The sequence below is a fragment of the Saimiri boliviensis genome, chromosome 3 (assembly GCF_048565385.1).
Source record: "Saimiri boliviensis isolate mSaiBol1 chromosome 3, mSaiBol1.pri, whole genome shotgun sequence".
Classification (NCBI taxonomy): domain Eukaryota; kingdom Metazoa; phylum Chordata; class Mammalia; order Primates; family Cebidae; genus Saimiri; species Saimiri boliviensis.
Window position 1 is genome coordinate 134,371,214 of NC_133451.1, and position 72,089 is coordinate 134,443,302.

At 38.5% G+C, this 72,089-nt stretch overlaps 1 protein-coding gene and 1 pseudogene across 2 annotated transcripts; both read left to right on the forward strand.

Moving 5' to 3' along the window:
• Positions 1-17,545: 17,545 nt before the first annotated feature.
• LOC101041109 (14-3-3 protein epsilon-like) lies at positions 17,546-22,283 on the forward strand (annotated as a pseudogene).
• A 1,803-nt stretch (positions 22,284-24,086) lies between these two features.
• Positions 24,087-55,007, forward strand: MAP9 (microtubule associated protein 9). 2 transcript variants are annotated; one of them, XM_074396799.1, is made up of 14 exons: positions 24,087-24,155; positions 25,039-25,181; positions 25,954-26,038; positions 27,208-27,525; positions 31,727-31,953; positions 34,679-34,772; positions 36,415-36,662; positions 39,572-39,642; positions 41,190-41,358; positions 41,907-41,996; positions 43,673-43,834; positions 43,953-44,098; positions 44,280-44,412; positions 44,765-50,159. In XM_074396799.1, the coding sequence occupies exons 2-14, from the start codon at positions 25,107-25,109 to the stop codon at positions 45,086-45,088; spliced, it is 2,142 nt and encodes a 713-aa protein (XP_074252900.1). In that variant the 5' UTR covers positions 24,087-24,155; positions 25,039-25,106; the 3' UTR covers positions 45,089-50,159. The 2 variants fall into 2 exon arrangements, with proteins under 2 accessions (XP_074252900.1, XP_074252901.1); XM_074396800.1 differs by lacking the exons at positions 24,087-24,155; positions 44,765-50,159 and adding exons at positions 24,366-24,553; positions 50,178-55,007.
• Positions 55,008-72,089: the final 17,082 nt, after the last annotated feature.

Here is a 72,089-nt window from a genome sequence, read left to right on the forward strand (position 1 = left end):
TATTATTTGAGATAGAGTCTCGCTCTGTCACCCACATCGGAGTGGAGTGGTGCTATCTCGGCTCACTGCAACCTCTGCCTCCAGGGTTCAAGTGATCCTCTTGCCTCAGCCTCCCTAGTAGCTGGGATTACAAGTGTGCACCATCATGCCCGGTTAATTTCTTTATTTTTAATAGAGACGGGGTTTTAGCATGGTGGACAAGCAGGTCCCAAACCCGTGGTCTCAAGTGATCTGCCCACCCCAGCCTCCCAAAGTGCTGGGATTATAGGCGTCAGCCACTGTGCCCAGCCAATCTGCCCTGTTATTCTCTTTAGCACACAAACTTGTTCTAGTATCTCCCTTAAGGGAAGGAGGGAAGGGAAGAAGTGAGGGAGGGGAAGGGAGGAGAGGAGAGGGGAGGGGAGGGGAGAGGAGGGGACCACTCTATCAAATGGAGTCCTGGCAATAATAGAATTCACTCATATGGCTCAACTGATGTCAGAGAGGCCACTAAGAAAGTTTAGGGAACCAACAGTGATGCTGCAGCACCCAGAGACAAATGAAGGTTTGTAGGGTGTCAGCTCCTGGCCCAGAAAGGACCAAGGGAAGAAATAGGATCCTAGGCACCATTGAGAAAAGGACAGCCTGGAAGGAACTACAGGCATAGAGGAGGACACAGCTCCTGCTAGAGACAGGCACTGAAGCAGAGAGGGAGGGGACAGAACACCCGCTCTTTTTTCTCCAGCCTTCAGTTCTCCTGCCTTTACCTCCCCTTGGCTGAACCCACGTGGCAGTGTTCTAACCAGAAGAGCCTCGGTGATGTAGTACAAAAGGATCTCTCTTCTGGGGCCCAGAGTGGAACACAAATGGACAGTGAATGGGTCTGGGATGGGAGAATGGCCAGCGCACCTTTCCTCATCCCCAAATCCCGTTCCAGCTTCTACCCTCTCTGTGCTAACATTTATAGCAAAACATCTTGCAAGAGTTGTCTGCACTTCGGCCAGCCACTGTGGCTTGCGCCTGTAATCCCTGCAACTTGGGAGACCAAGGCGGGAGGATCACCTGAGCCCAGGAGTTCAAGACCAGCCTGGTCAACATGGCCAAACCCCACCTCTAAGAAAAAGAATACAAAAACTAGCCAGGCGTGGTGGCATGTGCCTGTAGTCTCAGCTACATGGGGGACTAAGGCTGGAGATTACTTGCGCCTGGGAAGTTGAGGCTGCAGTGAACTATGTTAGCACCACTGCACTCCAGCTTAGGCAACAGAGTGAGACCCTATCTCAAATAATAAACACACACACACAGACACACACACACACACACACACACATACACACACACACTCCACTGTTTTGCAAGACTGAATTCTCATAGGCACTTAAATGTTCTGAGTCTTTTAAAGGAAACTTCCTTTTCTATTATATTTACAGTTACATATATTACACATATATGTGAAATACGAACAGAGAATCTGACAATCTGATGTGAGAGTAGATGAGATCTCATATTATTGACATATGATTCCATAAAGTGAAGACTCAGATGAGGTCATCTCTTTGCTCTGTCTGGTTCCAGCCTCCGTGAGGAATAATTTAAGGGCCAGGGCTGCAGGACAAGAAATGGTTTAAATTTCATTTATAACCCTCATTTGCAATGTGACCTTAACCAGGTCGCTTCACCTCTCTGAGCCTCAGGGTACTTATCTATAAATTGCCTGAGTAGGGTTGTCATAGAGATTAAGTGAACAGCATGCACAAAGCCTCCACCCTTGGAGCCCTGCCGGAGTAAGCACACAGGAACAGTGCCAACCATATCCATAGCTGTTATACGATTTTCCAGAAGCTTCCCAATGATCACAGGCTATAGAAAGGGGTGAGGCACATGGGCTGCGGCATTGAGTAGAGTGCTAGCTGCCGTTTCTGGCAGGTTGTTTGGAAGAGGGTGAGGAGTGACTAGTAATGAAAGAAGGTAATGTCCTTTCCAGGGTCAAAGCATTGAAGAGCTTATGATACCCATTCCCGCAAGCATGAATCAAAATAAAAATAACACCAAAACACACAAAATGCGAAATCTGCATGTATGCGGAAATGAAAACAGCCTCTTTCTAGATTTTCTGATTGCCTAATTCTAGATAAATTCATTGAAGCCAAATTCATGTTTTCAATGTCCTTGCTCTGTTGCCTGTCTGGAGGAAACCCAGTAGGTGTCTGAGCCCAGAGGGAAAAACTCCTAGGATCCGAATGTTACGAGACACTTTTCACACCTGTAATATAAATAACGACAATGATAATGCATTGATTTTCTGTTGCCCCATTGTACTTTACACTCTTCAAAGTCCTTTCACCTGTATCAGTGTGCTTGAACTCAACAGTGGCAGTCAGAAGGGAATTAGTATTACTGGCTCAGTGGGTTTTAATCATGGAATAACCAAAAACAGCCTAGACCTCTTTCACATCAGTTGCACCATCTGAGCTCATTATGATTTTTGCCAGGACCCTAATTGATGGAGAGCTCCCTCCCTCCCTCTCTCCCCTTGCCTCTCTTTCCTTCCTTCCTTCCTTCCTTTCTCCTTCCCCCTCTTTCCTTCCTTCCTTCCTTCCTCCTTCCCTCCCTCTTTCCTTCCATCCTTCCTTCCTCCTTCCCTCCCTCTTTCCTTCCTTCCTTCCTCCTTCCCTCCCTCTTTCCTTCCTTCCTTCCTCCTTCCCTCCCTCTTTCCTTCCTTCCTTCCTTCCTCCTTCCCTCCATCTTTCCTTCCTTCCTTCCTCCTTCCCTCCATCTTTCCTTCCTTCCTTCCTCCTTCCCTCCCTCTTTCCTTCCTTCCTTCCTCCTTCCCTCCATCTTTCCTTCCTTCCTTCCTCCTTCCCTCCCTCTTTCCTTCCTTCCTTCCTCCTTCCCTCCCTCTTTCCTTCCTTCCTTCCTCCTTCCCTCCCTCTTTCCTTCCTTCCTTCCTTCCTCCTTCCCTCCATCTTTCCTTCCTTCCTTCCTCCTTCCCTCCCTCTTTCCTTCCTTCCTTCCTTCCTCCTTCCCTCCATCTTTCCTTCCTTCCTTCCTCCTTCCCTCCATCTTTCCTTCCTTCCTTCCTCCTTCCCTCCCTCTTTCCTTCCTTCCTTCCTTCCTCCTTCCCTCCATCTTTCCTTCCTTCCTTCCTCCTTCCCTCCCTCTTTCCTTCCTTCCTTCCTTTCTCCTTCCCTCCCTCTTTCCTTCCTTCCTTCCTTTTTCCTTTCCTCCCTCTTTCCTTCCTTCCTTCCTTTCTCCTTCCCTCCCTCTTTCCTTCCTTCCTTCCTTCCTCCTTCCCTCCCTCTTTCCTTCCTTCCTTCCTTCCTCCTTCCCTCTGTCTTTCCTTCTTTCCTTCCTTCCTCCTTCCCTCCCTCTTTCCTTCCTTCCTTCCTCCCTTCCTCCCTCCCTCTTTCCTTCCTTGCTTCCTTTCTTTTTTCCTTCCTTCCTTTTTTTCTCCCTCCTGCCTCTCCTCCTTTCCTCCCTCTTGCCTACCGTCCTTCTTTCTGTCTTGAAGGGAGATACTGGAACAGGCTTGTGTGCAAATGAGAATAAGAGGAAGACAATGATTCAGAGGAAAGCAGGATACTCGCTGAAATGGAGGCCTCGAGCCTGCTGGAGGCCTCCAGAGTCCCACCAGGAGATCCTCAATCACAAACCAATTGACTTTCAAATTGCCCTTTGCCCAGAGACCATCCGCTCCCTTTTTACTCTTACAATTCGATGCACCACTCAGGACTCAGAAGTCACCTCTTCCTGGAAGCCCTCCCTCACCTCCAGGCTGGCCCAGCTCACTTCTTCCAAGCCACCAAAGTCCTCAGTGCCTGTCCTCAGTGTCATGGGCCACTCCTGCCTCAAAACGCTCCACTGTCTGCCTCTGGAACTGGCTTCTGAGCTCTCTGCAGGAAGGGCCCTGCACACATAGCACAGTGCTCCAAAAGTCTTGTTGTTTCATTGTTGAATTCAGTGGGCCAGTGTAACACAGAGATCTTTCACAAGCTGGATTTATCATCCTGGGATGACCCATTTTATGGTAAGGAGAGGCAATACTAATCTCATCCCAGGTAGGAGAAAAAGACTTGAAAAAGTTCCCCTCTGCCACCATCACCCACCCATGAACACAACACCCGTGGTGATAATCATGGTGCCTGAAATTCCAGCATTCAAGAATATTTTCTCATCTTCTGACATTCTCGTTCCCCTGGACAGGTGGGACTGGAGTGGTATGGGTGGGTAGTTAAATGCCCAGGAGAGGAGGGGTCACTAACGACACTAGGTTTATGATAATTGCCCTTTCTGCATCTATGCTCCCCACTTTATGGACACTGAAATGCAGCAAACCTGCATCCGCTCCCTGCGCCCTCGGCATCTGAAAGGAATGCTCAGTTGCCCAGTACCCAGGTTCCTTGTGCCAAAATTTTGGTGACACTTTTCTTATTCTCTTTTTCTTTAAATTTGTTGCCTGGGCAAGGTGATTCATGTCCATAATCCCAGCACTGCAGGAGGCCAAGGCAAGTGGATCACTTGAGCTCAGGAGTTTGAGACCAGCCTGGGCGACATGGTGAAACCCCATCGCTACTAAAATACAAAAAATTAGCCGGGTGTGGTGATGTGTGCCTATGGTCCCTGCAACTCAGGAGGCTGAGGTGGGAGGAGGAGGTTACAGTGGGCCAAGACCATGTCACTACATGCCAGCCTGGGTGATAGAGATCCTGTCTCAAAAAAATAAAAAAATTGTATTGGCCAGATGTGGTGGCTAAAACTGCCAGCATGTTGGAGGCCAAGATGGAGAATAGCTTGAGGAGTTTGAGACCAGCCTGAGAACCGTAGTGAAACCACGTCTCTACCAAAAATATAAAAAATTAGCTGGGCGTGGTTTTGCATGCCTGTGGTACCAGCTATGCAGGAAGCAGAGGGTGCAGTGAGCAGAGACTTTACCACTGCACTTCTGCCTGGGTGACACACTAAGACTGCGTCTCAAAAACAAATAAATACATAAAAAATATAAATAAATAAATAAAAGGGAGTTCTCTAAACATTTTTTTAAACTTGCAGTGTTCAATCCTTGTCTTCATGAGAATTAAATTACATTAGAAAATAAAGCCATATTATTCTTTTTCTTTCTTTGAATGATGTTCAGAGGTTGCCAGGGAGAGTCTGGGTGTGAAGTGACTCAACAGGACATCCCAAGCTGCAGTTCCCGAAGGGATAGAAATGGTGCCATGAGGGAGGGGTTGCACTGCAACATTTATGTTGCTGTCAAGGGGGAGAGTCTGCTCTCAGCCCCCACACCAGCGGGGAAGCTTCCCTCCCTACCAAAGGGAGTGGAATAAGAGAACATCCACATCCCAGAATGGCAATCCCAGGAGAATTCTTGAGGAGCAGACAGAAAGGGCCTGCTGAGCAGGAAACAGGGCAGGACAGGAAGCTGCAGGGCAGCCTCCTCAGAGAGAGGGTCCCGCTCCTCTCCCATCCCCTCCCCACCCATCTGGGGCAGGTCTCATCCCATCTCAGCATGAAGCTCCAAAAGCCTTAACCATCCCTGCTCACCACGACCCACTCTCCACACTGCACACAACCCATGAGTGTCTTCATCAAGCCTTCCAGATTCTTTCCTCCCCATCCTCGTGGATAGAAACGAGGCAGGGCCTGACAGGGCCAGCTGCATGGGTCTATGACCTGTGCAGTCACAGAAAGCCCTGGCTCTAAAGGCCCTACACTTAGTTTATTGTTCTGCTATAACTGCCTTGACATTCCTCATGATGCTGGACCAAGAGATCCACATTTTTATTTTGCAGTGGGCTCTGCAAATTACGTAGCCAGTCCTGGTACCCAGCCTCACCCACTGGTGATTAATCTGTAAGTCCAGGCTTCAAGGCTCAAGAGTGTGAAAGAGGTCACATTTCTGTTTAATAGTAAAATTACCAGACTTGAAACCCTCACCTCCTTAACCACAGTCTTCAGCCAGGCCCTATTTCTGAGGGCGTCTGGGTCTTCTGGGCCTCCTTTTTGGGGGCCAAGTCTATTGCACTCACCTGCTGGCTTGGTAACATGTCTCGGCCAGCCCGATGGTGCCAGGCTCTGGGCAGCAGGTTCAGTGTGGTGCCCAGCCCTCCTGCCCAGGTCACCTGGCTGAGGAGGGCTCCAGGTCCCTCTACAGATGCTCTCATCAGATAGCTAAGGCCAGCAGGTAAGGTTTGACAATTCTTTAGGAGGTTTAGAGAGAAGATTCTCATATTTAGCTAACATGCACTGAGCAGATCCTATGTGCAAGGCACTGCTCTAAGCGCTTTTAGCGCACATTCCAGGAACTTCACCATCACACTATGAGGGAAGTGCTGCTGTCTACTAATGCCTCATTATTACAAGGAAACTGATGTTCAGGAAAATTAACTGCACCTCACTGGCCACTCCCTCTCATCTTCCTGCTGGATCTACCTCACTGTCCACCCTCTAAGTGTGGAGGCCCTGGGCAGGTCTCGATCCCCTCCTTCCAGTCCATCCTCTCACACTTGGTGGTCTACTACAACCTCACTCAGCCACCTCATCTATCAAACAACCTCTGAACTCCAGATTCCACCTGCCTCTCAGCATCTCCGCATGGATTTCTAACAGACAAGCTGACCAAAACCATTTGGAGTCATTCTTAATTCTTCTCTCTCCCCGACATCTAATTCATGTGCAAATCCTGTCAACTAGACTTTAAAAATATATTCACACCCACAAAATCATATGCAGATGCTTCTCAACTTATGATGGAGGTACATCCCAATAAACCCATCACAGATTGAAAATATCAAGTTAGAAATGCGTTTAATACACAACCTACCAAACATCATAGCTTAGCCTGGCCTACCTTAAACATGCTCAGAACACTTACATCAGCCTACACTTGGGCAACATCTTCTAACACAAAGCCTATTTTATAATAAAGTGGTGAATATCTCACCTAATTTATAGAATGTTATACGGAAAGTGAAAAACAGAGTGGTTTTATGGGTATTTGAAGTATCATTCTACTGTCCATATACGGCTTTCACACCATGGTAAAGTCAGAAAATTGTTAGGTTGAACCATTGCAAATCAGTAACTGTCTGTATGTATAGATATCTAGATAGATAGAATATAATACAATTGATAAATTAGACTTCTTCAAAATTCAAAACTTTTGCGCTTCCAAAGACACCATTAAGAAAGTGAAAAGAGGCTGGGTGCAGTGGCTCATGCCTGTAGTCTCAGCACTTTGGGAGGCTGAGGCAGTCAGATCGCTTGAACCCAGGTGTTTGAGACCAGTCTGGGCAACATGGTGAAACCTCATCTCTACAAAAATAAATAAAATTAGTTGGGCATGGGGGCGCATGCCTGCAGTCTGAGGTGGGAGGATGGCTTGGAGCTTGAGAAACAGGCAGAGGTTGCAGTGAGCCATGTTTGCACCACTGCACTTCAGCCTGAGCAACAGAGCCAGACTCCATCTAAACAAAAGAAAGGAAGAAAGAAAGAAAGAAAGAAAGAAAGAAAGAAAGAAAGAAAGAAAGAAAGAAAGAAAGAAAGAAGAAAGAAAGAAAGAAGAAGGAAAGGAAGGAAGGAAGGAAGGAAGGAATAAAGAAAGAAAGAAAGAAAGAAAAAGAAGGAAAAAAGGAAAGAAGGAAAGAAAGAAAGAGAAGGAAAGAAAGAAAGAGAGAAAGAAAGAAAGAAAAAGAAAAGAAAAGCATTCCCACCCCTTGCCCTGCCTTTGAGGCTCTGCCAAATGTTGGTGATGGTGGGCAATCGCCTTCTATAGCAAACTGAGTAACTAACTTTTCTTGTCACTTGAGTGCTTTTTGTTTATTTCTGTACTTTAGACTAAGGGTAGCAAGAGTGATGGGGACAAGAGGACAAGTTGAGGTCTATTTTTGAGATAAAACAGCCCAACCTTGATAATGGATTGGAAGGAGGAGGGGGCTGCAGGGAAATAAAAGAGAGGTATCAAGAAGACTCCTAAAGACTGGACATGGTGGCTCATGCCTGTAATCCTAGCACTTTGGGAGGCTAAGCACTCTCGAGGCTGGGAGTTCGAGACCAGCCTGGCCAATATGGTAAAACCCTGTCTCTACTAAAAATATAAAGATTGCCTGGGTATGGTGGCACACTCCTGTAATCCCAGCTACAAGGGAGGCTGAGCATGAGACTCACTTGAACTTAGGAGGCAGAGGTTGCACTCCAGCCTGGGTGACAGAGTGAGACCTTGTCACAGAGATGAAAATAAAGATAAAGAAGACTTCTTGGGTATCCGTCCGTGACAACTCGGTGGATGGTGGCATTGTTTACTGAGATGAAGATCAGAAGAGGAGGAAGTTAGTGGGGTGGCTAAAAGCCAGAGTTGAGTTTTTGGTGTGAGATGACCATCAGATGAAGGTGCCAAGGAGGCAATTACATCCCTGAGTCTGTGATGAGGGAAACCAAGCAGGAGGTTGTAAATATTTATCAAGCGAATAAGACATTCTGAAGCCCTAAGTAAAGTCGATGGCCTTCAAGGGATTAGATTAGAAACTCCCATGGTCTGATGTGGGCAGGAAACAAGGAGGCAGCCTCAGAGAATGAGAGGAGCTGCCAGTGAGGACAAAGAAATCCTGCTGTGCTGGAGTGAAGCCCACATTCCTCAGCACAGTCTGGGTTACCCTGGGCCACCTGCCAGCCGCCTCCCTCTTCAGTCTCATCTCTTCCTGCCATTCTTTTTGGGCCAATTTTAGTATTTTCCCAAATGTATCCTGTTGCTTCAGACCTTCATATGTGCTGTCCTCTCTCAAAGATTACAAAAATCATGTGAACTCACTATCAGAAAGTCAAACACAATGGATGCACAGGACAGAGAGCATAGGAGCTGCCCATCACCCCCAACTCTCCATTAGGAAGGAAGCACTTGCACTGTGCGTCCGCAGGTGTGTCTTCTGTGTGAATTCTAATGCACGCTCTCTCACACACATGCAATGCCATATCTTCCTCCCTGCCTCCAAAATGGGAAATACCTCAATGCTTTTTCCTCTTAATACATTGCAGACTCTTTCCACATACATAGATAGTACATCCTTACTTACACTTCAGTACAAATATACACAAAGTACATTTCAGTACACAGAAAGGTGCTTCATTCTTTATTATAGATATTTATTAGAGTTTGATTGTATGAATTAATCACAATGTATTTAAACAATCTGAATTAATGAAGGATTCCCCCATCCCTCCCCTCCCTCCCTTCTTCCTCCTTCCCTTCTTTCTTCCTTCCTTCCTTTTTTCCTTCCTTCCTTTGTTCCTCCCTCCCTTATCTCTTTTTCCTTTCTTTCTTTCTTTCTTTTCTTCTTTCTTCTTTCTTTCTCTCTCTTTCTTTCTTCTTTCTTTCCTTCTTTCAACAGGGTCTCCCTCTGTTGCCAGCCTGTAGTGCAATGGCTTGATTATAGTTGATTGCAGCCTTCACCTCTGTGGCCCAAGTGATCCTCCCTCCTCAACCTCCCAAGTAGAGGGATTACAGGTGAGAACCACCATGCCTGGCTAAATTTTTTGTAAAGACAAGATCTCACCATGTTGCCCAGGCTTCTTTTTTTGTAATTATAAACATGGCAATGCTCTGCTTTGTACAGTCTTTGCAAATGCAAGCCCTTAGACAAACAAATTCTTAGAAGTGGAGCTGTGAGGTTAAAAAATGGTGAATGCTTTTAATTTAGTACATATTGCCAAACTGCACTCCAAAGAGTTCAGGACAACTTTTGCCAACAAGTGTGAATTAAATTTCTTGTTTATCTACACTCTTGCCAAGACTGGATATTGTCAATCATTCAACTCAGTCAATTTTATAGGAAAAATGATACTGTATTATTGTTCAAATTTGCATTTCATAGAACATAAATAAGGTTTCTAATATTTTTTCACATTCCTTTGCCCATTTTTCTGTAGGCTTGTGAAACTTTTGATTTGTAAGTGTTCTTGGTATATTAGCTGTCTTATGTAAGTATTGCAAATACTCTTTTTTATTTAATTTTTTGTATTTTACTTACTTTCTTTTTCTTTTTTAGAAACAGGGTCTTCCTAGACTGGAGTGCAGTCGTATGATCACAGCTCACTGTAGCCCAGACCTCCAGTCTCAAGCGATTCTTCCTCTTCAACCTCCTGAGTGGCTGGTACTACAAGTACACACCACTACACCCAGTTAAATCTTGTATTTTTTTTGTAGATATGGGGTCTCACTATGTTGCCAGGCTGTTCTCAAACTTCTAGGCTCAAGCGATCCTCCCACCTTGGCCTCCTAAAGTACTCAGATTACAAACATGAGCCACCACACTCAGACACAAATACTTTTCCTTTACTTGTCTTAATTAATTTTTCAAATATAAATATAGACGGGCTTTATGCTGCCCAGGCTGAAATCCAGTGACTACAGTTATAATCATGGTTCACTGCAGCCTTGAACTCCTGGCCTCAAGCTATCCTCTTGCTTCAGTATCCTGAATAGCTAGGACTATAGGTATGCACTACCATGCCCAGCTAATTTTTGATCATTGTTTGTTTTGTAGAGACAGGGCCTCACTATGTTTCCCAGGCTGGTCCTTGGCCTCAAGCAATCCTCCCGCCTCAGTCTCCCAAAGTTCTGGCATTACAGACATGAGCCATCATGCCTTGCCCGCTTATTAACATTTAGTTTTACTTTATAAAGGTTTAGAGTTTTCTGTGGTCATGCTTATTATTCTGAAATTTATTCTAAAACTTACTCATCTTTTTTCTAGGAAGTTATTCATTTTATTTTCTTACATGTAAACATATTTGAACCATCTGAAATTATTTTGGTGTTGAGAGGTAGGAATCCAGTTTCTCTTTGTAAGTATTTATTGAATGAATGAATGAGACATTCTGCTGCCCTAAGGAAAGTTGATGGCCTCCTAAGGGATTCGATTAGATGGTTTTACAACAAGTAAAACAATGTTCATAGCAGCGCTATTTGTAATAACATCAAACTAGAAACTTCCCAAATATCCATTAAAGAAGAATGGATTAAAAAACCATGGTACATTCAAGACTAGAAGACTACACATCAAAGAAAATGAATACATTATGGCTACACACAACCTGAATGAATCTCACAAACCTCATGTTGAGCTACACCTATAAGAATAATGTGTGATTTCATTTATATGAAGTTATGACCAGGCAAACTAATCTCCAGTGATAGGGTTTACCTGGGGGTAGAGTTGCAGGGAATTGAGCCTTCTGTGAGGACTGAAATGTTTATAGTTGTGGGGAATCAGTTTCACTACCTTCCATGGATATCAAAATCTGCAGATGCTCAAGTCCTGGTATAAAATGGTGCAGTGTTTGCATATAACATAAGTATACCTTCTAGTATACTTTGAATCAGCTCTAGATTGCGTATACAATCATGTGTCAGATAATGACATTTCAGTCCATGCCAGAATGTATATAGGATGGTGGTCCCATAAGGCTATAACGGAGCCACCCTATACAGGTGTACCATAGCTAAAAGTTGATATTTTAAAAGAGAAGGGGGTCGGGTGCGGTGGCTAACGCCTGTAATCCCAGCACTTTGGGGGGCTGAGGTGGACGAACCACTTGAGGTCAGGAGTTTGAGACCAGCCTGGCCAACATGGTGAAACCTCATCTCCACTAAAAATACAAAAATTAGAGAGGCATGGTGTCCGCTGCCTATAATCCCAGCTACTTGGGAGGCTGAGGTGGGAGAATCACTTGAACCCAGGAGGCAGAGGTTGCAGTGAGCTGATACTGTGCCACTGCACTCCAGCCTGGGTGACACAGCAGGACTCCATCTCAAAAAATTAAAAAAAAAAAAAGAGATATAGGGTCCTTTTATGTTGTCCAGACTAGTATAGAACTCCTGGGATTAAGTGATCCTCTCTACTTGGCCTTTCAAAGTGCTGGGATTATAGACATGAACCACCACAACAGGCCAGGTGTACCTTTTTTTTTTTTTATTGTTTATACTGTATTTTTGTGATCCTTTTCTGTGTTTAGATACACAAACAATGGCCATTGTGTTACAATGGCCTACAGTACTCAGTATGGTAACATGCTGAGAGGTTTGCAGCCTGGGAGCAAACAGCTCTACAATTCAGCCCCGGTGTGTGTCTGGCTCGCCATCTGGAGGAAGCTAAGGCAGAGGGTGAGTTCGAGGTGGGATCCTGGGACAGGTATGAGACGGTAGGCAAAAATGGGTAAAATATGAATAAATTTCACCATAGTAATTTACTGCATTAAAAACCTTAGATAATAGGTCACATTATCATTTAGTACTATGATTGCACCCATGTCAAGTTTCTTAATTTTTTTTAAGAGACAAAATCTCACTCTGTCACCCAGGCTGGAGTGCAGTGGTGGGATCATAGCTCACTGCTTCCTGGAACTCTTGGGCTCAAGCAACCCTCCCACTCAGCCTCCTGATTAGGTGGAACTATAGGAACATGACACCATGCCTAACTAATTTCTTCTAATTTTCTCTAGAGACAGGATCTACCCATGTTGCCCAGGCTAGTCTCAAACTCCTGGGCTTAGCTGAACCTGAACCTCCCAACTTCACCTCTCAAATTGCTGGGATTATAGGTGAAGCTACCACAATCGGCCTAAATTTCTTAGTGTTGACAAATGTGCCATGGTAATGCAAAATGTCATTATCAGGAGCAGCTGGATGGAAGGTGTGTATCTAAAATCATTTCAAAAGTAAAGATTTATTTTAAAACAGGAAGGTGGATATCCTTCCATAAGTGTAAAGTACAAAAGGCAGGCTCACAGTGTTGTCAGAATTCAGAATACCAGTTGTGGGGCTGGAGGCACTGGGAGGGGCTGGGCATGGTTGACTTTGTGATCTGGTGGCTGATGTGTTCCATTTGTGAAAGTCTTTTGAGCTGCGCACTTACCAGGGATGTAAGTCGAATAATAAGTTTTATAATAAGGAAAACAAGGATGGGACGCTTGTTTGGGTTGTGGGGCCAGAGGTGCTCATCCAGCCATGAGCCCTGGCCCAGATGCTTCTAGAAGCCTAGAAAGAACTGAGGATATATTCCAAGTAGAGGTGGCGGAACCAAGGCCCCGAGGTGCGAGCACACTCCTGCAGGTACCTAGCTGTGAATGGGGTGCCCTGGTCGGAAGCAGTGCTGTGTGGACTGCAGGGCGGGCCAGTCCATGTTCACCTTGTGGCTCAGTGCAGTGAAAGCCAATCTCAGCCCCTGCTGTGGTGCAGCAGCGTCTACAAGGCTTTGGGATCTCCCCCAGCTTCTGTGAGGTGAACTGTGACAGAGGCAGAACTCTGCAGTGTCTGCAGAACCCCTGCATCGTCATGCTGACTGTACCTGGGAGCCCACCACACCTCCGGTGGCCCTCTCTTCCCAGATCTGGGGTCTAAGCCAGGCCCCTCTTGGTCTGAAAATTGTGCCCTGGGAGGGGGACACTGTCTCACAGGCTGGGGCAGAGACACCAGGGCAGGCTGCTGGCTGGTCGGAGCTGCGGGGACACTGTGCTCACCTTTCTCTCTAGTAGCCTTGATGGGGCCAGCTTCCCCACTGAATAGGATTTTCCAAGGTGTCTGGGCTGGGGGTAGCTAGCAGGGTGCCATCCTGACGTTTTCCAGGCATACCAGTCCCTGGCCACCAATGGGGGCAGATGCAGGTCCCATGTTCAGTGGGTGTGTCTCCCAGCCTCCCTCTTAGTCCTGATGGGTTTGCACAGGGCTTGGTTTCAGGGTCCCCATGGGCTTCCTGGGCTAGGCCTATACCAATGATACCCCTAGCAAGTGAGGACAACAAAAAAAGACCAGTTCATGTTGTCCAACTTTGAGGTCTTGGAAGAAGTGGCTACCAGTATGAGGGTAGGAAGTCAGTTTCCTCCAGAATCCAGAGAGCATATCAGCCAGCCTCGGGGTCAGGAAAGGAGCCCAGCCTTTCCACCAGCCACACAGGCTTGCAGTAGGATGGGGCTGGACTGGCCATGTGGGTCACTTGGGCCTAATGAGGGGAAAAGCAAGACCAGGGGGCAGTGGAGGGAGCATGGGAAAGCTGGTGGCCTAAGGAGAAAGCACTTCAGAGAAGGAATCTGTATTAGTTCTTTTTCACACTGCTATAAAGAAATACCTGTGACCGGGTAATAAAGAAAAGAGGTTTAATTGACTCATAAGTCACGAAACTTACAGTCATCGCAGAAGGAGAAGGGGAAGCAGGCACCTCCTTCACAAGGCGGCAGGAGGGAGTGAGTGGAGAATGAGGAATTGGCACACTTTAAAACCATCAGCTCTCCTGAGAACTCACCCACTATCAGGGGGACAGCATGGGAGAAGCTGCCCCCAGATCCAGTCACCTCCCACCAGGTTCTTCCCATGACACATGAAGATTACAATTCAAAATGAGATTGGAGTGGGGACACAGAGCCAAACCTCTCAGGGTTTCAGTCTGTCTTGCAGCTCCCCCGGGCTGAGCTGAGTGCAGACTGCTGGCGCTGTTTCACAGCACCTGGGGGCTCTGCCTCGTATGCCACCATCTGTTGCTTCCTGTGCTGGTGGCCTGCTTCCTCAAGAGGAGGGTGGATCTGCCTCTGCCAGCCCCCCGCAGGACCTTGTGGAGCCCTGGCCATCCCTCCACGGTGAGGGCATGAAACCGGGCTCCTGGCCCTTCTTGCTGCTTGAGTGACAAGACTCCAGTCATCCCTAGGCCTTGTCACTGCCCCTGCTTCTAAATGGAGAGCATTTTGCGAAACCTTCCTGGGAGAGGCCCTGTTATTTGTTTTATCTTGGTAAAGCCAGGTTAAGGCATCTTGGCAAGCAGACAAGAGGGGCGCCCAGGAAGGGTGGGAGTAGGGTGCGGGCCTTTGGGCTTACCTGGACCTGGGAGTTACCAGAAAGCAGGGCTGTCAGGGCTAAAGTCAGGAGACGGTGGTTATGCCGGGGGTGGGGGGTGGCACTAGGGGTGTGTGGCTGGCTTTGGTGGGAACATAAGTGAGAGCCAAGGTTTGTCAGCATGCAGCAGGGGCAGCTGGCAGCTGGCACCTGGCCTAAGGGCTGTGGCGCCCAGCGGTTGCCCTTAGTTCCTGAATCCAGGGGAACTTCCAGAGACTGGGTGCGGGGCTGCCTAGGTGTGGAGGTGGAGGGAGGCAGGGGGAGGGGCGGGAGAGGAGGCTTTGCATGGCAGGGTGAAGGCCAGGAAGTGGTCAGGGACCAATTTGCAGTGGCTGCTCCCATCCCAACCTCTACCCCCAAACCCACCTCTGCCCCCATCCTGGCGCAGGGTCAGGCCTGGGCATGTGTCTTCTGCTTTGGCCTCAGCAGATCACAAGATGGAAGCTGGCAGTCCCGTGGGGGCACCACTTGAGCCAGCAGTGACCTGCAGCTTCTGCTTCCTGGAACGTGGGATGCCCACCTGGGAGAACACGGAAAGGCCCACACCCCTGACCTTGAGGGCACTGGGAGATGGGGGGGCCAAGGTCCTGCAGCCCTGTGTGTACCCTGAAAAGTGGCCTAGGAGTCCTGCCTGCACGGTGGAAGGGAGGGAGAGGAAAATGGAGAGAGAAGTGCAGAAGAAGGAGAGAGAAAGAGAGATGGGGAGAGAGACAGAGGAGGCTGAGAGGAAGAGGAGGGAAAGAGATAGGGAGAGAGACAAAAGGCAGAGAGAGAGAGAGAGGTGGATGAGTAGGAGGCTGAGTTCCCTTGATCTAGGGGTGATGGGAGACAGTGACAGATCATCAGGACTTAGATTCTCATAAGGAGTGGGTGCACAAAACCTTGATCCCTGGCATCCACAGTTCACTTCAGGGTTTGTGCTCCTATGAGAATCTAATACCACCACTGATCTGACAGCAGGCAGGGCTCATGTGGTAATGCAAGGGCTGAGGAAGAGCTGTTTGTTTTTTTTTTGTTTTTTTTTTTTTTTTCTTCTTGTTGTTTGTTTGTTTTTGTTTTCGGGACAGAGTCTCACTCTGTCGCCAGGCGCCAGGCTGGAGTACGGTGGTGCAATCTCGGCTCACTGCAACCTCTGCCTCCCAGGTTCAAGCAATTCGAGGAGGAGCTGTTCATACAGATGAAGCTTTGCTCACTGGCTGGCTGCTCACCTCCTGCTGTGCAGCCTGGTTCCTAATAGGTGGGGACCCCTGATTTACCCAATAAGATACATACATTATTATGTAAATTGAATGTATTCACCCTGCACCACCAAAAATTGTCTTGCATAACTACACCCACCAGAAGGTCCCATAACACACTTCAGGAGCTGTAGACAGTAAGTCTGGAGCTCTGTTGTGTGTTCCATGTTTTCACCATCCATGGGCTAACAGGCTGTTAGTTTGCTAGGGCGGTTTTACAGTACCACAGACTAACTAGGCACCTTCAACAACAGAATCTTACTGTCTCATAGCACTGGAGGTCCTGAGTCCAAGATCAAGTTGTCAACAGGTGGATCCCTTCTGAGGGCGGAGCAGGAAGGCTGTACTCCAGGCCTGTCTACTGACTTGTGGGTGACTGTCTTCTCCCTGTGACTCTTCATTAAAGGTGATTCTGGTGAGAGTTCAGCAGATGAAAGCTGGATAGAATGTTTGTAGAATATGGAGGGAGCCAGGTGTGGTGTCTCATACCTGGAATCTTAGCACTTTGGGAGGCTGAGGCAGGAGGACTGCTTGAGGCTAAGAGTTCAAGACCAACCTGGCCAATGCAGGGAGACCCAGTATGTAAAAAAAAAAAAAAAAAAAAAAAAAAAAAAAAAAAAAAAAAGTATGTATATATACATTCCATATATATGGAATTTTTATATATATATATATATATATATATATATATATGGAAGGAAAAGTTCATTCTGACAAAGTCTCAGATGGAAATGAAGAACGTTATTGGAAACTGGAGGAAAGCTGACACTTGTCATAAAGTGACAAAGAACTTGGCTGCGTTGTGTTCACATCCAAGTGTTTTCTGGGAGGCAGAACTTGTGAATGATAAAACTGAAATTTGCAAGAAGAAATATCTAAGTAAAATAGTGAAGCAGCAGCTTGATTCTCTTGAATGTGTACAGGAGAATGAAAGAAAAGATGAGTGAGTTAGAGACCAAAGTTATCATCAAAAGGAACACAGAACTTAAAGATTTGGGAAACTTTTAGCCTTCTCAGCCTGCCCATGTTTTAACAAATAAGAAAGGGTCTTTGGGAGGGAACACAAAGGGTGTGGGTTAAGAGACATGGATCAGAGCTGTGCTATTTGCCAGGACAATGAAAGAGAGACCCTGAAGGCGTTTTGTAGAATGCCTGGGCTGCGCTTCCATCACAGGCCCATGCTGCCAGAGCACTGAGGGCAGTACGGTTTCCAAGGAAGGCCCTAGGGTGCGCTGGGGAACTTGGGGCTTGCTTCCCAGCAATCATTGAAGTCACTGGCCCCCAATTTCTGGTGTGGCACCCCTTGGCTGCCCCAAGTGTTGCTCAGTGGGTCCTGGTGCAGTGGGGGATGTGATGTCACCCCTCCAGAAGGCACAGGCAGAAACTACCCTTTGGCAGCATCTACGTGGTGCTAATTTTGCAGGTGTGCAGATTTTACTTTTCCCTCACAGAAATGGTGGAGGCAATGAAGAAATTAGCAGGGATGAATGTGGAGCTGACGGTTGAAGGACCTTCTATCTGTTGAAATATGAATGTGATTGTAGCTAGAAGAGCCTTTTGGAGAATAATCAGCAGCACTGAACAGAAAGAAACAAGGAGGGAGAAGACAAGCTTAAAAATGATTCGGGGATGTCGGCAAATGGTGAGACTGCTATACAATAGTCCTGTCTTATCCGGAGTTTGAGTTACCTATGGTACAGTACAATAAGATATTTTGAGAGAAAAAGAGACATTTATATTCATATAACTTTTATTACAGTACGTTACAACTATTCTGTTATTCATCATTTACTGTGCCTAGTTTATAAATTCAACCTTACCATGCATAGGACAAAGCATAGTATATATAGGGTTTGGTATTATCCATGGTTTCAGCACATCCACCAGGGGGTCTCCAAATAGATCCCTCTCAGATAAAGCAGAACTACTGTACTTTCAAGAAAAATGATGAGTTTTTTAAAAGAATATGTTAATTTGTCCCCTTCCTCTTTTTATTTACAGACTCCATTTTTATATACGATGTTGTAGTTTTTAATCTTTGGGTTTTCTACAACAGAAGTTATTTTGAAGAGAGAGGGTTGTTGTTACCTGAATATGTCCCATATTTTGCCTTTTAATTTTAATGTTTTAGAAAATGTCTTCTAGGAAAGGGAGGCTTATTTCTTTTGAGTGCCTGGCTTAAGTCACGGGCTTATATCTGTCAGTAATTTGGCCATAGCCATTGGCATTTTAGGCCACAGCCTAGTGCGCAAATGCTTATATATGTAGTATACATTTTATATCTTAGTAGATTTTTGTTTTTTGCTCATGTGGATTACGCCACAGAGTATTTAGAGCAGAGGCAAAGAACTTTTTATCCTGGAAGCTCCCAAGGGTGGTGGTCAATTTTGAGCACTGTACAACCAGAGAACAAATTTCAGTTTTGGTTTTCTTCTGTTAACTAAAACTCTTCACTAACTGCAGGAAATGATGATCAGTTGCAATTTAACAAGTATTTGTGTTCCTCTTATGTGCCACACAATTTGCCTAGGTACTGTGAGTGTAAAGAAGAAACATATGATTACTATTCTTATGGAGGCTCAGTCTAGTTACTTTTTTAAAACAGAATGAAACATATCAGAGTGGATGCTGTAAGGGTAAGAATGATTTAATGAAGTTATTTCACATATTGTACACACACACACACACACAGTGTTTCTTATTATAGCTCTTGTTCAAAAACGTTGAATAGCCATTACTCTAGTGCAGTGGTTTTCAATTGAGGTGCTTTTGACCTTCCAGGGGACATTTGGCAGTGTCTAGAGATATTTTTGATTGTCACAGCTTGGAAGGTATTACTGGCATCTGGTGGGGTGGAGAGTGGGATGCTGCTGACCATTCTACTATGCACAAGACAGTTCCCACAGCAAGGAATGATTCTGCCCACACTTCCAATAGCACTGCTGTTGAGAAATTGATTCTAGTGGAAGATACAGGCACGTAAATACATGAAAGAGAATAGGGAAGGGAATAAGAGGGAAGGTGCAAAGTGAGTTTGGTAGGCAGAGGGAAGGTGGTGGGGGGGAACACAGCTACTGACTCGCCAGCTCTACTGGGCGCTGTCCTGAGTTGGGGAAATAACTTTATTCTATATATTTATGCGAAGTGTCATCAATACACTGGCACTGGAAAGGGTAGGTATTATCCCAACCTATGAATGCACAAACTGGGTGTTTAAGTAACATACCTAAGGTCACACAGGAAGTTATGAGCTGGGACCGGGAATGGTGGCTCAGCACTTGGGGAGATGGATGCAGGAGGATCGCTTAAGCCAGTAGTGGGAAAAACAAAATGAGACCCCCGTCTCTAAAAATAAACTTGTAAGCTGGAATTGATGCTACTACTACTCTGAAATATGCTGGGTCAAAGAATTTGGATGATCAATGGACAAGTTTTGTGTCCCAGATGAATGAGGAAGTGAGAAAGTTGAAAGTGTGGAAGAAAGAAATCCATGAGGTACACTGTGCGATTTGGGCTCGCTAGGAAAGAGAAGCAGGAAGCAAAGACAGCAACTGATAAATCGGGAAAAGATGTGAAAAGCTCAAGAGTCTGGATGTCTTAGATGAGACGCATGCATTAAAAAGAGAGAGAGAGAGAGAAAGAGAGAGAGAGAAAGAATGAAAGAAAAAGAAAGAGAAAGAAAAGGAAGAGAGAAAGAAAGAGAAAGAAAGAAAGAAGGAAGGAAGGAAAAAGAAAGAAAGAGAAAGAAAGAAAAAGAGAAAGAGTTTAAAAAAAAAGAGTCTGGATGTCTTGATGAGTTTCTAAATAGAAATAGCAAGGGAAGAGGAACTACAAAAGAAAGTCATGGACCTTTTGGAGCAGGGTATTACAGTTTAAGTCTTCTAGTACGGAGCAGCACAATTAGGAGTATGGACAAGTGAAAGTCTTGGAGTAGAGAGCAAAGAACACTGTTGAATAGAACATGACCACACCATACCTTGGTGTGATCTCAGGTATTGAATAGGTTGGCTGTGGATACTCAGTGAACGTGGGAGAAGGGTCTAGAGATCTATTGATGACAGAAACAGAGAAATAGAATGTAGAATATTGGCTTGTGAAGAGGAAGGGTTTGGAGTAAGAAGTGAGCAGTTATTGAGTGTGTGTGGACCTAGGAGAACTTAGAAATCTTCCTTCTCCTAGAGCAGTCTCTATTTGAAAAGCCCTCAGGGAGGTAGTTTATTCAGAAAACAGTTTTGCTTAGCTAAGATGAGGATGCGATTATAGAAGAAAAAGTGATAGAATGTGTTATAGTGGAAAGGAGGTTCCAGGAGCATGAGAGGAACCTGGAAAAGTTCAGCAGTGGTGCCATGAGGAGCATTTTCTATCCTGGGCATGTGTGTGTAGAGGTGGTGTACATTTTCAGCATCATGCATGGATAGAGATGAGTGGCAATAGTGATTTTGGTCCATAGGTTTTTGGTGTCTTAACTAGCTATAGATCTCTACCACTAAAGGAATTGCCTGTTGAACATTGTTAGGTATGTGAGGACTGGAGGCAAACTGTCTGGGTTTGAATTTTGATTCTGTCTCTTGCAACATGTCTGGGTTCAAATCCTAGCTTTGTTTATTAAGTTTTTTTAAGTTGATGATCTTGGGCAAATGTCGTAGCTTCTGTTTGCTCATGTAAATGGACACAATAGTTGCTACCTTGTGAAATAAGTTAACTCATGTAATTGCCCAGCATTTACCAAGAAGCAAAGAAGCATCAGTGTTCAGTTTTAGTCACTGGGAATTCTGTAGCTGGACTGTGAGGGGGTGAGTACGTCTCTCTCTCTCTCTCTCTCTGTCTGTCTCTCTCTCTCTCTGTGTGTGTATGTGTGTGTGTGTGTGTACGTGTGTGTGTGCGTGCGTGTGTGTGTGTGTGTGTGTGTGTGTAGCACTTAATAGCATTCATTAAGGAAAAGATACTTTTTATAACGTAGAGGCATCTTTCATCTGTTTTCCTGTCAGGAGGGAAGAAGAGAGTTTGGAGGATATGAATTCTGTTTAATACTAAGCTCTCTTCCTCAAAACCAGAGTACGTAGAATGTCTAATAATTTATAGAATTTCTAGACTTAAACAATCTGATTAAAAATTTTTTTTTGTTTTCTCAGGTTGAGACTGAGCTAATTTGTTGTGACATCCTTGATGTACTGGAAAAATACCTCATTCCAGCAGCTAACATTGGCAAATCCAAAGTTTTCTATTATAAAACGTAGGTTCTATGCTAGAATGAAAAATGTAAGATTAAAAGTTGGCCCTTTTAGTATCCTGACTCCTTTCTAGGTAGGTTTTCAACTTTTATTTAAGCATAATTGTTTAATGTTAGAAAGATCATTAATGTTAGAATAAAAAGATGGTCAGGCTATTATACAAATGTATTAGCTTTTGCTTTGCTTATTTATATTCTTTTGCTTTCATGGGACCCATCCCATTTCCCTCCCCCAAATGACCATACATTTCACAGTGATATCTTAATGTTTTATATACGATTTTTGTTTCATGATTAATACACTGTCGTGCCTTTCCTTGGAACCACTGGCTTGTTTAATTGTAGTCTAACAAGTGATAATTATGTGGAGTTTTAGAGGCTCCTCAGTTAATTTCTGTGGAGTTTTTACTTACATTTAGTAATATGAAATTTCTAAGGAAAAAAATGAAACAAAGCCAACCATTCCTGAGAGTGTTTAAAATTACTGAAGCACATCTGTTACCTGTTACATATATTTTTGTCACATATTTTATATAACATAAAACAAGCAGCTTATTTTCCTTTAAAAATCATTGTTCCTCATTTAATTTTTTTTTTTTTTTTCTTTAGGAAAGGGGACTACCACAGGTATCTGGCAGAATTTGCCACAGGAAATGATAGGAAGGAGGCTGAGGGGAATAGCCTAGTGGATTATAAAGTTGCTAGTGATATTGCAATGACAGAACTTCCACCAGTGCTTCCCATTCACTTAGATCTTGCTCTAGGCTGGGCGCGGTGGCTCACACCTGTAATCCCAGCACTTTGGGAGGCTGAGGCAGAAGGATCATGAGGTCAAGAGATTGAGACCATCCTGGCCAACATGGTGAAACTCCGTCTCTTAAAAAAAAAAAAAAATCTTGCTCTCATTTTTTCCATATTCTACTATGAAATTCTTAATTCCCCTGACAGTGCCTGCAGATAAGTTGTGAGGAAGAACAAAAGCTCTTGGTGTGAAGGTGTGATAGTTAATACTGTCAACTTGATTGAACTGAAGGATGCAAAGTACTCCTCCTGGGTGTGTCTGTGAGGGTGTTGCCAAAAGAGATTAACACTGAGTCAGTGGGCTTAGAAAGGCAGACCTACCCTCAATCTGGGTGGGCACCATCTAATTAGCTGCCAGCACAGCCAGAATAAAAGCAGCAGAAGAATGTGAAAAGAGGAGACTGGTTTAGCCTCCCAACTTACATTTTTCTCCCGTGCCGGATTCTTCCTACCCTCAAACATCAGACTACAAATTCTTCAGCTTTGGAACTCGGACTGGCTTCCTTGTTCCTCAGCTTGCAGATGGCCTGTTGTGGGAACCTTGTGAGTGAGTTAATACTCCTGAATAAACTCTCTCTCTCTCTCTCTCTCTCTCACACACACACACACACACACACACATATATGTTTATGTATTATATAATTATATATATACTATATATCCAGCGCTATATATTCAGTGACACATTGGGCCAAAGAGCGGTGTTGGGTGTGGGAGAGACCTGAGCTGGGGAAGTCACTTTCTCTTGGAGACGCTGTTTCCTGGCAACCGCCGTTATTAGCCCTTCACCTCCGTTATTAGCCCTTCCCCTTTATATGTATATCCTATTAGTTCCGTCCCTCTAGAGAACCCTGATACAGCATTGTATTTTACTAAAGTTCATATTTCTTGTTATGCACATTTAGTTTTTCAATACGTTGATTTATTAAGTTTATATCTCAGTGTGATTTGTTCATACAAAATTGAGTAAGTGAAACATTAGCATATTTTAGAGATGTGGAAAAAATGTCAGGTACAAGTTTAATTATTAGTCAATGTATTCAGTCAGACAATTCAACTAGGATTAAGCTTTTTAAAAATTAAAAATAGTAAAAATTCATGTTATTTTAAAGATTTTCAATAAATATTTTCTTTTTTTAAGAATTACCTATGCTAATTAAAGGATGTTTATTTCGCTTATTTGAGTAGCACATGGACTTTTAGCTTAGTGGCTCATTTTGTGTGTTGTCTGGTTTGATTCGAATAAGATTACTCACTAAGTATACAAAGGGGGAAATTTTACATTAAAGTTAACGTCAAATGGGCTTTCAGTTGTGTTCACAGGCGTTGACTTCTCTCCAGGACCCGTGCGGCTTAGTTGCATAAAGAGTGTATCTAATACCAAATGCAATTCCAGGCACTCTTCCAAGTGTTCCACTTGCATTATTTCATTCAATTTTACAGCAACCTTTCAGGTGGTTATTATTAGTACACTTTTTCCCCACCAGAAGAAGAAACCGAGTCATAAAGACCTTAATTTGGGACAATCACGTGTGTAGGAAAGGGGCACCAGGATTCAAACGTATAATCTGAAACAGGATTCTGCAAACGTCACTACCGTACTATTCTGTCCCATCCACTGACACTGTACCTTGATTCTCAGAACTTCACGTCCTAACTGTGGCAAAACGGCGAACGTGCTTTATCTGCAACACTGTGCAGATAATGACCTTTACTCTTACTGGCAGGGTAAGGCTATCTGGGTGGGAGTTGGGCGGGTCCTGTCTCCTAGGCAACAGCACGTGCGCACACGCGGCCAATGATGCACACCCCTCCCAGGACCCAGGAAGGTGATGTCACTTCCTTCCTCTGGTTGGTTGCCCCAGCGACACGTTGGGCCGACGAGCGGTGTTGGGTACCAGAGGGGCCGGAAGTCACTTCCTCCCGGGGACGCTGTATCCTAGCAACCTCCCTCCGCCTCTGTTATTAGTCCCTCCTCCTCGCTTGGTCCAGGACCGGTCCTGCGGGCGCTGCCAGGCCCACGCAGGCCAAGGTGAGCAGCTCCTACCCGAGGCCAGGCTCTTGGTTCTCAGGGTCGCGGGGAACTCGCCGCACGCGTCGGGGGCTGGGAACAGAAAGCAGGACCTGGAGGCCACTAGGGATCCGGACAGAGACCACGCTTGGGCGTGCACCGGCCTGGCGTTCGCTGGACGTTCAACCTACGGGGCGGTGAGGAGCGGGCGGGCACCCGGACGCCACCTGGCCTGGCCGGGAACTGAACCCGGGCGCGCACCGCTCCTGGCGGCCCTGCCAGGCCTCTGCTCCGAGCTCGGGAAACCGCGATTTTAATGCGACTCATCGCGAAAGCTTCGTATTTTTGTTTTACGTGGCTCTCTCAACACTGTGAGAGGAAAAAGTGGCTTGCAATAAATATCGCTGGCTTATTGGCGGGTCAGCATGACGATCTTTTTCTTTGAATAGCGCTATATGCAAATATATGAATACATTTTTTTTTGGTGGTGGTGCTCATGATTTTACTCCGACTATCCTTTTGATGGCCTTTTAAATAAGGCATGGCTTATTTTGAAGGCAATGTTATACTTTAGAAGAGAGGTGAAAAATAAGGTGCTCTATTTTAATTGAGAGCGTTTTGCGGTATTAACATGTAATCATTTATTTGCTGAGTTTTTAAGTAATTGCTAAACTATTTTCGGATAATTTTCAATTGATTTTTTTTTTTTTAACAAGCTTGTTGTGAGAATTTGATGCTTCTTTACCAGAACTCCTTTTACATTTTTAAGTGAAGATGTAGCCTAATGTTCATATGAGATGCTTTTCTTAGTTGGTTTGACTTTTAGGGAAAGAGTAGAATCAAATGTAGTAAAATAAATTCTCAAGCATGCAAAGCCTGATTTTTTTTTTTTTTTATATTTCAGCCACTATCAGAAGTTCAATTATTCTAACAATTAGCTATTTTATAAAGGCAAAGAGACAAAAATACACTATGTCTGATGAAGTTTTTAGCACCACTTTAGCATATACGAAGAGTCCGAAAGTTACCAAAAGAACTACTTTCCAGGTAAAGTATTTCAAAGTATTTTTATTTTGAGTCATTTCACAGTGTAAGCACTGTATTAGATGTGTAGAAACTGGTGATCCTAGGAACACTCCTATACAAAGCAGGGGTAAATCTTTCATTTCTTTTGAGGACATGAGCACATGAGCACATGATCATGTTTGTGCTTCATCCATTATTATAAACTCCCCTGTATGGTTTTAAGATCACCAAAGCAGCCTCAATACTAGGTTCCTAGTAACTTAAGTTGGATAGCAACCTTAAATTGCCATTTTTATATAAAAACTTTTTTTCTCTTGTAACATAATGTTTAAATTTTTTCTGTTGAGTCACTGCAATTTTGAATTCAGCCTCTGAGTTTGCAATATTGATTGCATCCATTTCTGAAATACGCTGAGACAAGAGCTCTTAAAAATACCAATTTCTTTCAAAAGGCTGGAGGTTTTTTTTTTGATGAATTCTAATCTAAATTGAGCTCCTTCTTGTTTGTTACCCTCCAGCTCTAATCACAACCTGCAATTAATTTATTTGATAATATCTGTCTCCTCTAGTTTAACTGCAAGCTCCTTGAGGAAGGGTGCTTGTCTGTGTTGCTCTGCATTGGGTTTGAGGCATAAGGTGGGTACATAAAGTGGGCTTGCAGGGAATATTTGTTAGATGAATGAAACCTAAGTTTGAAAGCAGTTATTAATCAAGCATTATTTGTTTAAAGAATTACTTGTAAATATGATACCTCCATGTTTGGCTGGAAATTGATTTCATTCTTTCATTTCAGGATGAGCTAATAAGAGCAATTACAGCTCGCTCAGCCAGACAAAGGAGTTCTGAATACTCAGATGACTTTGACAGTGATGAGATTGGTATGTGGCAGTATGAAAAAATGAACCACTTTTCTTTTTTGCTTCTTAGTTTTGTATTTAGCCAGCTCCCCCAACCCACTCTTCCAAATCACTTATGTTAAAATAATACCCATGCATTCACTAGTTTTAGATTTTCAACTTTTTAATTAGTAGAAAACCACTCTTAATTTTCAAGAAGTTGTATGATTTTTCTTGTGGGTTTTTTTTTTTTTTGAATGTGTATATTAAAATATAAATTAATTGATGCCAGGTTTGCAGCAAAAGGAGGGCTGCCAGTGGTAAACCACATTGGAGAAGAGAGATTCATCTTTACGATCAAGCCTAGGAGGTGCTACAGCTAGTTAGCAACTAGGTCCCACAGAACTAAACTTTGCTGCACATTGGAAGTGCTTTATAATGCTTGCTATAAATCGGACTTTTTTTTTTTTGGCTATGATAATGGGTCAATTTAAAAACCACAGACTCTTTGTGTTTCATATATCAGTACTATTATAATTTAATTTGGTTTCTCTTAGCCATGTAAAAATATTAACATTTTAGTCAGTTGTAAGCATATGGAATTCTAAACTTCATGTTTTATTCTTTAAAATTTGGTGAATAATTGTTAATGATTTCTGTAAAACCGATCATAACCAAAGTTAAATCACTGCTATGTAGTTAGCTTAGCATTCCTTATGATTCTTAGTAAAGCTAATATTCTGGTGTGGATGAAATTGTAGTTCCAAAATTTCTAAGGAAAAAAATATAATTAGTTGTTACTAATTAAATTCTTTCATTTACAAATGTTCTTGATTTCATATGATGAAGTAATTTGCAAATAGAAGTTTTACAGTCCAAAATCGAAATTAAATGCTACATGGGTGATTGTTAGGTACATTTGGACGAATTTTTCCAGAGCAAACACAGTGTTTACTGCCCTACAGACACACGATAAATACATTTTGAATCAATCAATGAAATTGGAATTATTATTTCATAAATGTCAATGAAACATGCCTGAGTTAGCTGTGTTTTTAGAGCTGCAAGTTTATTTATAAAATACATTTGTGCCTATTCATTGTTGTAATTTTGTTTGTAGTTTTTAAGGTAATCTTTTTGATTAAATTAATATAACATTGACAATTTAAAAAAAATACTGTTGAAAACATTTTTTCTTTTCACTTTTTCAGTTTCTTTAGGTGATTTTTCCGACACTTCAACAGATGAAAATTCAGTTAATAAAAAAATGAACGACTTTCATATATCGGATGATGAAGAAAAGAATCCTTCAAAACTGTCTTTTTTGAAAACCAAGAAATCAGACAGTAACGTAACCAAAGATGAGCCAGTATGTGCCATCAAAAATGATGAGGAGACAGCACCTGAAGGGTGTGAAGACATTGTTGTAAAATCCTCTGAATCTCAAAATAAGGACGAGGAATTTGAAAAAGACAAAATAAAAATGAAACCTAAACCCAGAGTTCGTTCAATTAAAAGCACATCTTCAGGTAATTTGTTAGGATTACTATAATTGCATTTCTTGAAAGTTTATTTTAAAATAATCAGTCCCAAAGCTTTTTATATGGTAGCTAGTATATATTTAAGAGAAAAAGACAGACTTAACTTCAGTTTTACACACCTGTTGTATTTTGTCTCGCATCTAGGCTGTTGCCTGATAGAAAGCCAGAGCACCTTTAGTCATCCATAGCACCCATCGTTGTAGCCCTCCACACACCTAGACCTGTGAGTTTCAGTTTTGTTTGCAGGCATGGAACTAGAATGGAATCCTGTTTAATCCCTGTCACACTCTAGAGATTAGAGTTACAGCAGTATTGGGACTAATCCTTAAAACAGTCATTGCTATACCAATATTGCACCAGAAAATTTTCTTGACGTTTGTATATTTGAAGGATGAGTTATGTTGTTGTTGCTGCTGCTGTTAGTTGAAGCTTCCAGGTGCTCCTTGAGAGAATCTCCATTTGGTCTCTGTATATATGAAAATCTACTAAGGTTCAGTTTTCCAAAGGAAAGTTCTGATGTGATCTGAGATTACAGGAGATTTTCCACAATTGTACTGAACTTTAAGCATAAAGATACAAAGATAGAATGAAACAGAGACCAAGCCCTCTCATGCCCTGGGCTACCATTCTTGAACTTGTACGTGCAAGTTTAAGGGTTTTGTGTTTTTCAAGTCTTCTTTCTATTTTATAAAGGAATTATTAGTTGATGTTAACCTTCATAAAAGTCTCCTTCCATATCATCAGTAAATACAGTGCTGGTAAATATTTCATACTTTGCTTATTGGAAACTAGTGGTAACATCAGACAAAATTTTATTTCAGGCATGTATTAGGGATCTGCTCCTTTCTTCTTGATCGCACAATCTCATTAACTTTGAAATGAGCAAAGGATCTAAGCAGGCCAAAGAACACTAGAATAATGTCCAGGACATGGAGGGGAAAAGCCACTGTGTGTTAGTTATATATGACTTCAGCAAATAAGTTAAGCTTCACTATCTTCATGATGAGGAAGCTAATAAAGCCCTCTTTCTATTCCTGCAAAATTGTTGTAAGAATTTATTGAAGTGCATCTCATAAACTATAAAAAAAAGAAAACTACAAAAATGCAAACAGGAGGCATAATTAAACAGAATTAACTCGTTAAAATGTACCTTCCAAGTAGAGTGAGTGAAATCAAAGCTGGAGAGAAGAGGAACGTAATTGAACTTGTTATTGAGAAATTGCTAGCATATAGCAGCTAAAAATTTGTCTGAGACAGGTGGACGTATATACTTAAAAGTGTATGGTAGATAATTAGGAAAGCAATAATCCACCTATTTCATACCTTAAAACAAACAAACAAACAAACAAAAAAAGAAACAAACCTGCTTGTGGTGGGTTAAAAGGGTTCAAATGAATCAGGAAATACTGTATTTTAACCACAAGGTGGCATCAGGATTCCAAATGCTATATGCAATATTATATTTAGCATGTGTAAAATAAAAATAATTACCTAAATAGGTAATTGTATACATTGATTACCAAAAGAGCATTTTTCTTAAAGTATAGGTGTTTTTATTTTCTTTCTGGGAACTTGACAGTGCTTCTGGAAGTGGAATTGTAATAGAAAATTTATGAAAGTTGTCATTCTCAACTTCTTCATGTTGAAGAGTAAAAACCGAGGCTAGTGTTCCTAAGATAATATTTGGCATATAGAATATATTAAGTGTTTAAATGAATAAGTTGATATATGAATGATTTATCTTTGAAAGAGGGAGTATAGCTCATGAGTTTATCCTTCTCTAAATTCTTTGACATTTTTATTACATATATAGGTTTGGAACTCAGCATTTTTAATGTGGTGAGATATTACTGAGTAGCAAGTAATACTTCATCAAAATATTAGAACTTGAAGGTTTTCTCTGTCCTTGCTTATCTTTTATAAAACGTATAATAAACAGACTTTACAACCACCACTGAAGTGACAGTTGCTCTATAAAGTGAAAGTGTTTTTTGCAGGATATGTTTTTGTTTTAATACTAACATGACTGAAATCATGAACTTTGGAATCAGGATGTCTCTCCTTTAATCTGAGATCTGCAGCCTGGCATAGTTTGTGACTTTGGGCATGAGACTTCCTTGTTCTCATTTTATTCATCTTTAAAAATGGGATAATAGTTGTCTACCTCTAGGAGTTTGTGGCAATTAAATGAGTTCACATATTTGAAGTGCTTAGAACGGTATTGGCATAAATTTCCCACTCTATAAATGTTCTGATTATTCATTTTTTATTTAGCATATGTTTATCAACATGCTCAGCAGATGCAAATATCCGTCATGCAGGATGCATAAGTTCTAGAGATCTGCTGTACAACATCGTGCCTGTAGTTAACAATACTGTCGTTTGCACTTAATGAGAAGGTAGATCTCATGTTGTGTTCCTACCACAATAATAAAAAAAAAATGGACTCAACACCTTCTTTCAGGCATTATGTAATACTCTACTTAAAATGAGGCTCGAAAGACATGCAAGCATTTGTCAGAAGGAAAAGCAGGAAATGGATATTCTAGGCAGGGGTATCAGCTTGGGTAAAGGTATGGTAGGAGGGATTGTGGCATGTGTGCGTGACAACTTAGCCCAGCATTTCAGGAACACAGATTACAAAATGGCTGTAAACAAGACAGTGAGGGAAAAACCATAAAAACCTTTTATATTGTTCAAAGGCAGTTAAGCTTTTAGGATGGGATCCTGGGGAACCATTGAAGAATTTTGTAGAGAGGAGTGATGTGATCGGATTCGCATTTTGTATATATCATGGGAGCAGTAATCTAGGAAAGAGTGGATAAGGACCTGACTGTAGGGATGTAGAAAGTGGAATAAATGAGATATTTGGCAAGTGGAATTGATGGGGTATATTAATGCTTTGGATATAGGGGAGAATAGAGGGAGGAATCTAGGGCCCTTGGATTTGGGGTTGAGCATTTGGCTGGAGTTAAGGATGTAGCTAAAATTTTCAAGGAATTAGTTATTATAATACCAACTTGGTATGGCTGTGGAATCTTCTGGCAGCAGTCATAAACCCATTTATAGGTATATGGGAGGAAGATGTTACTTAGACCAGTTTTGAAGTTTAGAAAAATGCATTTGTAGAACAATAGAAATATAACTATATATAGCAGGTAAAATTCAGGCAAAAAATATATACGTGGAAAACCTTTCCATTATGTTTCAAATGCTTGAGTGCATGTCAGCATTAGATTCTTGTCTTAAACTTAGAAGTAATGAAAATAGCGAAATTTTAATAACTGCTAAAGAAATTTTATGGACTCAGAACAATTAACTCATAAAAGATTCCTTCTTCTAGTGAGATTCAGCACTCCTGTCCCTCGTGTGCCAACATCTTCATCTTTGTCCTTGTAACAGAACTGACCTTTGTCTCATCATTTTGTTTAGAAAAATCAACCTGTAAAGTCCCTGGACAGGTCCATTGCCACTTTGTTGATTATGAGATTTAGTACTTGTACACAGCTTGGTAGTCAAAGGTCTGTTGGATGAATCTCCTCATTTTTTAGTGGTAGAAACAGGCAAGATTTTGTTTTTTAACATTTTTTTGAATACTATGAGAGTTCATAGGCCAGGCACGGTGGCTCATGCCTGTAATCCCAGCACTTTGGAAGGCTGAGGCGGCTGGATCACCTGAGATTGGGAGCTGGAGTCCAGCCTGGCCAACATGGAGAAACCCCATCTCTACTAAAAATACAAAATTAGCCAGGCGTGGTGGCGCACGCCTGTAATCCCAGCTACTCGGGAGGCTGAGGCAGGAGAATCACTTGAACCTGGGGGGGCAGAGGTTGCTGCGAGGCGAGATTGTGCCAGTGCACTCCAGCCTGGGCAACAAGAGTGAAACTCTGTCTCAAAAAAAAAAAAAAATAGTTCATAATGTTGAAGAGTTAACTTCTCGTGAAGCTAAAGTATACTGGTTACTTTCAGGATGGCAACTATTTTTTTTTTTTTACTTTGATCATTAACTGTCATTTGTGCCTTACTAGATAGAGCTCTGTATAGAAAAGAGTTGTGGGCGTCATCTGGACTCTTCAGGACAGAGAGCTAAGGGGCATGGGCACAGGAGGGAAGTATGGTGGCACCCAGAGAGATAGATAAGGCCATGGTGACTTTTTTGTACACATACTTTAAGCATTTTATTTTTCAGTGGAAAACAACAGCCTTGACACAGATGCTCACTTTAAACCATCACCTCGGCCAAGGAGTATGTTAAAAAAGAATAGCCACAGAGAGGAGACAGATGGACTAGAAGATAAAGAAACTGCCCTCAGTAAAGAATTGGAGTTACGTTCTTCACCCTCTTTCCTTCCAATGCCGAATGGCACACAATTAGAAGCTGAGAAAAAAGCATTCTCTGCAAACCTTGATGCTGAGGTTAGCACGACTGCTAAACTGTTGAATTGTGTTCTTGAATTTATGCTTTTTTATCTGATTATGAAAAAGAGAGGGAGAGAATGAATTTGTGTGCATGTGTGTGTTTCACATATTTTCTTCTGCAACTGATAAGGAAAGAATTTTTAAAAATACACTGTATTCCACCAAGTTTAAACCTGCATGAATTGTAAAATGTAGCATTATTGTACATACCAGTAAGGAAGAAGGAAATGTATCTAATTAAACTATAACACACCAGTGATTGTAGTGTATCCAGTTTTAAAGGAAGTAAAATGTCAAAAAATGTTGCTTTTCTCAATCTATATAATAGTGTTTATCTTTAATAATTTTTTAAATTTATGTATCTTTGAATTATGTAATTTATGGCTAAGAACAATAATGTCATTTTATTCATTTGATTATATTCACTCAACAAATGTGCGTTCAATGTTCATGGCACTGTTCTGTGTCCTTTGGGTTATGCTCCAATAGCATTAAGTGTGGCCTTTCAGATTTCCATCAGGGAGTTTACTATGCATTGTTATTCACTATGAGAAGCAAACTTTCTCTTCTGAACTTTACAGAAGGGAAAAGTACAGGAAGAACATTTATTCTCCATAATCTGCTTGGGCAAATTGGGAAAAAGGAACTGCATGCTACCTGGCCAAGCTTTTTTCTTTTTCTCATCGCTTGTTGGCAGTGTTAGTGTGTAAAGATCTGCTCCCTGGGAGGTGAGGTAGACAGGGCGGAGAGGAGCTCCTCTGTGCTATGAATAAATGGGGAACCCCCTTTATTCAGACCGGAAGTATCAGGAAGCACAATGGGATGCCAATTCAAATCTTGTTCTGCGGTTGAACTTTACTGGTACAGTCGACAATTTGATATATGTCTAGCTGACACCACCAAGCTGTTTAATTTGTTCTGAAAACCAGAAGGCGAAGCCCAAGCAATTACTTTATATTTGAGAAAATTATCTGGTCAGTTGAATATTGTGCTAGTTTGTTGTAGCTAAATGGGTTCTTTTTAATTATTAATGCTAAATGTCCTAGCCTTAGTGTATCTTATGAAGGTCTCATTTGCATTTGCAAAGTAGATATGTTCCTCAGGTGTTTAATATAATGTTTTGTAATTTAAGTTTGGTCAACGTGGTTGGTAATACCATTCAGATCTTCTTATCTTTCTCGACTTCTCATCTAATTTGTTTACCAGTTACCAACTTAGGGTTATTAATATATCACGTTATGTTTGTGGGTTTGTCTATACTTCTCTTTAGTTCTGTCAGTATTTATCTGTTTTTTTAAATTATTGTTTTTATTGTTGTTTCTCTGTTGTTCTTTTCTTGCCTTTTTTGAGGGTATAATCATGAGTTTTTTAGTTTTTTATTGTTATTGACCATTTATCTATATCTGTTTGCATTATATTTTTCATAGTTGCTCAGTGGGCTACAAAATACATCTAAAAATTCTCAGTCTGTTTAGAATTGATATTGTATTGTTTCACATTTAACATAGAAATCTTGCTTATAGTTCCATATACTCCCTCATCCATTGTGCTATCATTGTATATATTACATCTACGTATCATATAACCCACACAATAAAGTTAAAACTTTTCTTTCAAGAGCCCTTTTATTCTTCATATTAGACTTTTAAAGAATTAAAGAAGACTAGAATATATATAGATATATACAGGATCTGCTTTTATAGGATTTGCTGAGGTCTCCCTTATGCCACAGATAGAGGTGGCAAACGTTTTTGGTGAATTTCATATGCTGATTTTGTGGTCACTGTCCTCTGCTATTTTGGCTGATCTGGTGGTCCTAGACTCTATCTTCTGCCCCTGCGAGTCAGTCCACCAAGGCTGTGGCCTCCTATTACTTGAGCTGCATAGATTGCAGAATGCCTTCTGGCAAAAAGATACTAATTTGTAGATCTCCTCAGGTGAAGCTTTGTCTTTCAGGGTAGACTCCAGTGTCTCAGCCTTCTTCCATTTTCTCACATGTTTTCTCTCCTCTGCTTTTGGCATATAATTTCCTTTGCATCCATAAAATATCACGGGGAAAGAAAATTAAAATATTTGCACAACAAAGTTGAACTTCGTACAATATAATATCACCTTTAGGCTAGGTGATTCTAAAAAGAAATATTTACACTTTGATACACAAATATAATTATTTCATCTCAGATATAGTTTTCGGAATTTTGAGGAAAACTCAAGTGAATATAGTCTATGTGCTTTTTCTATCTAAAATATTTGGAAGTAGCTGCTTACTTGATTTTATTAAATGCTTTCATTTGGATAACTAGTAATATTTGCTTGGGACTAAAGTATTTTACCTGTCTTCTTTATGCATTCCTTCAAAGGATAATTGTAGGAAGAGTTATCAAATCAAATCTTGGCCTTAAATATTTATAAGAAATTTGATTTTAAAGTAATAGGAGTTTTGAAAATTGGTAAAATCAAATAGAGAGGTGGTGGCAGTTAGGTAAAGAACTTGAGTAACTCTTTCAGTGGCCCCTTTTAATGACCAAGACATCAAGGCTTGAAAGTAAAGCATACTCACCTCCATTGGCTCGTCACATTTTGTGTTTCAGCAAGAAATGCCTAATCATGCAGATTTCAGAATTATGCCCTATTTCGGAATTTGTAGTTTTACTAATGCTGTTGTTCCCACAAATGTTGGTAACTAAACTTACTTGGCAAATATATTTTTTTGCAAAAACAGGATTCATGCTTAACAAGTCTATCATCGTCATCTCTTAAACAAATTCTTGGAGATTCTTTTTCACCAGGATCTGAGGGAAATGCATCCATAAAAGGTGGTTATATCTAATAATTATATCTTATTTGTGAACTCTGTACTACTTAGAATATCCTGTTTGTAGGAGAAGTCATACTTTCTATAGTTATAAGGGAAATACATGTTTTTGTGTGTTTGATTTTTAATCCAGACCATATAGTTAACTAACTGTGATTTTGGATGCAGAACTTAATCTCTCATTGCCTCAATTTCCCCAAATTATATTATCTGTCTCATAAGGTTATTGTGAAAATTAAGTGATGTAGTGCATTTTAGCCACTAACCTAATTCATGCCCCAAGTGGAGTGAGCACTTACGGTAAACTATCGTTATGTATGGGTTGCTGTGATATACTGCAGGACAACATAAGAGCTAGGTGGAATTTTAAAGTGAGACTAAGCTAGGTTTGAATACCGGTACACATTACATTATATAAGCAAAGCAATTAACCTTTCTGACCCTTTATATTAATCTTTAAAAATGGGTAAAATAAGAATAATCTGTTATAGGGTGGTGTAAAATTAAATAAATTAATATATGCAAAGTATTTACAGCAATACCATAGTAAGCACTTAGTGTGATATGTGAATTAACATTTTTTTTTCTTAATGCTGTGATATGTAGCTTAATGAAAGCTAAAACATATAGCTATTTCTAGGTCTGAGATGTGAACATTTATTAAGTGCTTACTAGGTAGTATCATTTTTGTCATTTTACAGATGAGAACAGCTGAAGTACAGTGATTTGGGGAAACATACCCAAGGTTAGAGATGGAGCCACAGTTAAATCTTGGGCTCCAAAGTTCTCATTCCTTTCACCGAATACATTAAGAGCTCCAAAGAATCCAGTAATAAATTGAGTCATGAGTAATTTCCAAATGTGAATAATAATGTAATTTTAAGCCCATTTTACCTCAAAACAAATTCTAAAAAAAAAAAGATGGTCATAATGAAACCAACAGCATTAAGACTTTTGACAGTGAAGATTCAGATTTTGCTGGGAGGTGGATCTTCGCAGAACTGAAAGTTGGTGATCCCACTCCCAAATATAGTAGAATCAGGATAGTAGAATCAATTCTATAAATGCAAAACTGAGTCTTTGTATGCCAGAGCTTGAGCCTGTTTCTTGGAGCACTGAGAGTATAAGCGTTAGGCTTGTCTTTATTGTCCCTTATGTTATCAGAGACAGTACTGCATCTTGGTGGGATGAAACTCAGTAGAGACTGTGTAAAAGTGCATTGATTCTTGGTTCTTTCTGCATCTATACCATTCAACAATTGTACTACTAGTAACTGTAGTAGCCTAGGGAGGTGTGGCTCCTTCTTTCGCAGCCTGTTGTTCTAGCTAAGAAACTCAGACTTTAGGGTTGAACAGATATTGTCATCTCACTTACTTGGTTTGTGTATCAACAACTCTTTTAATGTTTCTTTTGTGTTAGGGTAGTTACTTCATTCTGTTTGTTAATATGCTATTTTTGTAGGTATTAGATTTGTTAAGTGCTTCATTAAACGTAGACTTTTTTGTGCAAGTTTAATATGACAGTTTTCTTCATATTTTATAAGAAAAAAAGATTATAAATAGTTTAAAAGAAAGCAAATGAATCTGGTATTCACATATTTATTCAGAAGGGGGTTTTAATGGTATTACTCTGTCTCAAAATAGATCGAAATGAAGAAATCACTGAAAACCATAATTCCTTGAAATCAGATGAAAATGAAGAGCATTCATTTTCAGCAGACCATGTCACTACTGCATTTGAGAAATCCAAGGAAAGTCAAGTGACTGCTGATGACCTTGAAGAAGAAAAGGAGAAAGCTGAACTGATTATGGATGGTGACGGAACAGTTGATCCACTACTATCTAAATCTCAGAGTATCTTAATACCTGTCAGTTCAACAGTGTCTGCAAAGGTATTTATAAAAATTCATACCTTTCATTCTATAGCTTAAAACTTGAAATAGAACTTGAAGATTTTTTTTCTTTTTTTCTTTTCTTTTCTTTTTTTTTTTTTGACATGGAGTTTCACTGTCTCACCCAGGCTGGAGTGCAGTGATGCATGCAAACTCAGCTCACTGCAACCTCCGCCTCCTTCAAGCAATTCTCTGCCTTAGCCTTCAGAGTAGCTGGGAATACAGGCACCCACCACCATACCTGGCTAATTTTTTATAGTTTTAGTAGAGATGGGGTTTCACCGTACTGGCCAGGCTGGTCTTGAACTCCTGACCTCGTGATCCACCTACCTTGGCCTCCCAAAGTGCTGGCATTACAGGCATGAGCCACACCAGGCCAGAAATTTTATCTTCTGTGTTCTGAATTACCTGGGGAAAATTTATTTTTTGATAGGGATATTTTCACATGGTTCTTACTTAATCCAATAGAATTTAACTTTAAGGAAAGTTTGCAGTGAATATAATGAAACCCAGTGTTTAAAAATTATTAGAGGCATTTGATCATAATATACTTTTAAATATTTCAGAAATGCATACCCATAGTGTATATATTCCCATAGGTCTTCATATTTTAAAAATATAACTGTCTGGAATAATTTCTGACATTTTAAATTATAGTTATGCTTTTGGATATTGTTTTAAAACATGTTAACAATTTTAATGAAAGTCTTAAAAATATTTATCAATATCCATGCTTCTTTGAAATAGATAGTTCTCAGGAACATTAATACTTGATCCTTTGCCTTTATTTCCTAATTTTCAAAATAATGAATTAGTGCCCTAGCAACCTCCAGAGGTGATGAAGTTGCTTTGTTTTTTTTTTCTTTTCTTATTTCATATAAATTTAACAGGTACAAAGTTCTTTTTTGTTACATGGTTATATTGTATAGTAGTAAAGTCAGACTTCTAGTATAAACTAAAATGAACATTGTACCCATTAAGTAATTTCTCATCCCTCACCTCCATCCCACTCTTCCTAGTCTCCAGTATCTATTATTCCATACTCTGTATACATGTGTACACATTATTTAGCTCCCACTTGTAAGAACAGGCACCGTTTGATTTTCTGTTTCTGATTTATTTCACTTCAGGTAATAGCCTTCAGTTCCATCCAAGTTGTTGTAAAAGACATTATTTCTTTTATGTATGGCTACATAGTATTCCGTTTGTGTGTGTGTGTGTGTGTGTGTGTGTGTGTATGTACGTGTACATCACATTTTTTTAGCCAGTCATATGTTGATGTACACTTAGGTTGATTCCTTACCTTTGCTGTTGTGACTAGTGCTGTGATAAACATGTAAGCAGGTATCTTTTATATAATGGTTTATTTTCCTTTTGGCAGATACTTATAGTGGGGTTGCTGGATTGAATGGTAGTTCTATTTTTACTTCTTTAATACATTCACATATTATTTTCCATAGAGATTGTACTAATTTACATTCTTGCCAAGAGTATATAAGCATTCCCTTTTCTCTGTGTTCTCACCAACATTTGTTACTTTTTAAACTTTTTAATAATAACTGAATATTTGGACTAGTATAAGATATCTCACTGTGGTTTTAATTTGTGTTTCTCTGATGATTAGTGATGGTGAGCATTTTTTTTTTCACGTTTCTTGACCACTTGTATGTCTTCTTTTCAGGAATATCTATTCACATTTTTTGCCCTCTTTTTAACAGGGTTTATTTGGTTTTTATTGTTGTTGAGGGGAACATTATTGTAACCTTAAGAAACAGATATGTGATGTGTAGGATTACCTGTCTTTACACTAAATTGTGCCTGAGTGCGACACGTTAAAAATTTATAGTATAGCATTTTCAGTGTTTGTTTCTCCTGAATTTGTCATTATCTCTTATAGCTGCAATTAGTTAGCAGCTCTGTGTACTTATTATCAGGGGAAGAAAACAGTGCTAGCTGAAAATTTGTGTTTGAGCAATACTTTCATAACATAGAATACCAGCTTTTCTGAAAATGTATGGTTTCTTAATTAAGCCGTGCTCCAGGTATATCATCCTTAGCTACTTTCCTTAGGGAAAAACAGTTAGGGATGTGTTTATATTTGTGCTTTCACTTTACCATTGTCATCCATCAGTCTGTGTAAAGTAAAAAAGTTCTTCCTTAAAAGAAGAAAGAGTATTCTGGTGTTTATAGACAGGATTGTAGAATGTTTAATTAGAACAGGCAATTTATGTGTAACAGTAAGGTTGTAACATATTTCTTTTGACTGGACCCTTGACTCCATTCTTACTCTCCACTGAGTGACCTTTTCTAAACAAGAATCTTACCATTCTTCATGAAAGTCTTTTTGTTGGTTTCTCATCACAAGAATGCAGCCCAGACTCCTCATCGCCACCTAGTGGTCTCACATGGTTCTTCTCTGACCACATCTTCCTCCACTTTCCCTGCCATTCACTATGCTTCAGCTCCATTCACGTCTTTCTGTTTTTCAAAGATACCAAGCTCTGTCTTTTCTCAGGCTTTTACCACTTGCTGTTTCTTTCTTTCATAGACTTTGACGTGGGCCCTTGGCACTCATTATTTGTCTCAGCTCTGATGTCAGGCCCTCCAGACAGCCTTCTCTCGTCAACTTCTCTAAAGCAGCCCCTCAAACCCGCTTTAGTCACTGTCTGTCACTGTACAATATTTTATCTCCTTCATGAATCATGTTTGCTTATATGTTTATTTTTGGTCAGCCCTCTCTAAAATTTAATCTTAAGGGCATTTTATTCACTGATTTCTTCCCAGTGTCTGATGTGTTTGACACAGAGTAGATGCTTAAAAAATACTGGCTTACTGGCAGTTTTTGGCTTCTAAGCCTAACAAGGATAGTTGTCATGAGTAAATCATCTATGGCATTTTCTGTTTAATAGAAAACAATTGAAGATAGAAATATGAAGAATAAAAAGTCAACAAATAATAGAGCATCCAGTGCATCTGCCAGGTAATAAAGTTATCAGTATTTGTCCTCTATGGGCTTGCATTCTAGCAAAGCTAGTTTTAATTTAACTTTCACAAAGTAAATTTCATTTGGTGTTACTGTATTGTCTCTTTATTTCCATTTCATAAGATGAAAGGAGTAGTTACTTCATGATAAAACCCCTTGGTTGATGATATGATTTGAAATAAAGTAATTTATAAAAAGTAAGTCTATTACTGGTTGTTTTAATGTCTAGAATGTTTATACAATACATTTGGTCTCCAGGATCAGCCTACGAATATTTTTCTTCTTTCTTAATGTCACTGATTAGGGGTTCTCTGTGCTCCACACTGCTTCTGGAATAGAGCTTCCTTCTCCTTCTCCTATTTTTCCTAAGATAAGAGATACAAAATGGTAATAAAGCTGAAGTCCAGCAATAATACTTATTTATTATCAAGTATTTTTATCTAACGTGAAAAATTTTACTGAAAGCCTTCAGAATCTAGGAACTAAGTATGTTTATTAAAATGATAATCGACATAGCTTCACTCACACCAATGATAATGAATTCTTAACTCATAAGCGCTCATCAAAACCTTCTGAATCTCTAAATTATCGTTAGTCAAATTATCATTTATCAAATAAAACAGCCACCAAGCTTTTTCTGCAAATGGCCAGTTAGTACATATTTTAGGCTTTATTGCAGCTACTCATTTCTACTGTTTTAACAGGAAAACAGCCACAGGCAAAACTTAAGTGAATGATTACAGCTATGGTGCAATAAACTTTGTATACCAAAACTGAGGGCTGGCCATTTTTCCTACCAGTCCCTTAAATAGATGGTACTATTCTTTCTAATTTTATATTTGGAATAGTACATGTAACAAAATGATGAAACTATTAAAAGAGTGATTATAACCTACTTTATTGTTTTTTCCATGTAACTTGAGAAGCGGTCCGTATTTCTTAAAAAGGGTCTAATTACAAGTATTTTAAAAGAGCAATCATTTTAACCTATATAAACTTAAAGTTATAAAATTTAAATTGTGTTGCAAGGCACATATGTCTCCAACATAACTTCATACTCTTTGTATACTAAGACTGTACATTTTACCTACATCATTTTCAAAGTCATTATAGTTTGTTAAATTATAATGTAGTTTTCCATTTTTTTGTTGTTTTTGAGATGGAGTCTCACTCTGTTGCTCAGACTGGAGTGCAGTAGCACGATCTCTGCTCACTGCAACCTCTGCCTCCTGGGCCCAAGTGGTTCTCGCACCTCAGCCTCCAGAGTAGCTAGGACTACCGGCATGCGCCACCACACTGGCTAGTTTTTTTTTTTTTTTTTTGTATTTTTGGTAGAGACAGGGTTTCCCCATGTTGCCCAGGCTGGTCTGTAACTACTAAGCTCAAGTGATCCACCCACTTTGGCCTTCCAAAATGCTGGGATTACAGGTATGAACCATTGTGCCTGACCAGTTTTCAAATATTATACATACATATTCTAACCGATTTATTTTCTACCAAATGCAATTGTAATATTTTGTCTTTGTTACTTTGGATCTTTTCAGATTAATGACCTCTGAGTTTCTGAAGAAATCTAGTTCTAAAAGGAGAACTCCACCAACAACTCCCTCTTCTCACTATTTAGGGACTTTAAAAGTCTTGGACCAAAAACCTTCACAGAAACAGGGCATAGAATCTGATAGAGCAGATGACATAAGAGCAGCTGTTTATCAGGTAAAAAAGGAAAATATTTTTAAGAAGAGAAGAAGAATAATCACTTTTATAAGCCTACCATGTTTATAAAGAATAACCCTGTCAGAAATGATGATTTAATACTTAAATTTATTGAGAAAGATTTTTCTTTTAATACATGAGTAATCCATAGATATTTTACTAAATTATTTGCTTCCACACTTTGTATAACTGATCATAGTTGCTGTTTTTAAAGAGAGAATATGCTATAGCAATTTATAGAAATATAGCAAAAGCTAAAATGTTGTAAAGTCTGCATATGTTTTCATCTTTTTGAAGTTTATATGAACAAAATAATTACTATGAACAAAAAGTTATTGAATTTTTTCTTTCCTGAGATGTTAGGCATACACAGAAAAAAGATTTTATTAATTTATTCACAATTCTAAAAAAGATCTTGTCTTTTTTATGTAGAATAGTGCACTTTAGAAAATTGTACATGTGAATTTCAGATAAAAATGTTAATATAAAGAATTCTAATTCATTTACGAAATTTTGAATATTACATAACCTTTTTCTTGTTCTCGTAGGAGTGGTTAGAAAAGAAAAATGTATATTTACATGAAATGCACAGAATAAAAAGAATTGAAAGTGAAAACTTAAGGATCCAAAATGAACAGGTATTGACTTACAGAAGTAAAAGTGTTCTGAATATTTATTTCAGTAAAATATCCCTGAATATATAACTTTTCTAAATCAACTTTTCAAATGGCAAAATTACTTGTATATTAAAGAATTAATTTCTGGTTTTATTTCTGTTTTGCTTTATACATTTTAGTTTGATATAATTGTCTTACATTAAAACAGATTTTAATTTTGTATATGTTTAGGATAGCTTTGTTCCTGCTGATTTTGAAGTTTTATTGTTTGTGAGCACCTAATTAACTCTTAAAAGTTGGCTTCATTTAGAATTTAACAAGAAGGTCAGGCATTGTGGCTCACACCGGTAATCCCATCACTTTGGGAGGCCAAGGCAGGCGGAATCCCTTGAGGTTTGGAGTTCACACCAGCATGGGCAATGTGGTGAAACCCTGTCTTTACTAAAAGTACAAAAATTAGCTGGGCATAGTGGTGGGCACCTGTAATCCCAGCTTCTTGGGAGGGAGGAGGAGGCTGCAGTTAGCTGAGATTGAGCCACTGTAGTCCAGCCAGGGTGACAGAGACTCTGTCTCAAAAAAAAAAAAAAAAAAAAAGCACAAGAAAATAAAGGATACTAGTTATTCTTGAGTTTTCCTCTTTTCTCTCTTGAATTTTATAAGTATCTCAAGTCCAACCCCTACGTGAGCTCTGGATTTATGTCCTTTCTCATCAGTCGGAGGTGTACTTTTGTTCCTGTCTCTTCTGTACTGAGTCTGTTCCTCTAACTCCTGCTCATAATACACTCAGTTATTTCCTATCTTCTAAAATAAAAGTTCTGAAAAATATTCCAATGTGTTGTTCAATACTAAAATAAATTTAGAAGAAAACAATTTTCCGAAGTGAACAGAACAATAATTCATCAGTCGCAAAGGGAGCAGCCCTCCAGGAGGCGCGCCTGTCTGTCTCTTACCCACGTTCATAGCAGTAGCGGCTCTGGTCACTGTCATACCCCTTCTCCTTTGATCTTCACAACTCTGTGAGGTAGATGTACTTTGACTTCTAAATTATGTTACCCCATATTAAGGTTTTATGTCATTTAGTAATAAACAAGCAAACATAGGCTATTATGGGATTAGATTGCAGGAAGTAAAATAACATAACTTGGTATACAGTCTCCAACCTATTTTTCATTCTAGCACATCCCTTCAACATTTGGAATACATCAGTAAGAACTTTATGTTTTGATACTATTCAAAATTAAGATTGAAACCAAAGATCTGTATCTTACTGCATGACTTGGCCAATTTGCCTTACTCTAACTTACTTTATAAGCCTTTAACTTTCCTGATTTTTTTTACTCCAATATTTTATTATGAAAATTTTACTGCACCACTTAGCCTTTTACAGTTTATTTTGACATCATTTGTTTAGTACATTTCAAATTGGCATTTTTCTCATTAATAGGTCAATATGTGATAAATGTTTTTAGAAAATGACATTTTAAAATCAATGAATAATTCAGATAATGTTCTTTGTAAATTAACTTATCTAAGCCACTCTAAATAATCTACTTTAAAAGTTAATTTCTAAGTACAGTGAGTATCAGAAGATTAAAGATAAATGTGTATGTGTATATTTATTCCTAGCCATATTTGCCTATATATGTGTGTGTATATATATGTGTGTGTATATCACTCTATTATTTATTCCAATGTAGAAAAGAGCTGCTAAGAGAGAAGAAGCAATAGCATCATTTGAGGCCTGGAAGGCTATGAAAGAAAAGGAAGCAAAGAAAATAGCTGCCAAAAAGAGGCTTGAAGAAAAAAACAAGAAGAAAACTGAAGAAGAAAATGCTGTGAGAAAAGAAGAAGCACTACAAGTATTTGAGAGCTTTGCACATCTTACTTAAAAAATATTTGAAATCCAATTAATGCTGAACCATATTTTTATTTATTTTCAAATATTCACAGTAAGAACATTATTCTGAACTTTTTCAGGCTTTTGAAAAATGGAAAGAGAAAAAGATGGAATATCTTAAAGAGAAAAACAGAAAGGAGAGAGAATATGAAAGAGCAAAGAAACAGAAAGAGGAGGAGACTGTTGCCGAGAAAAAGAAAGATAATTTAACTGCTGTTGAAAAATGGTAATCCAAGATCATAAATATTTTAATATATTTTAAATGACTAACACTTCCGGATTGTATAAAAATTCCTTACTTGAGATTTACTAATACATTTCAATCTCATTACTGTCAAAGATGTACTAGGAAATCTTTAGTATGTATTTTCCTTTAACTCTCCAGTGTTTTATACCATCCTCTATAGGAATGAGAAAAAGGAAGCTTTTTTCAAGCAAAAGGAAAAGGAAAAAATAAATGAGAAAAGAAAAGAAGAACTGAAGAGAGCTGAGAAAAAAGATAAGGATAAACAAGCTATTGATGAATATGAAAAATGGCTGGTAGGAATTATTTGTCAATGCACCTGTATCTTTTTCATGTATACCTTTTGTGTCTTTTCTGTTCCTAATTCTATTTGCTCCAGACCTACTGATCATTTCTACCTAGAAGCTGCTTTGTTAAATTGAAGCTCTCCTCCTGCACATAGCCTATTTTCTTTGATTTAGTCATTTTTATTAAGGTTTCTACTATTCCCTCAAATACCCAGCTTAAAACTTGTTATAGGCCGGGCATGGTGGCTCACGCCTGTAATCCCAGCACTTTGGGAGGCCGAGGCGGGCAGTGGATCATGAGGTCAAGAGATCGAGACCATCCTGGCCATCATGGTGAAATCCCATCTCTACTTAAATACAGAAATTAGCTGGGCATGGTGGCATGCTCCTGGAGTTCCAGCTACTTGGGAGGCTGAGGCAGAAGAATTGCTTGAACCCAGGAGGCGGAGGTTATAGTGAGCCAAGATCGCACCACTGCACTCCAGCCTGGCACCTGGCAACAGAGCAAGACTCTATCTCAAAAACAAACAAACAAACAAAACAAACAAAAAAAAAACAACTTGTTATAATCTTCCTTACCTGCATCCTCACATTTACCATTTGCTATTCATGCCCATTCTTCCATTCTTGCTTTGAAGTGATTCTCACATCTAACATCATAGAAAGAAGACAGGTATACTACTGAGGGTACTACTTGGTGGAACTTGGTCATGACACAAAGTAACACTGAATTTAATAGTGAGAAAATTATTCCATTTTTTATTCTCTTTTGATATTTCTGATGACCTCAAGGAGAATCTCTTATTTTGGTGTTTTTAATGAAAGAGAGCAAGTTTTGGGTTTAGGAGGAGCAATATCTAGCTGAACCAAATATTGTCTATATTTGATTTCCCTTTACTTTTCCTTATAAAAGTTACTTTTTGTTGATGTCAAGCAAAATATTATTTTCCATTTTAGAATATTAACATAAATAGGCATTTTTGTCAACTTTTATGTAAGTATGACATTACTATGAATAAATACATAAGTAGGTAACACATTCATATGAATAGTTAACATGTGATTCATCAATCAAAAAGTAGAACATTTCTGCACTAGAAGTCTATCCAGTCAGGTTTCCAATGAAACTTTAAAACAACTCATATCAATCAACTAGTTAAAAAAAAATCATCCAGGTTCTTTTTGATTTGCATTTCTCTGGTTAGAATTGAGCTTGAATATCTTTTTATTTGTGTATGAGCCATTTATATATTATTTTCTCTGTAAATTGTCATTTCATAGACTTTGCACACTTTTCTGTTAGATTGTTGGGTTTTTTTCTTATCAATTTCTAGAATCTTTTGTTTTGTACTAGGGAAATTAGTCCATCATTTTTTATATGTGTTGCAAGTATTTTTCCCCGACATACTGTTGGTTTCCCAGCTTTCCTTATAGTATTTTATACCATGAAGAATTTATTTTTCAGGTGTCAGATTTATCAATCTTTTTTTGGGGGGTAGGGTTTTTAACTTTCAGGCATAGTTGAAAAGACCTATACAATTTGAGATTAAACAAAATTCTCTTATTTTTCACCTAACAACTTTCTGACTCTAATATCTTCATGTTTTAACATTTATTCTACTTAGAATTTATCCCGGTACATGGTGGGAAATATGATTTCAACTTCAGTTTTTTCAAATGTGTCCTTTATAAAGCAGCCCATTTTTACCCATTGATTTGAGGTGCTGCTTTTATTGTATGATACGTTCTCGTATTTTGGGGTCTGCTTCTTACTTTTCGGTGCCATTAGTCAGTTGTGATTCCAGTGCCACACTTTCATTATTAGGCTTCATATGTCTAAGTATCTGTTGGGTTCATCTCCCTTTATAGTTCTTCTTTCACAGTCTTTCTGACCAGTCTTATTTTTTTCCATAAACTTAAGAATCAGCAGTAGTTAGAAAGGCACATAGGACCAAAATGAGCTATTTAAAGATAGGATAAAAAGATAAAACAATAATAAAATTAAGAAACATGCAAGATCAACATAAAGAAAATTGTAGAACTCTCCTGAACAACACAAATGAAGACTTGAGAAGATAAATCAGAATTGCCCTTGCATACAAACACACTTCATCTTATAATGATGTTATAAAGATGTCAGCTCTCCCTGAAGTAATTTAATGCACTCTTAACAACAGAACTCCATTTTTTATTCTCTTTTGAGAACAGGATTTACTCTGTGTGTTGACTTTAGTACTGCTATATGCTAATTTCTTACAGAGAAATAGTAATAAAATAATCAAAATTGGTTCACCTTTGAATAAAGAACATCGTATTTCGTGATGATTTCCTTAGGTTGAACTTTCAAATAATGCTGTATTTTTTAAAAAATTTAAAAGTTCACTTATATTAAGAAGATGAATACTGACTGCTAGTAACAATTAGGGAAGTTAAATGTAAATATTTGAGTTTTCCATTTTATTTCCATATTTTCATGGAAATGGAATAGAATATCCTTAAGAACTCATATTTAGGTATGCTGTTTTTAATTATAGTATTTAATTACATTGTCATTCTCATCAGTCCTCTGAAGAACAAGAATTCCTAAAGACCAAAGACGAAATAACATGTTTTGGTATCTAGTAAAACATCTACAAATACAGTGCTTCTATAAACACATAAATATACATGTTACAGATCCATTCTCCTTCATACTGAAATTCGTTTGCAGATAGAATAGAACAATTGCCCATATAGAAGTCTAGTGACTTCAATTTTCATGTAAAATAACATCTCAGACTTTTTATATACAAACTAGTTTGCACGGTAAGCATTTGGTGGGTAGTTTAGGGGAAAGTTATAGCCAGAGATCAGGTAAGACCCAAATATTTTTCTTGCCAATTCTCAGATTAATTCATCATCATCTTTAGTAAGAAAATGAGCAGAAAGTTTAGTTTTCCACAGATGAATGTCAGGAGGACTTTTTAACAAGGTTCTTTTAATTATTATCAAGGTAACTATTGATTCTTGTGAATTGACATTACAGTTATTATAATTGTCTATTTTTTAACCTGGCTTCACAGCCCCCTGCTAGTAAGATGAAGCATATTTTACTTTACTGCCCCCCATGTTAAGCAGAATTACAAAAAGAGATTTATTCAGTCAGTTACTCTGGACACAGTCTGGTCACTGCTTTTCTTCTGCCTAGCTGGATGGTCTGCCTCTCTCGAAAATGTTAAAGTAATTGAACATGATCTAATTACAGCTTTGCTTTTCTCAATTAAAATTCTGAACGGAAGTTCCCGTTTTGCCTTAATAGAAATAGCAAGCAAACTTGCAAACATTCTCATGACATGGAACGAGGACATGGGTGTTAAGATTGAAAAAAAAAAAAAAAAACCTCCTACTTCATTTTGTTCATTATATGTGAATAACTATATGTGAATCGAAATCTTGTACTATATTTCCATGTTATTCTTGTGACATTTACACATATACTGATGAAGAGATGCACACACACCTAATCATTCTCCACAATGCCTCTCCTCCCAAGCCATCAATCTGCAGAGGCAGGTTTCACTAAGGGTTTTCCTGCTCCTTGAGGAATATGAGAAAATTACCAAGATGAAAAAACCACCAAACAAAGTGTTAGCAGGGACATAAAGAAATAGACAATCCAAGTTGTAAGCTGGAAAGACCAGATGCTACTAATATTTCAAGTACACCTAGGTAAATATTTAGATTTCATACTAATACCCAGATACTTAGTTATTTCTTTGAAGGGAGTACGTGTAGGGAAATGAAATGTTTCTCAAATTCATCTGTAGAATAAAAATATGGGAGATAATATTTTGAGGATAATATGAAGTAGCAATAAAGTATAAATTTACCATTCCACTTCTGTGAATCATCATTCTTTCTACTGTTCTGAATTGTTCCCATCATGTTCCAGGATACAAATACACCCTCTGAAGTCTGCATTTTCCTCCATCTATAGGCCCATGTTTGTCTGCTTTTCTTTACAGGGAAACATCTAGAAAGTTCCTTTTCATTCACTTCCCACTTCAGTTTTGTCTTTGTCGTCATCACTATGGCAAAATCACACTTTGAAAGTTACAGGTTTGCATCTAGAACGGTCTATTGTGTGTTTCTGTGCCTGCTTCAGAATGTCTCGGCATTCTACACTGTTGATTTCCTCCTCCTGCAGCTGTCACCTCCTGTGGCTGTCATGCTCCCCTAGTCTTCCCCTCACTTCTCTGCCTGGCTTCTGTGTCACTGGTCGAATTCTTCTACCTAAAAGAATTCTGCATGTTACCATGGCTTGCCAAGCCCCATATGATCTGAGTCCTCATTCATGGTTTTCTCACCTGGTGCCACTCTCCTGTCCCTTGTCTCCTGCTTCCTGCGAAGCCTTAGTCACAGCGGATCTTTTTTGTTTCCTCCCACATCACAAGTTTCTTCCCTGCTCTCAGAGCGCTCACCACTACTGTGCTTTGCTTGCAAAGCTATCCCCCAATATTTATCACGAGTGGCTTCTCTTATCCATCACGTCACACTTGAAAGGGGCTTTCCCTGAGTCCATTTTTCATCAAACGTAAATACTCTTTTTTTATTCCTTCTCATAGTTTTAAAACATGTTTCGTAGAAATTCACACAATTTGGAAATTACCTGTTGTTTCTTTTCTTGTTTGTTTCTGCCCATTTTGAAAGTTCCCTGGGGGACAGGGACCATACCTGTGTGTTCAGAATTTTAAAAATTATTTTTATTTGCTATTGACATATAAAAGTGTACATATTTGTAGGGTACAGTGTGATGTTTCCATCTATGTATATATTGTGTAATGATCAAAAATGACTCATAAAGGTAGGCACAATATTTGATGCAAAGATAACATTAATATTTAATATATGAAAATGTACAAATTGCTAAAAATTAAAAGCTCTGGTACTGTACATTTAAATGGGTCAAATAATTGAGTAGAAAATTTACAAAAAGGCTAAAGAAATGTTTGAAAATGGGCTCAAGCTCAATAATAAACAAAGAAACATAAGGCAGAATTTTTAACTATTTGTAAAAAATGTGAAGTAGCTCATACTGTCATGACATCTTGAAACTTTGCACCCAGGAAATTTATTTCTGAGAATCTGTTCTCACAAAGTCATCACTAACTTATAATAGGTATTATCTTTGAGTTATAATTGTAGGTCTTTTTTCTATTTTATGCAATTATTTTTTAATATTTTCACTTTCAAAGTTAAAAAAATTAGGGGATATTAATACCTATTGATTTACTTACAAATTAGCAATATTTCCTAGCTATTTTTTTTTCCTTTTCTTTCCTTTTTTTTTTTTTTTTTTTTTTGAGGCAGAGTCTCACTCTGTTGCCCAGGCTGGAATGCAGTGGTATGATCTTGGCTCACTGCAACCTCTACCTCCTGGGCTCAAGCAATCTTCCCACCTCAGACTTCCAAGTAGCTGAGACTATAGGCACGTGACACCAAATCTGGCTAATTTTTGTATTATTTTGTAGCGATGATGTCTCACCATGTTTCCCAGGCTGGTCTCGAACTTCTAGGCTCAAGTGATCCACCCACCTCAGCCTCCTAAAGTACTGGGATTACAGACATAAGCCACCATGCCCGACCCATACCTGTTATTTCTTTATGACCTGTCAAACTAGGAAGTGATATATAAATATCTTATAATGGATTATTTTGTTCTTCAGCAAGCAACCTTATTTGAAAATAATATTCATATATGTACATAAATTTATAGTGTTCTATGTTCTCTTTAGGAAAATAAGGAAAGGCAGGAAAGAATTGAACGAAAACAAAAGAAGCGTCATTCCTTTCTTGAAAGTGAGGCACTTCCTCCATGGAGCCCTCCAAGCAGAACTGTGTTTGCAAAAGGGTTTTGATCATTCTAGTTCTTACATTATTTAGTAATTTATCAATTTGCCAATATTAGCCACAGATTTAGAACCATTCAATTATTTATAGTTAGAGGAATATAGTTTACTTAAATGCCGGGGACTTCTGCTGACAATGAAAGAGATATTTTGGAGTGTAATCAGTGAAAGCATTTTTTGAACTATAGAAAAACTGCCTCAAATGAAGACCTAATAATCAGATTGCTTTTACCATTAAGATACATAAAGTTTAATCATGTCCTGATAATTCTTATAATGGAATGATTCATGATCTTTTTCACTAAGCTCTGTATGTTACTTAAGTATATTTAATTCTAGTAATAAAAAGGAAACTATCTAGGTACCATAATGATAGAAATGGTTCCATTTGTGGTTGATTGTGAATCTAGATTCAGGTTTTGAAATGAGGGGTCGCTAGGAAGTATGCATGTATTATTCCTTCTGAAACTGATGTTTAGCACAAAGCAGTTGCATTTGTACTGTATAAGTTAGAATTTTGATCAGCTGAGGCAGTAGTTCAGCAGAACTCTAATCATCAAAGCTTTTTATTTAAGAACTTTGCCTTATGTTTTAATATGAGTATACTTTATCTGTTCCAGGCTTATGTGACAATCGTAGGCACTATAATGAGTCCACCTCTGAAATTTTTCTTTCTGAATTCTATCTCACTTTATTATTTCAGTGATACAAAAAGACATTAATGTCACAGAAGTGACATACTTATGTATTATGGAAATTCCACAGGAGTTCAAGGTTATTATCACTATAATTATTTATAACTATAAATAAAGCCATAAAGGTGATTTAGGCAATTACTGTATTCTTAGCTAGTCCAGTTTTATAGCTTATATTCAGAAGACAGCTGTATGGGAAGGTAAATATGTTGACAATGTCCACAAAATGTTTATTTATTTATTTGATCTCTGCATGTCCTTGTATTAATTGGTCTCATACTTGACCTGGTCATCTAGTTTAACATAGACCAAGTATATGCTCTTGAAGTTGAAATGCAACATAGTGAAACCCTATCTATACTAAAATACAAAAGTTAGCTGGGCATGCAGAGATGATAGATGAGAATACACAGTGCAGAGATGATAGATGAGAATACACAGTTACTATTTATTGAGCATCTAATATATAATATATACTGGATCTTTACAAATGTATTTAACATCTTTATAACAACTTTTCAGGGTAGGTGTTATTAGCTTCACCTTACAGATAAAAATAGTGACACTCATAAATCCAGTAACTTGCCGTTCCATTTGGAGTATGCCTGAATTGGGATCAAACAGGATTCAGTCTGTCTTACTGAATCTGCTTCTTTCTGGAATCCCTGTGCTATTTTTCACACTTCTGTGTGGCCTCAGAGACTGCTAAGTTCAGTCAAGACCTCTGTGTACTATCAACGTTACAAACACGTTTTAACTTTTAGAGCCTAAAATCAGGTACTGTTATCCAAAGATGATCTTTTGCTACAGAAATAGCTGGTTTGTTGTTAGAGATAGTGGGTGTCATTAAATCTATAAAATGGAATAAAAAATCCATAAGATTTAAGGAGTTACTTAGACATCTTAGACCTACTATCAGAATATCAGAAAACTCAACACGTTATGTGACAAAGGCTTTGAGATGGTCACTCCAGATGTTCCACACACTGAGCCTCAGCCTTCTTGCTGCAGTACATGTACAAGACAAGAAAAATGTCATAAACGGCTTTGTAAGATTGTATCAGTACCATAGACAATTAAGAGAAATTTCATAGATAAAACTAGAAGTCTTTTTATACAGCCAGAAGTATAATATTATGAAATCGAACTAGTTATCAGCAATCTATATTGTCAGCATGGAATTTAGGACCTCTCTTACTCATTTCTGTGTCCCCCATAGTACCAAACACAGTGCCTGCCAAAATAGATTAAGTGTTTATTGTATTCGCTATTTAGAGCTAAAAAGATATTTGCAAACTTAATGGAAGTAAAAGGAAAAATTGAAAAAGGTACAGCTGCTTTGGGGGATGTGAGATCATGAATGCCTATGTTAGAGATTTTACATTAATGATTTACTTTCCAATTATTTCTTCTACATTGTCATATTTAGTGGCTAACCATTATTACCTCTTAGGTTGTTGTGAGAATTGAATTAATGTGAAGTATTTGACATATACTAAGGACTTATATGTTAATTGTTGTCATCATGGATTTACTGCCATGAGCTCTACATTTCCCCATTTCATGAATGTGAGAATATTAACATAGATAGAGTTGATAATGATTATTTGACATTGCACGTTTTTAGCAAGAAGAAATCTTTCCCTTTTGGCCAGTTTCAGGCTGTGTCACTCAAAAAAAATAAATAAATAAAGAGAGATGCCTTATGTTAAGGCCTTCCTGAAAAGAAAGCTAAGTATTAATTTCTTAGGATTGCTTCTGAGGTAGAATGAGGTGTTTGCATAGACCCAACAAGTCATTCAAATGGTTGGGTTTTTTTTTTTTTTTTGGTCTTACTATGATAAAGAACATTTTATTTCCCTTTTATAGCAGCCTGTACTGAAATTAACTAGTTGAATAAAATCACCTCTTCTAGCAGAAATAAAGCTAAGTTTGGGGAGTTGGGTGAAAATATAGTACTATTGTTTACTTTCTAAGATCCAAGGGAGAGAATCAAGCTTGGTAGTAGTCTCTTGAATATATTTATCTATTGAAAAGGTATGATTTTCTATATTTCCTTAGAAAGTATATCATGTCAATATAGATATGTACTCATTAGGTTTACCTTAATTTATATTATCAGGGAATGTTTAATTCAAATTAAGGACATTAAACACACATGGACTTTCATATATCCAGTTTTATAAATTACATTGATCACTTGAGAATGCAGAGATTTCAAAGTAAAGAAAACACATTTTATGAATATTTTAAAACATTAAAACACATTCCCTTAGCATATTTGTGGGTAAATTTAAATATTAATACTAAAAAGAAAGTAGTATACAGAATTTACGTTTCATAATAACGAGGAAAGTGGTAATGCCAAGTAACTTAAAAGATGAAATATGGCATTTAGATCAAGAGGTTCAAGTTTTCTTAATGAAAAAAATAACTATTTATGGGATAAAAATATTCCAATGATTTGTGTTTGCCTCATACCTCAAAAATGTTACTTCATTTATTATTTAAAGTTATATTGAAACTGATATTTTCACTGTTGCCAGAGCAGTACTGGACAGTAGTTAGGTATCTACAGTCTTATGTTCCTTAGAGTTATAGCACTGTGCCTCTGAAAGGGATTTTTTAATATTTTAGTAAACCTGGCCTAAACTGTCTTATTTGTAAGTTGAAGAAACTGATTGTCCAGTACTTTAACTTGTCCAATTTCATAAAACTCTGTACTAACTTGAGCACATCTGGTGTTAGATCTCAGTATCAGGTGTCCCAGTGTGTTCTGCTCATCATTCCACAATTATGATATTGATAAAACTTTCACACTAACTTTTGAACTGTGGTTATTATTAATTTAGTTGATTTTTGTCTTCTTATTTATTTTCTTATTCTTCTACTGCCTTCTTTATAACTGTCCACCAGATCAAAGCTTTTTGGGTACCTACACTATCATTTAAAGTGTAGGGAAATAATGAAGTTTCTTAAATCCTATGTCATGGACTACGATACAATAAAGAAAAGGGATTTCACAAAATAGGGGGAATTACATATTAACATGTCATAATCATTCTCAAGAATAAAATAGCAAAAGAAACTTAGATTTCCCTAATTTAATCTTGACTCCAATTTCAATAGTGCTGTAGAAAAAGATATTTAAACCCATATGCCTCCTTTTACAAAAAACAAAGATACCAACTTTCCTGGTTTCTGTTTACAGTTGCTAATAGAATAATAAATTGCTGTGAAAATGTTAAACTGTAGCGTCTCGATGAGTTATTTTTACTTTAAAATTGTATGTGATTCTGCCATTTTGAATGTGTATATTACATGTAATTGTATAATGTTAACTTGGATAGGCAAAATTCTTGATATTGAATTTAGAATGTTTTAAGAATTATTAAAAAGATATATTTAGCATCTGCTTTTTGATAGCATGTTTTCATATAATGCTTAATGTATCAACGTCAACCATTCAAGATTTATTTTATTGGATGATACTATTTATAGACTGTGTTCTGAAATGGCCACAGTGTTAGGAAATGTGATGTGAGTTTTATTTGTGGACTAAGGACGAAAGGATCATATTATGCTAATATACCTTTTATTATAAATGACTAAAAATTTGCATATATAACTGAGGTTTTACTATACAAATTACAGAGATAGATAATATAATTATATCATTATTAAATAATTAGAAAATGCAAATAAGCAAAAGTCACCCATGTTCCCAGTTCTCATCTCCCAAAGATAATTATAAGTAGCATATTATTTTGTATTCTTCCCATTAATTAGTTTCTAGTGTACTTTCCCCTGTAGCTGAAATTAAGCTGAGGAGAAAGGAACAGTTCCTCCCTCCTTTTTCTCTCTTCCACTCTGTCTCCTGTACTAACTGTGTATATATACAAATATGTATGCATATATATATATATATAATGTACATAATATATAAAGTGCAAACACTAATGTGCATATTTTCAAAAATACACGTATTTTTTATTTGAAATAAAAATGAGATCAGACTACATATTTGGTGACCAGATTTTTTCACTCAGTGATATATCATGAACATATTTCCGTGCTAATATAATTTTCTAATAATTTCAGATGCTGTAACTACCGTTCAATTCTTATTGGAAAATTTGTTGCTTTATAAATGGTAAATCATATGGTAAACAATATGATCATTATTGTTGTAGCCAATATCATTATTAAAAATGATGGACCTTATTAAAGCCATAGAAGAATTTATATATGTAAGGAGTTATTCAGACATCTTGTATCTAGTATTACAATGTCAGAAAACTCAGCAGGTTATATAACATGTAGACTTTGAGATAGTTGCTCAGAAGTTTTCACATACAGGATTAACCTTGCTGCAGTGCTTTTGCAAGGTTAAAAAAATGTCATGGGGGGGCCGGGCGTGGTTGTTAACACCTGTAACCCCAGCACTTTGGGAGGCCGAGGCGGGTGGATCACGAGATCAAGAGATTGAGACCATCCTGGTCAACATGGTGAAACCCCGTCTCTACTGAAAATACAAAACATTAGCTGGGCATGGTGGCATGTGCCTGTAATCCCAGCTACTCAGGAGGCTGAGGGAGGAGAATTGCCTGAACCCAGGAGGCGGAGGTTTCGGTGAGCCGAGACCGTGCCGTTGCACTCCAGCCTGGGTAACGGGAGCCAAACTCCATCTCAAAAAAAAAAAAAGTCATGGGTCCCTTTATAAGGTCATATTATTACTGTAGATAAATAAAGGAAAATTTGTAAATAAAACTAGAAGCCTTTTGATATTTCCAGAACTGTAAGACATAGAATGTGAGTTGTTTAATTGGTGTAGAATTTCAGTTTTTGCAGGATGAAAAGAGTTCTGGAGATCACTTGCATGTCAGTAAGAATGTACGTAACACTACTGAACCCTACACTTAAAAATGGTTATGATGGTAAATTTTATATATATTTGGCCACAATTTTCAAAACCACAGAGCAATAATAATAATTCTTGCTTACATGAGACAGATATAGAGAAGGCTTCTCCCTGATTATAGAATCTTTTGTTTGGTCTGACTGGACCAACTTGCTCATCTCAGATGAGTCATCATTATTCAATTATAGTTGCTAGGAGAAAATCAGATGCTGAAGGGCTTAAACCTGGATTGAACGCTGAATAAGAAGGCAACAATTCAACTTAACTTCCTAGTAACTCTTCATTTCAGATTTTGTTCTTGAATAGTCTCACTCACTTTATTTTTGACATAAGCTTAGGGATCTTGTTAAGCTTTTAAAACCAAATTGTACTGCAATTTCTGGTAGACTTGTAGTAACCATATGCAACAATGAAATCCATTTATTTGAAGTAGATATGACAAAACTAATCCCCTGCTAGAGGTTAATAGATGTTCTGTTATATTTTTGTGCGCAGGGCCATATAACTTTAAAAAATAACTCCATGGTGTTCATGGATCCCCTTTTGAAGAAAGTCTACTGAGATTCCTACCCATCCCACACACACACTCGGTGTAACTTACTCTCTTCTCTACACTGTTTCCCTACACAAAATAACTGTTATTGAAAGCCTCATCTTTTAAAGTCTATACATCTATTTTCCAACTTAAATGAGAGCTTTATGAGGGCAGGAATTATATTTTACACATTTTGACATTTCTAGTTTATCACTTGGTTCTGGATAGTCTTTGGCTGATAGAGTAGTAAGTTAAAATATAAAACTAGTGCATGAATGTTTGCAATGTATGTATATTATGTATATGAACAAGGACTATTGAAAAAATTTGAGAAATTTTAAGTATTAAAATGGAATTTAAAATTATGAGTATTATAATACACAAAAAGTTTGATATTTTACTGTAAATATTACATTATTTTTTCAGTTCCAACAAAAAATCTTTTGAATGAAAAACTGTGTATGTGCATATCATTGCATTAAGTTGGGAAAGAAAATAAGGTCACATATATTCTAATACTTACAATTAAGTAGATTGAGCCCTATCCAGAGCACTATTATTTTTTTTCTTTCTTGGTGTCCTTCCTGTAGTAATATTTTTAAATAAAAAAGGTAAAAGAAGCAAGCCAAGGGGGTTCCAGATAGAATTATCTTTTGAAAATAGCTGTAATTTGGATATACCCAAGTGTGGATGCTGAAGTCAAAGTCTACAGTGATACCTCAACCCTAGGGAATGTACAATCCTAGTGAATGTACAACCACGCAATCCAGTGTGGTTGCTTGTGGCTCTTTTTTAAAATTATTACTTTAGGGGATCTTCCCACACCCTGAGCTATTATTTTTAAAACATGAATTTGCTTCTATCACCAGATTTTTCATTTTAATAGACAAAATTAAAAGAAATATTTGACTTTTTTTCTGATTCTACCACAAGAAAAATAATTGTTGATCAATGTTTAAGGACAAATGACCTCAGTAATGAAGAGGAAAAATGTAGGGGCAAGGGTGATGATGAACTGGGATGCAGAGCCTACCTTTTCCTCAGTAACAGCCAATGGTTGCCTTGACAGAATTTGTATTTTAAAATGTCAGTGACCATATATCAACTAAACAAACAAGACTCTTAAAGTGAACACTGCAAGGTCCAAATGAAACAGATCTGCAAGACTTCCTGGTTATGTTTTCTTCCCAGAAATTTCCAACTGGTGTGGTAAAGCACATGCATGAGCTAAAGTGCACTGAGATACTACAAATGCTGTGATGGTTCCTGTTGAGGAGTCAGGGAAGCTTGGCATAGAGCCCCAGTTGAGTCTGTCCCCTCTGGCTCAAACTGCCTTATATGGGCTTCCAAGAGGGTGGAAGACTCGAGCTTACTGGTGTGCCACTTTGTACTGCAGGCTACTGCAAAGTGAGGGACATGGGCAGTTATTGCTCTACCTCAGCCGTGAAGATCCTTAATCATATGGAATCCATTTCAATAGCCAGCTGTGGAGTAGGCTACTTCCCATGGATAGGGGCCTGTGGGCTGCTAGAGGGGTTCATTTGTCAGATCCCAAAAAAACATCACTGGTGGCCAGCCTAATGGCTAGACTAATAGAAGCTGGGTGGTGCCTGGAGGCTACTTGGGATTTCCTGGAGGGTATAGTCTCTCTCTTCAAGTATATACTGCCCTTCATAGTGTGTGTGAGCTTTTAGAGGCATCCAAACTAGCTGCAGGTGACTGCACTATCGATTCCAACCATGGAAGTTCCATTCATCAAACCAGAATTCCATGATTATTTTGATACACTATATTTCACAGGAAAATATTTCAGATGATTTGAAATTTGCTTTGTCACATGAAATCTTATTTTAATTATTAATGAAAGAAAAGAAGGCTGTTGGTTACTTAAATATTCCAATGGTAAGGTTTTGATGATGCAATATATGTTTTCAAAAATTTTATTATCTGTGCTTACAAAATTGTCTCTAAGGGTTTGATGAGACAGTCTTAAATGTCATGATCAGGATTGCATATGGACATCTCAAATATAAAACCTGATATTAAAAAGTCACACAAACAAATTCAGAATTCCCATTGTGTTATTCTGTTTTCACACTGCCATAAAGATAGTATCTGAGACTGGGTAATTTATAAACAAATTAAATTTACAAATTTAATTGACTCACAGTTCCACATGGCTGGGGAGGCCTCAAGAAACTTAAAATCGTGGTGGAAGTGGAAGGGGAAGCAAGGCACATCTTATCTAACGGCAGGAGAGAAAGAGAGAGAGCAGGGGAAATGCCAGACATATCAAAGAGATCTCATGAAAATTCACTGTCATAAGAACAGCATGTGGGAAACCACTCCCATGATCCAATCACCTCACACCAGGTCCCTCCCTTGACACGGGATTACAATTCAAGATGAAATTTGGATGTGGACACAGAGCCAAACCATATCATTCTGTGTCCAGCCCCTCCCAAATCTCATGTCCTATGCACATTTCAAAACCAATCATGCCTTCCCAACAGTCCCTTCCACCTACGAGCCTGTAAAATCAAAAGCAAGTTAGTTACTTCCAAAATGCAATGGAGTACAGACACTGGGTAAATGTTCCCATTGCAAATAAAAGCTGGCCAATACAAAGGGTTCACATGCCCCATGCAAGTCCAAAACCCAGAAGGGCAGTCATTAAAGCTCCAGAATGATCTCCTTTGACTCCATATCTCATATCCGGGGCACTTTGATGCAAGGTGTGGGGTTCCACTGCCTTGGGCAGCTCTGCCCTTGTGACACTTGAGGATACAGCTCCTGTGGCTGCTTTCACAGGCTGGCATTGAGTGCAGCTTTTCTAGGCACACAGTGCAAGCTGTCAATGGATCTACTATTCTGGAGTCTGGAGAATGGTAACCCTCTTTTCTCACAGCTCTAGTAGGCAGATTCCCGGTAAGGACTCTTTGGGGGCTCCAACCCCACATATCCCCTCTGCACTGCTCTAGCAGATGTTCTCTATGAGGGCTCCACCCTGCAGCAGACTTCTGCCTGGACCATCCTCTAAAATATCGGCAGACACTCCCAAACATCAACTCTTGTCTTCTGAGGCTGCATAATTTATAAACAACAGAGGTTTAGTTGACTCACAGTTCTGCATGGCTAGGGAGGCTTCAGAAAACTTACAACCATAGCAGAAGGTGAAGGAGAAGCAAGCACCTTCTTCACAAGGCAGCAGAAGAGAGAGTATGCAGGGGAAACGGCCACTTTTAAAACCATCAGATATCATGAGAACTACCTCACTTTCATGAGAACAACAGAGGAGAAACTGCTCCCATGAGTCAATCAGCTCCCACCAGGTCTCTCCTTCAACATGTGGGGATTAGAATTTGAGATGAAATTTGGGTGGGGAAAGAGAGCCAAATCATATCACCCATTATACATTTTAAAACACCTTGTTTTGACATTTGATACAGGTTTTTTATTTTCTAATAATTTTTACTTTTGTTTTTATATAAAGAAAATGCAATTGTATTAACCAAAGCTTATACAGGCACTCTTAAACATTCTATGCTAACAATGATTTTTTTTTTGTTTTTCTGTTACCATATGACAAGTCTTGGGAACCAGTTCTACTATTCTCCAGATAATCAGTTATCTCATGTCTCAGAGTACATAACCAAAGCTGTGACTCTTCCCAAAACAAAGATCTGTCCAGGTCAACTTACCTTCTCCATGCTAGTTATAAAGGTCAATGGCAACATTTTCAATGATACTTTCTTTTGTTAAAAGAAGAGAAAACATTTAATCTCACTGGGTAGTGGGCAAGTTTAACAAAAATTCCAACAGGCCAGGTGTGGTGGCTCATGACTGTAATCCCAGCACTTTGGGAGGCCGAGGCAGGTGGATTACCTGAGGTCAGGAGTTCAAGACCAACCAGGTGAACATAGTGAAACCCCATCTATACTAAAATACAAAAGTTAGCTGGGCATGCTGGCACATGCCTGTAATCTCAGCTATCTGAGAGGCTAAGGCAGGATAATTACTTGAATCTGGGAGGTGGAGGCTGCAGTGAGCTGAGGTTGCACCACTGTATTCTAGACTGGGTAACAGAGTGTGACTCCGTCTTGAAAAAAAATCCAAAGACAGAAAAAAAATTATATAGTTTTTTGTGAGATATAGGAATAACATTGGTTCATAATAACGACTATGTATTATATGGAAGGCTAGAAAATGGACTGGATATGCCAAGTGCTAGTCTAGGTACTGAGTATATTTAAATGGATAAAGCGAAGTTCCTGTGCTCAGGTAATTTATATTTTAGTAGGTAAGAGAAACACTGAACAGATAAACAAATACGTATGTAATGTAATGTTCACTGACTGTAAGTACAATCACCTCTAAGCAGGGTAAGAGGATGGAGTGATAGAAGCTGTTCCATAGGATTGTCAGAGGTCTATCTAAAGAATACTGAGATTAACCTAAAAGGAGTGAATGAGCAAACCATGTGAATACCCAGAGGAATAGAATTTGACCTGTGGAACCTCATAGGGCATGGCACAGACTTGGATTTTATTTTAAGTCTTATGTGTAAAATTGGAGAGTGAGTAGCATTAATAAACTGATGGCTTATTAATATAACATAGGAATATTTATTTGACTGTTGAGTAGACAATAGACTTTAGGGAACAAGCATGAAGAGTTTAAGAGCTGTTGCAGTTGTTCTGAAGAAAAGATGAGAGCAGTTGTCCAGGATGCCAACCCATCAAATTTCAGATGTGTTTTGAGGGAGAAACTACAAGAGTTACTGATGTGTTGGATGAGGCTATGGGAACAAACAGAATCAAGGATGGCAGTGAGTAACAATGAATGGTGGTACCATTTACTGAAATGGAGAACACTGGGAAATCAAGACTGGAAAGGAAAACAATTAATTCTGGAAATGTTAATTCCAAAAGGAAATATCATGTAGGTAGTTTGGATTTTCAAATCGAGGGACAAAAGCTCCAGAAATGTAAATTTGAAAGTCATCAGCATATAGATGGGATTAAATAGGATCATCTAGACAGTGGGTATATATCAAGAAGAAAAGGGGGTCCCTGGCCAGGCATGGTGGTTCATGTCTGTAATCCCAACATTTTGGGAAGTCAAGACAGGTGGAATGCTTGAGTTCAGGAGCTAGAAACCAGTATGGGCAACCTCGGGAGATCCTGTCTCTACAAAAAATATAAAAAATTAGCTGGTGGGTGTGGTGGTGCACACCTGCAGTGGCTACTCAGGAGGCTAAAGTGGGAGGATCACTTGTGCCAGAAAAGGTTGAGGCTGCAGTGAGCCGTGAGTGCATCACTGCACTCCAGCCCAGGAAACAGAGTGAGACCCTGTGTCAAAAAAGGAAAAAAAGGCAGGTTGTGGTGCCTCATACCGATATTCCCAGCACTTTGGGAGGCTGACAGGCAGATCGCTTGAGGTCAAGAGTTCAAGACCAGCCTGACTAGTACGGTGAAACCCTGTCTCTACTAAAAATACACACACATACACAAATCAGCTGGTGTAGTGGCATGCACCTGTAGTCCCAGCTTCTTGGGGGGCAGGGGTAGGAGAATCGCTTGAATGTGGGAGGTGTAGGTTGCAGTGAGCTGAGGTCGCACCATTACACTGCCTGGACCTTGCAGTGAGACTCTGTCTCCAAAAAAAAAAAAAAAAAAAAAAAAAAAAAAAAAAAAAAAAGGAGGAAGAAGGAAAAAGAAAAAAGAAAAGGAGTCCCAGGCTAAACCTTAGGGTAACCCAATATTTTTAGAGGTCAAAAAGATGAAGGAACTCAACACCTGAAACCCAAGAAAGAAAAGCCAGTGTGCTTAGAGAAAATCCAGGAGTGGTTCATTCTCTGGAAAGCAATGGAATGAAGTGTTTCAAGAAGGAGAATGATCAAGTAATCAGAAAACTGATGATTGACTTATTTGGTAATATGGAAGTTAGTTAGTGGTGACCTAAGAAATTAAGATTTCAACAGAGTGATGGGGATGAAGACCTGGCTATTGTTTTCAATAAAAAGAAGGGAGAAAGGAAATTGGAATCAAAGTATAGGCCACTTTCGATAGGCTTTGCTAACAAGAAACAAAGCAAACTGGAGAAGGGATCATAAGTGAGGAAGACATGGGTTAAGGCCAGATTTATTCGTTTTTAAGATGGAAGAATTTATAACTTATTTGCAACAATCATTTAATTAAAATGAAACGGAATTATGCCTCCTGTGCTTTTACAGGCAGCACATAGTGCAGCATTGCAGAAATCAACTAATTTAGGTGAAAATTATCTGTGCCCTGCTGATAATAATGTTAGTATTTTCCCCTTTAGCAAGCACAATCTAATAAGGAAAATATAATCTCGAGTAATAGAGTCAAAATGCAATGCCTACATATCATGGAGACTACTTGATATCTGTCAAGGTCCTTTCTGGTCAACTGTGTAAATTTTGGCTCTTGCTAAAAAAATACTGACCAGCTGAAAAAGTTAGCAATAATGAATGTTTGTCTGGAATATTTACAAACAAAAAATTCAAGATTTTTGATAAATTTCCCTAACAAATATGTGTATATGAAAATTCATTAAAATAATTATGATTTACCATAAATTAACAAGTAATCACAGAAAATATATTATGCAAATACACTCACACATAATAACTTTTACATTGAAGAAAATACTTGCAAGGAAAATAAACAGAATATGTAAATACTCCATATATATATTTATATATATATATATATACAATACATTAAAATTTTCTGCTTAGATCTAATGTCTCAGCTAAAGCTACCCCCATACTAAGAAAAAAAATCAGCCTTTAAATAAATGATAATTATTATCATCCATGAGTCATGACAGCAAGTGAAATTTGTCATAAATATATAAAAGCAGCTTCAAGGTGTTTTTCACTGACAAAAGTTTATGTTTTATTAATGAGTCATACAGCAGAGTTGCTTAATTAGAAACTCCCAATAAGATACATGAGAAAACGAGTCAATACGTTCTTCATTGTACTTACACATTCAAACTAAACAAGATCATTACCTGATTAATTAAAAATTAAAATTAGTTAGATCCTGTTTGCCTATTTTTGTTTGTGTTAGACTTGCTTTTCAGTACTTAGTCATAAATTTTTTGCCAAAGCTGATGTCCAAAGTGGTGTTTCTAGGTTTTCTTCTATAAAACTTTTATAGTTCTAGGTCTTACATCTTTAATTCATCTTTAGTATGGTAAAAGAAAGGGGTCCAGGGTCAATCTTCTGCATCTGGCTAGCCAGTTATCCCAGCACCATTCATTGAATAGGGAGTCCCCTCCCCATTGCTTGTTATTGTCTACTTTTTTGAAGATCAGATGGTTGTAGGTGTGTGGCTTTGTTTCTGGATGCTCTGTTCCGTTTCATTGATCTTTGTTTCTGTTTTTGTACCAGTGTCATGTTGTTTTGGTTACTGTAGCCTTTTAGTGTAGGTGGAAGTCAGTAGTGTGATGCCTCTGACTTTATTCTTTTTGCACTTCATATCAATTTTATGATAGTTTTTTTTTAATTCTGTGAAAAATGACATTGGTAGTTTGATAGGAATAGCACTGAGTCTATAAATTGCCTTGGGTAGTATGGCCATTTTAACAATATTGATTCTTTTTATTCATGAGCATGACCTAATTAAACTAAAGAGCTTCTACACAGCAAAAGAAACTATCAATAAACACACTTACAGAATGTGAGAAAATATTTGCAAACAATGCATCCAGCAAAGGTCTAATATCCAGAATCTCTAAGGCACTTAATTCAACAAGCAAGCAATAAACAACTCCATCCAAAAGTGGGCAAAAGGCATGAACAAATCCTTCTCCAAAGAAGACATACATGCAACCAACAAATATATGAGAAAATGCTCTACATCACGAATCATTAGAGAAATGCACATTAAAACGACAATGAGATACCATCTCCCATCAATCAGAATGGCTGTTATTAAAAAGCCAAAAAATAACAGATGCTGGGGAGGTTGTGGAGAAAAGGGAACACATACTCTGCTGGTGGGAGGGCAAATTAGTTTAGCTACTGTAGAAAGCTATGTGGAGATTTCCCAAATAACTTACAATAGGACTATTTGACTCAGCAATTTCATTTCTTGGGTATATAACCAGAGGAAAATAAAATAGCTCTACCACAAAGATTCCTGCATTTGTATATTCATTGCAGCTCTATTTACAATAGCAATGACATAAAATCAATAACCATTGATAGATGCCCATCAATAGTGGCTAAAGAAAATGTGGTACACATACACTATGAAATACTATGCAGCCATAAAAAGAAATAGAATTATGTACTTTAGGGCCAAACCCAGTGGCTCATGCTTGTAATCCCAGCACTTTGGGAGGCTGAGGTGCGTGGATCACAAGGTCAGGAGATCAAGACCATCCTGGCTAACACGATGAAACGCTGTCTCTACTAAAAATACAAAAATTAGCCAGGTGTGGTGGCATGTGCCTGTAGTCACAGCTACTTGGGAGGCTGAGGCAGGAGAACTCCTTAAACCCAGGAGGCGAAGGTTGCAATGAGCCAAGATCACGCCACTGCCCTCCAGTCTGGGTGACAGAGTGAGACTCTGTCTTAAAACAACAACAATTATGTACTTTACAGCAACATGGATGCAGCTGGAGGCTATTATCCCGAGTGACTTAACACAGGAACAGAAGGCCAAATACTGCCTATTCCCACTTACAAGTGAGAACTAAACATTGGGTAAACACTGGCATAAAGATGGCAACAGTGGACATTGAGGACTTCTAGAGGAGGAGGGAGAGAGGGGGATGTGGGCTGAAAAACTACCGGTCGTGTACTATGCTCACTACGTGGGTGATGGGATAATTCATTCACCAATGCAACAAACCTGCACATGTACCCGCTGTACCTAAAATAAAAGTTGAAAAAGGAAAAGAAACTTAAAATATTAAAATGTGATTAAATATGCAGTATATTAGAGACTTTAAGGTTTTAACCCAAATAATTTTAAATACATTTTCCCTTTTCAAATTATTTAAAAAGTTATACAGATAAAACATTTTTATCTCTGTTTCATCATGTGGTAAAAAAAGAACAAAGAAAACCCCCGAACAGAGAGCTGGGTTTTCAGATGTCAAGTGGCTTTCCATGTGGAAGCAGAAGTTATAAACATGTGATGACATATAGCCTTTTCAGAGATACACCTGTATCTGCTAAGTTTTGGAATTTAGTAAAAACCCAGTCCCTTCTGACCTTTTCAGGGGTTTTGGTATCATATTTATAGACAGATAGCCTGAACCAAAAATCAGTCAGGTTAGAGTTCATCGTTACCACTGTAAGTCACAGACATTGTCAGTTACTGAGCCAATAGCCATTCCTCAATTCTTCTTTGATAACAGAACCATAGGTATGTCTAGGGCAGTAAGGTGCCCAGTCAAATAATGACTGCATCTTTTCTGTGGCTGGTGGTGACCAGATGACACAATTCTACCAGTGTAACTCGAGTCTTCTAAGTTTAGGTAAACTTTGAATTTCCTAATAAAAGGAGACATATACAGTGAGTTTTCCTACCTTCTTTTTGCCTTGTACGTAGACATGATGGTAGGAGTCACAGCAGTCATATGGTAATAATGAGGGAAAAGCAATGGAATTCCAGATATATTGGCTGCTGAAATAAAGCATTGACTGCTATTTCTGGACCTACATTCTTATAAGAAAAATAAATAAATAGGTGTAAAAGCTGCTGGCAACTGGTATTCTATTATGTGAAACAAAAGAAAATTCTGAATGACACACTCTTATTCCATTAATACATGCAGCAAAAACAGGAAACTGACATTCTGTAGTATAGACACCATTTGGATTCAGTAGTGTATTAGTCAAGGTAATGCTAGTTGCTACAATAGGCAACTTTCCAAATTTCAATGGACTTAATGCAATAGAAGTATATTTTTCATTCACTTAAACCTCTAGGAAACAAACCTAAGGGTGGAGATGGGGGTGGCAGTAGCATCAGTTCCTGCAGTCAGATTTGACCCCTGCTATTCCTTTTTTTTTAAGAGAGAGAGATTTAATGGGTACAGATGCAGTTGCGTTATATGGACACACTGGATAGTAGTCAAGTCTGGGCTTTTAGTGGAACATTCACCTGAATAGTGTACATTATACCTGTTAGGTAATTTTTCATCCCTTCACCTTTCTGAGCCTCCAATGATCAGAGCCTTGTCATTCTTTGGCAAAACATTCCCAACATTCCACTGGCAGGGTGGAACAGAACAGGTAGAAGAATTCATGGAAAGTTTTTCACCTGCCGGATCTAGAAACAGCAGCGCACATTCCTGCTACTCATCCCAGTGGCAAGAACTCAGTACCTGCAATTCTTTACTTTAAGGCATGTAAGATAGCTGTCGACCCAGAAGGAAAGCGAAACAGATATGGTAAATAGCTGTCTCTTCCATAAGTAACAAGTAGAGTTTTTATGTATATTTGTCTATTTGGCTAAATATTTACATTATGTGTACATGTATATATATATATATATATATATATATATATATATATATATATACATATATATACACACACACAAATATGTGTAAATATGTGTGTATATATGTGTGTGTGTGTATATATATATATATATATATATATATATATATATAGGATCTTAACATCTATTGGGTTATTTTATTCTAAGCACTAAATGCTAAATGTCTTTGCAAGCATTTTATCATTAGCCATCCCAAACATCCTATGAAGTAGGCACTATTATTATACATATTTTACTGATAGCATACCAAGGGTTAGTGAGTTGAAGTAATCTGCCCATGAAAATAGAGGCAATAAGTGTTAGAGCTAGGAATCTTTCTTTATTCTGAGACATAACTTTATTTTTAAAGAGAGATTCTGCAACGAGGTTGCATTAATGATTCGCTATGCCACATCGATTGCCAGGCATGACAATATGTATTGATGTCACTTATATAAACAGATTAAATGTCAGGCCCTCTCTCATAAGTTATCTCTTTCTTTGCATACCTGCCCACTACCTTTGGCCTTTTAGAAACCAGAGTGATATTTGGGATTCTTCTAGATGAAAATATCCTTCTTTCTAAATATTTGGTCATATAAGTAATTAGCTGCAGGTATTTCTGCTTTGTCTGAATGTAATTCCTAGGTAATCAGGCAATGCCTGATTTGCTGATCCTGTTGACCTCTCTGCTCTCTTCTACTGCCTAAAATTTCTCCATAGTCATCTTTGTTCTCATAAGTATTATTGCCCTGGGGGACAACACTCTCCTTTAGTCCTGTATAAAATGGGACTGAGCCCAAGTTGTCTTGATTGCACAGCTTGCAGTTGATGTCAGTCTACTGCCTTTGCAGTGAAGTAGTTTATCCCTTCCTTCCTTCCTTCCAGCTGTCCAACTCAGCAAATTGGTATCCTGGTTACAATGACAAAAACACTAAAGCATTTACATAAATTGGCCAAAAAGGTTCTCTGCTGACCAAAAATAAACTATGCAAAATAACAATGACCTGTCCCCAATTTTACCTATATTTACATAGTTTTACCTCTATAAATGTAATGTATAGCATAAATTAAAATTACAACTGTGGAAAAGAGTGATGACTTTTCATTTTACATGTCACGTTTAACTATATGGGGTACAAAGAATGATTGCTTCTATTGCTAAGTGTTTTAGAGATAGTCGATTAATTTATCCTTAAGACAGCCCAATCAGTTTGGTAATGTTATTTTCTCAGCTTTATACATGTCTGATAGGAGTGAAATGGATATTGAATAACTTGTATTCAAATTCTTAGGAGTCTCAGATTTGAACTCCTAGTGTTTAGTGTTTTCAATTCACAGGTAGTTATCATCCCTGCGTGTACTTTCAAAGTTCACTGATAAACTAAATCAAGTGGAATTTACAGGGTAATTTTTAGTGAGGTTTAAAAGAATTACTTGCTATTGATGTGTAGTTTACATAGAGTAAAATGCTCAGATTAAAATTTCATATGGTCTGTTCGAGAAATACGTACTCTCCTAACACCATACGGAGTATTTCCGTCATCTCAGTGTGTTCTCTTGTGTTCCTTCCCAATCAATAGCCTCCCCACATACTACTCCCATGTACCAACCAATTTAGAATATTTTTACCTAATTATCAACCTGTGTTTTTATATATGAACCTTATAGCTGATGTTTTTCTTGTAAGAATTCTGAGAAATCATATTTCATATTCAGAGTTTGCCTCAGAATAAGTAGAAATTTGCTTAGATTGTGACATAAATAATATTTAAACTACTTAGCTAACTCTGTGACTATTAATCTATCATTCCATGGATACCATTGCCTGTAGTTGTCATGAATACGATATTACTAACCATATTGCCTACATATAGGTCAAGAAGCAATCAAGGTTAACACAGAAGATAATGTAGCATCATTATCTGTTTAGATTTTTGCCTCTTTGCCTCATAGTAGATCATTTTAAATTGAGTTTTTAGCTACACTAGAGCCAGCTGCTATTTTAATGTATAGCATTATTTAATAATTTACCCCAGTATCAATGAATAGGCCAAAGAGGATCAAAATTTTGCAAGAAAACATGGACCAGTATACATATATGTGTGTGCGTGTGTGTGTGTGTGTGTGTGTGTGTATACACACACACACATATTTATGATGAAGTAAAATTTGAAAATTTTGAAAATTTCCTTTTTCCTTTCAGTGTTGTTTATCAAGGAAAACTTCTTAAATGTGAAATTATTTCACAAATTCTCTCAAAATTATAACTAGGATGAGTATATCATCCAAAATTGGTGTGGTTATTTATGAATTTTGTCAGCATATAGCAGACAAATACCAGTATATACCAGTAAATGCCAGACAAAATTTACCCAAAATTACAATTACTGTAAAAGTAAGTAAGCACTATTTTTCAAGAAAATAATCTTGGAAGTAATTCAAAATTAGGATAATCTTCAAATGCAATGATGGGAGGAGAGTTGCAGTGTTAAGGGTAAAGTAAAAAAAAACATGATCGATTTGAGATAACTGTAGACATTTGTATGTTTTTATTCACTTATTTTGGTTGCAGAAATAATTTAAATGAGCTAAGAGCTAGAGGTTCATCCAGCTCCTTACAACATAAAATATTTTTTAAAAGGTCAGCCTGAAATGTGACCCTCTATTTGTGTAAGACTAAAATTGCTTAAATATTTCAATTTTGTTACTCCATGTTTCAGTGATTAGGTTGTAAATATGTGATCCACTCACAGCATTTTGTTTCATTTTATTGGTGGTGACATTTTTCATCCATTATGAAAAGAACAGAGTCTTTATCACTACCTTATACCTTATCTCTCATTTCCCCTCCCAATTAGAATTATTTATACTAGAACTACATTATCATTATTTTAAACATTTACATTCTGCTCTATAACCACAACAAGCACCCAGGCTGGAGTGCAATAGCGCAATCTCAGCTCACGCAATCCCCACCTCCCAGGTTCAAGCGATTCTCCTGCCTCATGCCACCACCACCCTCGGCTAATTTTGTATTTTTAGTACAGATGGAGTTTCTCCATGTTGGGTCAGGAAGTATTATTATTATTATTATTATTATTATTATTATTTTGAGATGGAGTCTCACTCTGTTGCCAGGCTGGAGAGCAGTGGTGAGATCTTGGCTCACTGCAACCTGCACCTCTGGATTCAAGCGATTCTCCTGCCTCAGCCTCCTGAGTACTGGGACTATAAGAACACGCCACCATGCCCAGCTAATTATTTTTGTATTTTTAATAAAGCTGAGGTTTCACTATGTTGTCCAGGATGGCCTTTTACTCCTGACCTTGTAATCCACCCACCTCAGCCTTCCAAAGAGTTGGGATTACAGGCGTGAGCCACTGTGCCTGGCCAGGAAGTATTAATTCTTAATGAGTTAAATGAACTCAGAGCTGACCACTAGATCCTTTCTCCATCCATTACTTGGTATTTCTCAAGGCTACCCTGTGGTACTTTCCACAAAATAAAAAATCTTGTTGACAATTATATTTCCTGAAGTTGTTTTATGTTTAAAAAGATGGAGGGTTGTGGCCCTTATGTCTTGTGACAATTTTGCTAAATATAAAGTTAGTGGGTTTTTCTTTCCTTTCTTTAGTGTATTCCATTGTCTTTTAGTGCTGTGAGTGTATCTATGAAAAGGTAGGAGACTGGAATGAATTTTTACCCTGCATAGGTGACTGTTACGGATTGAATGTTTGTGTTTCTCCAGATTCATATGTTGAAACTCTAATGCCTAATGTGATGGAGTTAGAAGGTAAGGCCTTTGGGAAAGAATTAGGTTTAGATGAAGCCATGAGAGTAGAATCCCCAGGATGGGATTGGTGTCCATAAAAGAAGAGGAAGAGGCGAGAGCTTGTTTACTCTCGGCTATTTTAGGACACAGTGAGATGGTGGCCATCTGCAAGCCAGGAAGCGGCTCCACCCCAGAACCTGATCATGCTGATATCCTGCTTGTGGTCTTCCAGCCTCCAGAACTGTGACAAAAGAACTTTCTGTTGAAGCCACCCAGTCTACGGCACTTTATTATGGCAGCCCATGCTGATTAGGACAGTGATTTTTTTCCCTTTTTCAAAAATGATCAAGGGATCCTTTTCCTAGTGTTTAAACCTAGTCATATGTACTTGGAGATGTCACAGCTGGATCATTCTGTATCAGTTTTTCTGTGGCAAAGAACACTGTTAAAAATCTATGGATCTTAACTGGATTTCATTCTGGAAAGTTTTTTTGAATTATGTATTTGGATATTTTGTCTTTAATTTGTCAGACTGCTTATTGAGGGACCTAATGATGTATATGTTACGTTTTCTTTGCCATCTCTATGTAACATATTTTCTCTAATCGTTTTCATCCTTGATTACTATATTTTACTGTCCTCACTTTTCTCAGTCTGACCTTCTGTGCCATTTGCCAGGATTTAAGTAGCATCTATTCTGTTCTCCTGTTGGTTTCAGTGTAACCTTCATTTACGTCATGGGTTTCCATCACTTTTATCCTGAACTCTACCCATTTATCATCCTCCTGTACTTTTGTGTCTCCCTTAACCACTTAGATCTCTGCTTTGTGTTTTTTGTTAATTTCATGAAGTCTTACAATTCAGATTGTTACGGACTGTCATTTCCTCAATGGAGATACTTGCATCTATCATTTCTTCTCACTTCTATTTCTTTCCTCTTTGCCCCGCTAGCAGTGGTAGTAGTAATGTATATCAACCTGTGATAATTTTTTTCATTTATTATTATTCACTTCTAATGACCTAAGTCAGTCCTGTTTCAATTATTTTAGGGAAACTTATGTACTAAAGGGACCAGGAAAAGCAAAGAGAGCAGGAGTTTAATCTTATTCTCAGTGAAACTTCTGATGTTACAGAGTTTTGTGTATAAGCATGAATTTTCTCAGCGTATTTTTCTGAACACTCACAACAGATTGGCTTCTCTAAAGTGCTCACAATTCGGTTTCTCTCTACTTTTGCATCATCTACATGCAGTCATGACATTTTCAATTTTCTCTCTTAGATCTAACTCTCCTATTACTCTACAGAGAAACTCAGTCTTCAATGATAATCTCAGTGAG

Bases quoted from the DNA above. Each gene is read 5' to 3' on its own strand.
- MAP9 (XM_074396799.1), top strand. From the start codon at position 25,107: ATGTCTGATGAAGTTTTTAGCACCACTTTAGCATATACGAAGAGTCCG. The intron at 44,099-44,279 runs GTAATCCAAGAT...CATCCTCTATAG, and splicing joins TTAACTGCTGTTGAAAAATG to GAATGAGAAAAAGGAAGCTT. The intron at 44,413-44,764 runs GTAGGAATTATT...ACTTAAATACAG, and splicing joins ATGAATATGAAAAATGGCTG to AAATTAGCTGGGCATGGTGG.